We start from the raw sequence: 72,089 nt of genomic DNA, 5'->3' as shown, positions 1-72,089 counted from the left end.
CTTGTAACTCCAAGCTGATGAGATCCGATGGAGGAATCTTCGAGTAAGTGAGGAGTTAAGGAAGGAGATCCATCTCCTAAAATCCCTCTTACTTGTATACTTTGACTTCCTACACTTTAATTATCCATAGTTTGCTCCAAAACCTGCAATCAATGCACATTAGACCACAAGACATGACATCTCATCTTTACCCTTCTCATTAAGCAAAATATAGCAAAAAATGTAAATAAATGTGAGAAAAGTTTATTTTAGTAATCTGGAGATTGGAATTAAAGTCCATATAATTTACCCATTGATGAGCCTCATCATCACCCCCTACTGAAAGTGTTGCTCATCCTCTGAGCAAATCAATCTATGTCCATGTCTTTCATTTCTTTGGTGGCCTCCCTGACATTTCAGGCTTCTGTTGTAGTATCCTCCTCTTGAGGATAAAATCCTGCATGATTCTCTATTTTCTCCCACTACTTTCTTTCTTCTTATTCCTTTCTCCCTTCTAACATACCCAAGAGCAATGGTGGACTGAGTTTCAAGCCAATCCAGTTGACTTTGAGTCTCTGCAATGCTTTCTTATACAGTGGGGTCCTTTCTAGTGCATCCCTCATTCTTTCAGGGGAATGATACTCCCTGATCTTTAGGTTGTAGGGTAAGGTGTTCCATGTCTTTTGGAATGCTTGCTGGCTTTCATTCCCCCATCAATCTCAAGTGTCCTAAATATGAGTGACTTCTTTCTCTTGTGTAGCTAGGTATCTTGGTGCAAGATGGGGATCATTGGCAATGAGGTTGTGGGTGCTAATGACAACCATGGAGTTGATATGTTCTGTTCTGATGTAAATAGGTTATGTTTCTTCTCTTTCCAATACCATTTTTACTTCCTTAGCCCTGACCTCCTCGTGATTCATCCATGATGCCAAGGCCATCAGTTGTAAGTACCCTAGATTTGGGGGTCCCACACATTCAAATCTATTAGGGCCAAGTTATGTAGGTAGAATTCAGATATCTTGGCCATGTCCTCTAGGGTGTTTTGGTCATAGAGGTCAATGAACTACCTATAGTCTTGGAAAGGCATAGTTCTGTGTTGTGCTAGGTTTTTATCTGAAACTATAGCCATTTCTCTTTGAGGTATAAGGCATATGATTTTGATGGAATCCTACACTGGAGTGCCTCCATGGAGAGACTTGCCATAGTTTCCAATTGGCTCTCTTTTTCTTGTACTTGCCTCCTCATCCATGTGTTCTCAACCTCTAGTTTAGATTTCATCATTCTTTCCCTATCTCTTATCCTACTCAACTCTCCACCCATTTCTAGCATCTTTTGTTCCATATGGCCCACATCCTCTACACTTTTTGATTTAGAAATTTTCATCCAGCGATGTGTCCTTTCTCTCTCCTTTTCAAGCTCAAAGAATAGAGGGGCAAAATTTTTTTGTGGTATTACTCTGCCTCCCTCAATGAATCTATAATAGGAGCTGAGGTTTGGTTGTGGGCAATGTTCCTTCAGCTCCTCGGGCTCTTCATTTACTGTCTCTTGAGTATCTATCTATTATTGTATTTGGGATGTTGCCTCTTTTCCTTCCCTTTGCCCCTACTACCCTTCCTGCTCCCGATTATGTGTTTCATGTAGTTTTGATAGAGTTTCCTATAGGACTGTCTTTGTTTCCTGTAGGCCTATCTATGTTTCATGTAGGAGACCTTTCCCTTTTTGAAAATGGATCAAAGGTTATTTAATTTGCTTTATTGAGGTTGACCTAGTGATAGGCCTCTTAACATAGGTGATTGGTGACCTTGGGGAAGCTTGTTGTGATGCGCCTTCTTCACCTCTCTTTCCTAGAGGGACTAACTTCTCCTGTTCTTTTAGTGAGTCCTCAATGATTATAGGAATCTTGGTAGGTGTTTGAGGTCTCCCTTGTTTTATTTTGTTGCTCCTCCTTATTCTGAAGTATAGGGGAGTCTACCTCTACCTCTTTCCTTTTGATTTGATAGGTATACTTAGAGCAGTTAAGGCAGCAACTGCCTTCGTCTCTATGGGCTCCAAGACACCCTTGGAGATTCCTATTCTTCCTTGATATGTATTTCAAGACTTGGTTCATCCTTTTGTGCTTCTTCCCTGATGTATTTTTCATCCTTTGTCTCATTTATTTTTGCCTCCTGTTCTTCAGGTTCTTCTTCTTCTTCTTCATGCTCCTCTTCTTTAGGCTCTTCTTCTTCTTCTTCCTACTCCTCTTCTTCAGGCTCTTCTTTCTCTTCTTCTTCTTCTTCATGCTCTTCTCCCTCTTCTTCACCACTAGAACTAGGGTCTCTTTCATACTCAATGGATTGAACTGCAACTTCTCTATTCATGTCTGCAAATGTTTACCACATAATAGGGATTCTTAAATTTTTTAGGGCATCTTCTAGTATGAGTTTGATCAATCCATGATGTGCCAGCGGCTGACGCTTCCCTTCTTGTACTTTGATGCTCATGTCTATTATTGATTTCAACAAAAAGTAAGGCACACTAAGTCTTCTATGAGGAGGTAACTCTTCTCCAAATCTTAGGTCGTGGAGGAGTCTAAACTAGTAACCATAGACTATATTGAGCCTACCCTCACAAGAAATATACTTGAGAATGCGATAGCTTACTTCAACCCAAGGATATGGAATGCTCCCCCTTACAATCCCATTTTTTTCCTCAATTAGTTCCTCTCCTTCCAAGAAAAAATTCTTCTTGGCAAGAGTGTTGCTAGATTTATCCTCTTTTGTCCATTGCAACCCTAGAGAAAGTGTAGTGATCCTGCTAATGCTTTCAGGGGTAATTGTCATTGACAATTCCCTCACTACAATAGTGACACTAACTCTAGCTAGAGGTATGAGTGATATTGAAAATTTCTTGTCTATATCATCATCATATCCCCTAAGTAGCTCGAAGAATCCCAACCATTGATGCCTTGTAAATATTTCTACCAGAGGAGGATGTTGATGTATTCTAGTTGTTCTGGTGGGCTCCCTTCAGTTGAAACCCCCTGTAATCGTTTCTCTCTGTCAATCTGTTTGTATGAAGTTTTGGTGGTTATAACTTAAGAGGTTACCCAGGTGATGAGAGTTTAGAGTTTAGGAGGGTGATGACTACAATTCTCCTTTTACTCTACACAATCCTCCACATAATTCTGCCTATCTCTATGCACAGTGTAATCACTAAAAGAAACGACAATTTCTTTTCTTTTTCTCTTTACAAATGAAGTGCGGAGGAAATGGCACCTACCTTTCACTGCAATGCCTTGGTTGAGGATAATTCTTGTATAGATGGGCCCTAGGCACCCCCTCACAACATTTTTGATAATTCTCCTTGTTTCCTTAGTTTTCCTTTAGGTGCTTACTGTAGGATGCTGAAACTAGCTTTCCTCACGGTTTCCTATAGTTTCCTTGTGTTCACTGTAGGTGCTGACTGTAGGATGGTTGAGACTAGATTTTCCTTTTGGTGGCTCCTCCAAGTGGTCTCAGCTCTCAAAATCTCTAATGAGAAATATCTTGCATGGAATTTAGGGAATATTTCTATCTATGGTCGATTTCGCTGAGCGATGTGTTGGTTGCCTAAGTACATATTTCGCCTTTTTGGACCATTGGTCCCACTATTAGTTATAAGAAACCATTCCTCGTAATCATCATCCACCCTTGTTCACCGTAACTCGACCACCTTTCCTATTTGTTCCCTCTGATGTGACCTTACCACGTGTCTAGTTGACTAGCACTTTAACTTTTTATTATCGGGTCGAGGGTGGCCAAGTTAACTAACCACTTTCGCTTATAAAACCAACTTTCTACATATTACTATAGTTTTAATAATATTCGTACTTATTGGAGAGTGTGGATGAGGTGAAATACCTGCGGGTGCCTTTTCCTTGCTGATGCATGCTGGAGGGTGGATCTTACTGTGTTTCTCATGGTTTAGGTGCATCTTCTCTACTGCTCTTTTTTTTTTTGCTAACAGGTTGTCATCTTTTGATGTTAAGGTGTTGGCTTTCTCTGTTGTTGTTGAGATTTGGAGAGGTGCCATAGTGCATGTAGTTGTGCTTCTCCTCTTTCAATGCATGGGTGCTGAAGGTTAGGCTTGGAGCTTGTTGCTTCTTCAAAAGAGGTTGCTACAGGGTTTCCTGTAGTACTACTACAAGAAATCCTATAGCTGCCCCTTTTTTTTGAATTTTTGTGGCCTTTCTTTGCTTAGAGGGTGAATAGGTATTGGAATGAGTGGAAGGTGTGGCCATGGAGTGGTATTTAAGGTAGGATTCTGGTGGTATGCCTCTTTGATATTTATTTTTTCTCTTTGTTTTTCATTCATTTTTTTTCTAAGTAGTTTTTTTTTTTTTAATGAACACAGAGGATGACATGGTCATGAAGGGTGTTGGCTGAGATGTGGTGAAGTCAATGGACTCCCTTTTTAATCCAAAATAGGCCTGCATCATAATTTTTCAATCAGACTTCCTTTCCTGTAGATTTTTAGGACTTCCTGTAGTACTACAGGAAACTCCTGTAGTAACTATAGGAAATCCTATAGAAATCACATAATTGCCTGAAATTTGGATTTTTATGTTGTTGGAGATGAGTATGTATGAATGAACATGGGGGTCATGGAGGAGATGAAATGGATGAAGAAAAACATGGGGTTTTGCATGGCTTGTTTCCCTCTGATCTATGTGTCCATTATCTTCTTGAAAACCTGCAAAAACCAGAATTGTTATGAGTGGGCATGTTTGAGGTCCCTGCCATTATTTTTGTGCTTTTTCTCTCTCTCTTTTTTTCGAAAGACAACTAGGTTGCCTCAAAGGAGGTTTTCATCCTGGTTGCCTGCCTTGAGCACCTCAAAAGAGGGTTTCACCTAGGGGTATTTTATTTTTCTCTTTTTACTCTCTTCTTTTTTTTGAACTCTTGGGTTGCCTCAAGGAGGTTTTCAACCTAAGAGTGGGCCTCAGGTGCCTCGTGGAGTTTTTCACCTGGGTCTCTTATTGTTTATTTTTTTATTTTTTTTTTTTTCAAGAGGAACTTGGTGAGGTGGAAGTTGAGACTCCTTCAATCACCTTTACTGCCTTATTGATGCTACTAATGAACTCCTTCTTTGACACAGGATTTTTGTAGGCTTTCAACCTATACCTATTGACAAGCAAAGGGATACCTTCTTCATCAATGGTTCTTATCTTAAAAGCCCTATTGTCATGGCACTTTTCTATCACATATGGGCCCAACCATTTGGTCATCAACTTTCCTTTGAAATCTTTGAACCTGGAGTCATACAACAAAGCCCAATCACCTTCTTGAAATAATTTGTCTTTGCTATTTTTGTCATGCCATAAGTTTCTTTGTACTTGAGTAACCTCTATGTGTAGGAGGGCCTACATCCTGAATTAATCTAACCCATTTAACTGGAGAAACCTCTCTTGTTGTGCCCTTGTAACATCTAGATCCAATTGTGTTGCCATCCTTAATTTTTGTACTCAAACTCAATGGAGAGCAGAGCCTTCTTCCCATAGACCAAATAGAGACTTGATTCATCCTTTTGTGCTGAGGCCAGTGGTTGTCTTCCAAGTTGTATTGTAGGCCCACGTGGCCTCCACTAGTCTGTTAGCCAAATCCTTCCTGGTGCTGCTAGCCAATTTTGTCAGAATGCTTTCCAATGATCTGTTGGTGACTTCTACTTGTCTATTGGCTTGAGGGTGGTAAGGAGTGGACTTCCTATGCTTGATCTTATGCTGACTTAACAGATTCTAAATCATGTGTGAGGTGAATTGAGTGCCCTGCTCAATGACTAGCTCTCTAGGGTATCCAAACTTGTAAAACACATTCTCCCTCAAGAACTTAGCCACTTTCTCTTTTGTGGCTACCTTAACAGCTTTGGTTTCAACCCACTTTGTTAAGTAGTCAGTGCATACAATGATGTACCTTTCTTGTCCTGATGGAGGATCAATGGGCCCAATGAAATCCAAGCCCCACTTGTCAAATGGCTCGAAAGTCACTAGAGGTTGAAAATGCATCTCATCCTTGGGAGTAGGTTTCCCCATTCTTTGGCACTGATCACACTGGCTGGTATACCTTCTTACAACTTGGTGGAGAGTGGGCTAGTAATAGCCAGCTCGTAGTACCTTGAAGGTTGTCCTTCTGGCTACAAAGCGACCTCCATAAGGCCCATCATGACAGACCAGAAGGATGTCAAAAAATTCCTCCTCCCTGAAAAATCTTATCAGAATTTGATCTAGGCCCAACTTGAAGAGATTTCCCCCAATCCAAGTGAATGGGCTCTTTTCCTTGGAGGACAGATTTGGAGGGAACTGTGCAACTACTAAATAGTTGGTTATGTCAGCAAACCACGGAGAGAGAACTAAAATGGAAAATAAATGCTCATCTAGCAATTAGTCATCGACCATTCCTTCCTCACCTGTAGGTGAAGTCAATCTGGACAAAAAATCTGAAACTACATTTTCTCTACCAGGCTTATCAATAATAGTTAGATCAAATTGTTGTAACAAAAGTAACCATCTAATAATTCAGGCATTCACATCAGGTTTGTTCGTCAAATATTTAATGGCAACATGGTCGGTATGTACAAAGGTTTGGTAACTAGTAATGTAATGTCTAAATTTATTCAAGGAATGGACAACAACTAGGAGCTCATTTTCAGTTACTGTGTAGTTCAACTCAGCTTTGGACAATTTTTTGCTGATGAACTAAATGGCATAAGGTAGTTTGTTATATATCTAGCCCAAAGATGCTCCTATAGCTTTGTGAGAGGCATCAACATGTATGTGAAAATGAAGAGCCCAATTTGGGCCTCGGAGTATAGGTGTAGTAGTCAACTTGTCCTATAGGGTTTCTAGGGCCTCTTCACAGCTTTCTGAACACAAAAATTTGAAATCCTTAGCAATAGTCCAAACAAAGGTAAGGATAGCTTTCTAAATTCTTTTATGAATATCCTATAGTATCTAGCTAAGCCTATGAAACTTCTGACATTCCTCTGTTTCTGAGGATTAGGGACCCTCTTTATGAAAGCTATCTTATTTGGGTCTACTTGCAGTCCTTCCTGGGATATTGAGTGACCTAGAATAGTCCCTGCAGTCATCAAGAACTCACACTTCTTGGGACTAAGGGATAAGTTCATTTCAATGCATTTGTTTAATACCTTTCCCAAGTTAGAGAGAGCCTCTAGGAAATCACACCCATAGGGGGTGAAATCATCCATATAAATTTCCATAGAATCATGGACTAGCTCTGCAAAGATGCTCAAGACTGCCCTTTGGAAAGTGGCAGGGGCATTGCATAAACCAAAAGGAAGGACCCTATAAGAAAAGGTACCCTAAGGACAAGTGAAGGTGGTTTTATCCTGGTCCTCTGGGCTGATCTGGATTTGATTGTAACCACTGAATCCATCCAAGAAAGAGAAGAACTTCTTTCCTGCCAGACCATCTAATACTTGGTCAATGAAAGGTAGAGGGAAATGGTCCTTTTTTGTGGCTTTGTTTAGCTCTCAGTTATCTGCGTAGATCCTCCACTTTCCATTTTTCTTTGGAACCAGAATCAGAGGAGACACCTACTCGCTATCTGAGATGCAGTAAATGAACCCTGCATCCAATAACTTCTGCAGTTCTTCTTTAACTATATCCTTGAGGGATGGGTTCATTCTCCTCTGAGGTTGGAAGAGTGGCTTGCATCCTTCCTTGATGTAAATGTGGTGAGTACACATCGAAGGGTGCACTCCCTTCATTTCCTTGTAACTCCAAGCAAAGGCATCCAAGTGATTTCTTAGCATGTCACATAGCTCCTCTTCCTGATGTACAAAGAGAGGGGTTGATTTTCAATGTTCTTTCTGGGTCAAATTTTATCATCCTAACATGAGTAGGGCTTGAGTCAGCTAAGCATAGATCAATCCAAGGGTTATATTTGGCTTCCTTCACTAACTCCTCAAGAGACATGGTGTTGGGGGGTTGATTCCAGAGGATTTGATCAATTAGGTCATCTTCATCATGTTTCCCTTCTCCTATAATAGCATCTAGGGTACAGATTGGGGAAGAGTAGACTTCATCTTCTTCCTCCTCCTATAACCATAAAGGTAAGTCATGCTCCAGAGATGGTTGAGCAGGAGGATACAAGACCAATTGTTTGGATAGATTCCCATTGTTAATGGTCATATTCCCAGCCCTGCAACTTATGTAAGCTTTGGTAGTGGCTAACCATGACCTCCCAAGGATGAGAGGATAACCATTGAACTTGGTCTTAGGTTGGAGAACTAAGAATTCAGCAAGGTATTCCCAGGAATCAATGGAGACCATCACATCCTCAACAACTCCCTAAGGAGCTACCGTGGACCTTTTCGCAAGCTACAAGACTATTGTGGTCTTTTCTAATGATCCCTGGAGGTTCATTTTAAGCATAGTCTCTTTAGTCATCACATTTATGGAAACCCCAAGATCGATCAAGGTATGGGGGAAAATGGTGCCATCGATGTGTACATCTACTACATGACTTTCAGGATCTAGATACTTTGGGAAAATCACTCGCCCTAGCATTAAGTCAGACAGTTGTCCAATGAAATTAATGGTAGGGGTGTCTTTCTTTCGCCTTCCTGTATGTTTGAAACACTTCTCCTTGATTAACTTGTTGTAGATGGGGACATCTTTGATAGCTTGGAGAAGCAGGATTTTAACACACAAATTTTTCAGCTCACCCAGAAGTTCAGTTTTTTCTGGGGTGTGCTGGATAGGATGGGTTAATCTCTGAGGAAAAGGAGGTGGATTTGCTTGAGGGGCACATTCCTCCTTTTCCTCTTCACACTCCTCAGGTGGAGATGGAGATTGATTATCCAAAATCACTCTTCCAGACCTGAGGTTAATTTCTTGAATTTCCATAGCATAGTCAGGGTAGGATGTTTTTCCACTGTAGACCTGTTGTGCATGTCTATTGTTCAGGTTCGGATTTGGTTGGGAAGGCATCTGAGGTTGTTTAGGTGGAGCAGGGTGTAGGAGCTATGATTGAGATGGAGGTGGAGGCAGTAAATCTGGAGCTTGGTTGTATGGGGGCGTTCACCCTTGGGATGGTGCATTCCACTGAGATTATGGAGAAGCATATGGATGAAATGGTTGGTTGGAAAGTTGGGAATGGTATTGAGGTGAAAAAGACCAGGGAGAAGGTGTGGACCATGAAGGATGAGCAGGAGGGAACCAAGGGGGATTGGATTTATTCTGGTTAGGGTTGTGATATGAATAGGATGTCCCTTGCATGCCTTGCTAGTATGGTCGAGGTCCTTGAGGCCTCCTTTGGTTTATGTAGAAAAGTTGTTCAGTCACCCCTTCAATTCCATAATACACAACTTTTAATCCAGACAGAGAAGGGAACTTTTCTGTGAAGTGGTTTTCCTCACAGCCCAGGCATATTTCTATAAGATTTAATGGACATTCTTTCCTAGGGTGCCTCCTCGTGCATCTAGGGCAGAATATAGTTAAGGCTCTCTCTGCTTCCTCATACTTCCTCTTGATCTGCATGGTGTCCATTTGTAGAGTAAGGGTATGCAGCATTTTACTCTTAAATTCTTCCTACATGTTCCTAGTTTCATTTTTTATGGATTTGTTGGAGGAGGATGAACTGCCCAAAGCTTGACTAGCCCTACACTTGTTTCTAGCTTCCCTAGAATGATTAGTGAAAAATGTCTTGATATCATCATAGAATAACTGATAGATTTCCCCTCCTGACAATAGGTTTATGTTTTCTAGGAGATCTTCCCTAATCCCCATAAGAAAGACTAGGTTAAGCGATTGAGGATCAAGGGTGCACTTGACCCTTTTGTAGCTGAGTTGGAATCTTTCCTCATAATATTCTAAAGATTCATCATATCCCAAGGTCATTCTAAAAGTTTCCTCTTTGGTATCTTTGAACCAGGAGTAGTCCCTATACTTATTGTGGAAGGCTTGTTGCATCTAAGCCCAAGTGGTGATATTGTCCCTGGGTAAACCCATGAAACAGTACAAGGTTGCATCTTTGAGAGTGGATGGGAACAACTTCAACTTTTGATCATCAGAGGTGTAATCATAAGTTCTTCATATGAAAGCAAAATCAAACAAAAAAGTATCTGGGTCTTCTCAGGTCAGGCCATGGAAGTGAGTAAGAGAAGAGGGGCTTATGTTTTTCATCCTAACATCCCCATTAGTTTCTCTGATGGGAAAATCACCCTCAAATCTATTCTCAACTCCTTCTCTATCTCCAATCCCATTTCTATTTTCAGCCATGGTGTAAGTTGGTGGAATGGTCTCTTCTTCCTCCACTAGAGGCTCTTCAAAAATATCTGATTGTTCGCCTAATGGGTCCTCTAGCTCACAACCACTGAAGAAGAGGGAAGGTTGGTTGTTTGATGTGGTGGGGGTATTTGGAAAAAATTTCCTAAGTTGTCTCTAATACTACGAGGCATGAAAGAAGTTTGTTTTTTTTCATTAGGGATTTTTAGAACTTCTTGCAAAATGGAAAGAAAGAAAAACCAAATTGCTTGCTGAATGGAACTAATTGCAGAATTGGAAAAAAAGTAAAACCAGATTGCAACTGTCTAATGAATGGAACTATTTGCAGAATGAGAAAGAAATATGGAAAGAAAGAAAGAAGAAATCACATATACTCATACACCTCCCTAGAAATGGCGCCAAAAAGTGATGAGTGCCAGTATTGCAGCAAGAATGTTGCAACTCCTGGGGCTACCAACTTCACTTCATCAAACCGGGGTTCATACAAACTTGGAGGTGACAGTGATGTATACACGAATAGATGTAATAGTCTACTCTTTTCACTTTTCAACAGGGGCGATAGACCACTAGGGTTTCTCAACCCAACCTTCTATTGAATAGAAGAAGTCTGACTACCAAATGGAGAAGGGAAAATTACCCTTAATGAAAGAAAAGGAATGCTCCCTACTTTAAGGAATGAAAGGTTGAATTAGAAGATGCTTGTAAAGTGACATGAAATCCTTTAGCTACTCATTGACACATTTTTCTTGCAAAAGAAACCTAGCTTAACCTTATTTATAACATGTGATGATATAAACTAACTAAGCATGGAATCTGATCTAGGGAGCATTATAACTATTGCATGCATGTGCTAGTTTAGAAATTAAAGAAAAAGCTCTTTTTTGATGTTTCCATTTTATGAATGCAAATTCTAATCTTCACTTGTTCTTTGGAAGGGGAGACAGGTATGGAGGAAGAGGTCTAGATTGTTCTTAAGGGTATGGAAGCCAAGTGGAGGCCTAATCCAATCTTAAATGACAATTTTGCTAAATTCAGACCCAAAACAGGCTGCTACAGGGTTTCCTATTGTACTAATATAGGATTTCCTAGTTCTACTACAGGATGCCCTATTTTACTACAGGAACAAGATGAAAGCTTAGGAGATGGTAAGGAAGGTGAACTAAAGTGTGGTAAATATATATGATGGGGGAATAAGGTGTGGAGGAGGTGAACACTATCCAGGGCTCAATCAAATGCATTAAGATGGTTGGATTTTCTAAATGGAAATGGCAATTTTGTTTACAAAACAAGAATTCAGATTTAGGGTTTAGTGGACTTTGGAAACATGGGTGGATAACGCTTGGATGAGGCAAATGAGATGCGGTCTCCCTGCAATTTAGAATCTCCTGCAACAACATATTACTATCTTGTCATCATTTATGCACGAATTCATCTATACATGGGAAAGATTTATTAATGGAAGAAAAATAATTTATTACCATCTAGTGACTAAGTTCATGAATGGAAGTGCTTTAAAACCAATTCAAAACTTAAGAGATCAACAAAGACAATTGTAACTCATCCTAAAAAACTTAAAGACAATGATCTACTCCTCAAGAAAACCTAGATTATGCAGTAAAGAAAGAAATCTATTTTTGGGTTGTCTGAACAGAACCCTCAAGTCATGATCCCATAAGGGAGATGAGGTGAAAACCGCTATCACCAGCTTTTCTGGAGTGTCTTATGTCACTATGATACCACTGATCTAACTATACACAAATGGCATCAAACTAATTAATCATCCAAATACTTACAAATTAACAAGACCAAAATCACTTCAGGAACTAAATATGAATGTAATCTAAGCATACATGTACAAAAAGAGGAACCTCTACTGCTAGGGTTCGACCCTAACCCAAGAACTTCAGTCCTTTGATTCAACTCCATGCTGGATCAAGTGAATGCTTCTCATTTTCATTAAAGTATAAAAAATATACAAGAGTCATTAGTCACAATGCCTTAGCTCGAAAATTCCTCTTGGCTACAATAAAAAAAGTCGAATTCCAATGAGGCTCTAGGTATTCTTATTTATACAACTGAATTTACCAACAACTTCCTTAAATTTAGGGAGGCTTGGCTCCCAAACTCGAGATCAATTAGTCTTCAACTATTACTGACTTGGCTACCAATGATCTTAATGGCTTGACTGCTTGTAACTCCGAGCGGATGAGATCTGGTGGAGGAATCTTCGAGTGAGTGAGGATTTAAGGAGGGAGATCCATCTCCTAAAATACCTCTTGCTTGTCTAATTCGAGTTCCTACACTTTAATTAGCCAAAATTTTCTCCAAAACTTTCAATCAAGGAAAATTAGACCACAAGACATGACATTTCATCTTTACCCTTATCATTAAGAAAAAAATAACAAAATGTGTAAAGAAATGTGCGAAAAGTTTATTTTAGTAAGCTGGAGAGTGGAATTAAGGTCCATATAATTTACCATTGATGAGCGTCATCAACGACCAAGGACAAACTCATACAGGCCTGTAATAGTTATCAATAGGGTCATCGAGATGCCAATATCTTTGAGTCTCTATAGTAAGGCTTCCCTCGGAACAGAGTCAAAATCTTTCCGAAAATCTACGAAACAACAGTAGACTTTCGAAGAGAGATGTCATGCCTCCTCAATCATGGCGCGGAGGGTGAAGATGTGGTCAATGGTCTGATGAGCTAGTCGAAAACCTGCCTGTCCCCTAGATTTGAGTTGTCTCTGCTCAAGGTCACTGGAGTGCTTCCTATGTAGAACAATAGCATACAACTTCGAGAACATGTGGCCCAACATGATCTTTTGTAGTTATTGGGATTTGAGCTGGAGCCTGATTTGTGGATCGGATGGATGATGTGGTGTGACCATGCTGATGGAAAACCTTCATGGACTACATGGTTGAAGAGATCAACCAAGTAACTAACCAAAGCACGAAAATCATGTTTAAAGAACTCTTCTTAGTAGCCTTCCTCATCAACTTATTTGTTGTTGTTCATCACCCAAATGACCTCTCTAATATCTTTGTTTGAGCATAGGTGACAAAAAGGGGGTGGGGAGGTAACATGAACTTGGCCCTACCCCAAAATATCATAAAGGTTCGAAGTCTGAGAGAACATGGATGTAGGGTTGAGGATAGATGGAAGAGGGGAGAGTCAGGGAAGGATGGTATGCCAGAACTGTTTAGGGAAGTGGGCAAGGAGAGAAGAAAGTTCCCATGTTCTATTAGAGACAAAAATTCACTTATTGCAATGAAGGAGACGATGGTAAGAAGATTTGAGGTCAGATTAGAGGGATTGAGAGTGGATGAAATCACATCGAAGTTCTCGATGTAGAGTCTTGCATTCGTCATTGTACCTTTTTTTCATGGGGCAAATCCAACTTTTCGAGAGGTGGAAGTGGAACAAGTGGAGTGAGGGAAGGATTTTAGTGTTGATTCCCAAATGGCAGATGAAAGAAGGGTGTATTTAGTGGAAGTAGAATTAAGCAAAGAGAACCGGGTCTTGATGGGAGCATCTTGCGTAAGGTAGAGGAGAAGATGTCAGGGTCACCTTCGTCAAATAGAAAGGTGGTTCTGGGGGGGGGGGGGGGGGTGCAAGAGGAAGGATGGGGTGGAAGGGGAGGGTAAAATTGGAGAGAGTAGGAAATAAGTGCATGATCAGCAAGGGGGATGGGGGAGACAGAGAGATGGCGAATAAAAGGGAGCAAGTTCAGGCTAGTAAGGACATAATCAACAACACTTGCACTCATGCCATATGGCCGACACGTGAAAATGCGAGAGTTTGGGAAACAGGGAAGACCATTTAGAATTTAAAAATCCTGTGACTCCCCCAACTGAAATAGATGCTTACCACAAAATATTTTGGGCCCCAAAGCATCATTTGACATTCGGTGAAGCCCAACTGAATTTGGATCTATCCCCTGGGTACAAAACACATCCTCTAATCGATTGTGGAGAAGGATATGGAGATCTCTAGTACAAGCACTGAAGTCACCTAGGAGGATGACTTCCCCAACAAAATATTATTAGGTGATTCCGGTGTAAAATTCTATAAAGGGGTCCCCATTTGAGCCATTATGGATGGAAAATGGTGAAGAGGCTGGGGGAAATTAACATACTACAATGTAAATGTCCCTCGAACGAGAGACTCTAACGCTAATGTGAATCCACATAAACTTGGAAAACTTGTCTTCAACTACCATAGATACCCTATTTTGGAGTGAGTCACTAGACAAATAAGCAAATCCAGTTGATCTTCTGACCCCTCTCGAGCTCCTCGTCTCCTGCTTGCAAAATGAGAACCAATGGTAACCTGTGATATCTAAGAGAGGTCAAACAAGCCTTACATGAGTCTTGGTCACGAAGAGGATGTCTGTTGATTCGAGAGAGTCATATAAAAGTCGTGGTGATGACTAGAAAGATCCATTTCCATTCCAAAAATGGATAGATATGCATGTACCTTTTCATCTCCCCAAGCAGGCCTGTCATTTGGAACCTCTAGTTCGAGGTTCCCACTCAGGTGGGAAGGAGTCTCGAATGACTGCCTGACAATTCTTGATAAGTGCTCATTTCATTGCCTGTCGTGCTGCCATAAGCTGTTCTCTGGATTTTTTAAGTTTCACAACCTATGCTCGAGTGAGCTCCTCATCCAAGAAAATCTCGTTGGGGAGAGAAAACAACTTTCACTTAGCCTTGAGGGTGTGGATTCGATCGGATGCAGTCCGAAACCTGAGGAAGAGAGTGGAGTTGTAGCCTAACCAGGATTTGTCCAGAACTATATTAGGGAGGTTAAGGGTATCCTTAAGGAACCTAGCCCCCACTTCCATAGGATTCAGAGAGAGTGAGGTAAGGGGAGACCTCTCACCTTGAGATTCAATTCTTTTGCTCATCTGGTGCGTTCTTCCACATGTTTTTCTTGCAACACCTCCTCAACTACTGCAAGAGGGGTAGGAGTTTTATAATTTTCTCGAACCCCCTGTGCCTAAGAATTGATGTGTGTCTCAGTTTCTTATTTGAAGGTGGCATGTTGGGATCTGATTTCTTCCTACTTTCTTTTAAGGTTTAGAATTTCTGCATGCAACGTATCATTTGGAGGATGGAGATTTTCTTTCTCTCTTATTTCATGTAATATATTCTTAAGGGATAAATTATTTTCTTCCACCTCCGAAACTTTGGTAGAGAGGGTGTGTATTTCAGAACGAAGCTTGTTGTTTTCAGCTTCCAAAAATTCCATTTTCTGCAAAAAAAATATTTACTTGGGCTATCGAAAATGAAAAATTTGACTCCATGGTTTTTTCATGGACCCCAGTTTCAAGTTGTACCCATTGAACTTCATCCATTTTTACTACAGGTTCAAGCAAAACTGGAGGCTTTGACAAGTTTTCAAGGAATTGGTTAACGTGCATGTGTAGGTCCATCAGAAGTCCTATAAAAATATTGCACAAACAGGGTTGTAACTTCAGTTTTTGTACAGTTTATTCGACAAACACTTAGTGTGCATCCTCTCTTCCTTTCCTGGTTTGCACCTCTACTATTGTTGTCTGCATTCGATGCCTAGAAATCGGTAGAATAATTATTTCCTTTTGTTTGATGTTTCGATAGTCTCTACCTTATGGAACCACTTTCCAAATGTCACCAGACCTATAGAGGCAACCTTCTTTTGATTTTTACATCATGTATTTCTTGATGGCTTTTCCTAGCAACAGTTCACCCAAAGTCAATAGCCTGTATCTTCTGTGTAGGAACACGAATATATTAGAACTGGGCGATTATGGTTTGTAACTTTGTAGTGTATGCTACCTATTATGTCCCTTTAGATTTACTTTTCATCGGACAAAAATCTTCAGTCAATATACTTCGCGCAAGAATGCCTCCAGAGAACGAGCCCGAATAATAACCATTGTTCCAATTTTTCTATAAAATGGCAACGAGCAGATTAAAACGCCGTTGAATGTAGGGTCTCGGAAGCGATACCCTTTGAATCTTGATTTTATCCACAGCCATTGGATCCAGATGGGGAAGTGGGTTGGAACGCTTTCATGACAGAGAGATACCTTCACATGGAGAGGAGGTGTAGACAAAAAATGTGTGCTACATGTCACATGGAAAGGAGAAGTGTAGACAAAAATGTGAAGTGACATGATTCAAAAGAAAGGCTTATCGACCTAATAGATATTAGTTTCAAGTTAAGAAGTTGATTAGATCTAGTAAAAGTGTGTTTTTTTTAAGAGAGGAAATCAATTTAGTGACGGGTAAAAGCATCCCACACGGATGTAATAAATGTCATAAACAATAACTGAAAGGGTTGCTATAGCTATATAGGGGAGTGTTCTAGGAACCTAAAGGTCTACTAGTCAAGAGAGAAGTGGACCACAAATTCCAATTATTTCCAAATTCTTCATTGCCAAACATTGAGCTTTACATATAGTTTGTTTTAGAAGTAAGCAAAGTGAAGACGTAGTTGCAACAACTATTGGAGTAGGGTTTGATTCGATCAAGTAGCTCACCTTGTGGGTCACCCATCGTAATTTTTTCAAATAAATACGGGAATTAGTGAATGTGCATCCATTGCTCTTAGCTTGATTGGTGAATGTGTCTGTTTATCTCTTTGCCACCCATTATCCTCCACAAAGGTAAATTTGAAATTTATTTGAAATTTTGAACACATTTAATGGAATTCCTATACAAAGCAATTGGTGACAATGTCCATAATGAATATAAATGATGAATTTATATTCTCACTTGTAGGTTATGTTAGTTGGTTGTTCTAGTCAAAGGATAAAAGTTCAATTCTGAGAATGTAGAACCATGGAAATTAGTTAATATTTTTCAATAAGATGAGACTTGTGTTTGAAAAGGGATCACATTTATCATTAAGGGTGGCTTGTAATTAATTCATTACTTATCCTCTAAACTTTGAGTAGTCCTCCTTTGCAATTTATAGGACCCACGCATAAAAAAAATCAATACTTAATGTAATTGTATAAAAGGAAAATGTTATCATCGTGGGAATTAAGAATTATAAGGGTACCTAAACCAAATTAGAATTAGCTAGAACTTTTAATTTTTACAAGAAGTTTTCTCGAGATAACTCCCATATTCCCCTTCGAAGCAAAAAGAGTGAGAAGTATTCCAATGTATTTTTTCAATAGTGGTCATGAGATCACTAAGGTATGGTGCACATGCCTAGCACAATATTTGAGTAGTTTCATACAATAATTGAGTTTGTTTATTGTTTTTGCCTTGAGAGCATGTGAATATGCACCATAATATTGCCCCCTAATTCTTTTGCAATGGGGAAATAATATATATAATCCAGGGAAAAATACATACATAGGATGAATTGTAATGAGATATATACATTCTAATAGGTACAACTCATGCATCTATTAGGATCTATTGAAGAGTTGGATTTATTTGCTAATAATATTAATTGATGGCTTGTCTCTTAAACCTATTTGTATCATTAGAGTTTGAGTCTTCTTTTTCCCATAAATAAAATGAAACTAGTCTACCTTGGATTTTGAATTTTCTAGTATGTAATTTTAGTTTATTAGTTTATTAGACACCAACTCCTTAAGAAAGTTAGCTCTATACACATGGTCCACACTTTAGGAAGGTTGAACGTAAATTTTGGTATTTACTTTTATTGTCCTATAAGATAAATGTTTGGAAATAAAATTCTTTTACTAATCAATAAAATTCTTTTACTAATCAATATAAAGCTTAACTTATGACATGGTCCTTATAAAATTCTACAATTTAGTTTTCGAAAAATTCTAACAAATATTGTCCAAGCATTATTATAAAGAGGAAGTTGCATAACTTGGAGGTTTGACGTTTGAAAATATTGTGGCGATCATGATGCTATCTTTGCAGTATGGTAAACATATTATGAATATTAACCTACAAGTTAACTATGTTTACTAGGTAGTCAATGAATTGTGTAGCCACTTTGAAACATACATGTATACCTCAAAGATATCTCAACAAAGGAAGAAGTTCAAGAAGCTCCTGTGTTAGCTAATATTTTCCAAGGATATATATGAAGAAAAACGAATTTGTTATTATAACAAACTATAATAACCTTGAGAGCCAATGTCAAACGTGATATTGAGTCAAGTTTAGTTAGTGGTTGAATCATTGTTAGAACATTTATGGTTGATCAAACTTACTAGTTATAAATAAGGGATACAAAGAGATAATTGATTAGTATTTGAGTTGTTTGAATTATAGCAGATGATTAAGGCATTATACAAGTGATCATGAATTTTTTTTAGTTGTATGTAATTTTTTTTACATTTATGGTATACATTGTTTGCATGGTGACTGTTGGGTTATGGTGCATATGTGTTGCCACTAGAATAATCATTTTAGTTTTTCCAGACTTTGACTTTGACTTATGGAAAAGATGCACTATGAATATTATTCAAATAGTATAACAGGTGGTTGGAATTCAAGTAATATAACAATCATTAGCAGTATAGAAAATAAAAATAAAAATCACTCGTCAAATTTTAAATAAAATTTGTTTCAAATTTTTTTAATTGTGAGGGTGAGGAAACTTTTCATAATTACGCCAATAGTCGTGGTCTATATTGGAATTGTGCTTGGGGATGTTTTTTTTAATAAATAAATTTTCAAGATTTGATTTCAATAGAATATCTTCATCTTATACATGCTATAATAGATGATATGAAAGGCATTTCAATGGGTTTTTAGGTTCAAATCAAAGAATAGAAGATTTAATTTAAATATTGTTTATTTCACCATGTGTTAACTTGATTGGAATCAAATCGTTTCATTTGGTTACTAAGTTTCGGTTGGTTGAATTTTAATTCAAATTAGAATCCAACTCGATCACCATATTATCTGTCGCAAGTGGAAAATAACAATAACATCGCACCAATGTATTAAGAAGATCTATAAGTTGAATAAAACACCTATATTATCAGAAATCCAATGTTGAATAAGTAGTATTCAATTTAAATATTCATTTTTGGTTAAAAAAATAATGTTATATCCATGTTCTTTTGCACATGGTGTTTTGCATCATAATGCATATACACAAATCATTAGGCCTCTAATTCTTATGGAAAAATACTCTTTTAAATTATTATTTTTTTTATGAAAAATTGTGTTATTGAAAAGTTTTAAATATTTTTTTTTCAATGACTAGTGTAGCAATATTCATAAGATAAATTTATGTTGTGATTGTTTTTAAAAATTCTATTATAAGTGTTTAAACAATTAAATTAATTACATAAAGCAATTTCATTGTACATGAATAACGATATCTAGGGAAAATTTTAAGGATGTAAATTGATCTTAAAGTTTAAAAACCTTGGTGAATATCACTAGTCCATAATATGCAATATCTAAAATGTTTAGTGATATTGTTGTAAAAATATTCAATTTTCTAATAATTTTATATAGTCTCTATATAAAATTTTGGCGATTTTTAAGGTGCAAATAATGTTACACTACATTAGCCCACCTGTGAATATTAACCCCTAAAAATTTCCCTGATGATATTCGGTAAAGGAAAAAATAAATTATTTTATTAAATTATTTTCGTATAAAACACCTTAAAAAAGGGAATCTCTTTAATCTCAGATGTCCAACAAGACATATCTCAAGATAACATATTTTTCTCACTATTGTCTATGTATTCACTCCACGCACTTGAGGTTATTAAATATTTTTTTAATAAAAAAAAAAAATTATATAGGAGGATATAACAAACAATCCCACCATGTGGAAAACAAAAGGCAACTATTAAAAGGCCACCCCTCTTATGTGGGCATGTCTTTAGTTGGAAAGGTCATTGCAAGTCATGTTGGACAACTGAGAATGATTAAGGTAGAACCGAATCTAGAGGATAATTGTGCCATAAAAGGATTTGGAAGGCACTTGTCTCAAAGGAGGATTTTGTAGGGCACCCAAGATCATTGTAATTTGGATTTCTATAGGCGTTTTGGTTTAGTGGGAAATTGTCCAAGTTTTCTAATTTTCAAATATCATTATGGTCTTTTATGGTAAATTAACCTTTCTAAAGGGATTTTGGTTTGGTGGGGCATTGCCACCATTTTGTAAAGTTCATTATGGTTTTTATGATATGATGTCTCTACTTGATTGGATTAGAGAAACATATAATGGGAATAAAGTAGCAAGTACTACATAGTAGCTAGTATTTGTTGCTTACTTTAAATATAGTTAAAATAAAGTAAAAATATTGAATTCAAGTTAGTGTTAAGGTTTAGAATCCAATCAATTTAGGTTTTACTGATTGGTAAATTGAGGTATTTTGTTATAAATTTGCATAATAATAAAAACAAAGTAATTACAATATTCCATAAAATAATAATCCCACCACAAAAAGATCAAAGACTCTCATGTAATGATTAGACAGAAAGCTATGTTATCTTCTAGTGTTCCATAAATGGGGGTAAGAAACATTTCGTATGTAAACTTAAGATATACAATTGAAGCATGGTTGAGTGAAACTACATCAATTACAATAATAAACATGTGTAAAGATGAAAGACAAAATTTTATCTTATGAAATAAGACAGAGACCTATGCTTTCTTGACTTGTCAACAATTCAATAATTTTGAGTCCATGTTGGCTATGGGTGGTGTTTTTAAGAAATCCAATAAGTCAGAAGACAAGGAACCATCCTAGGATCATGTTACAAAAACATACACAGTAGGGATGGAAGAATATATTAATGAAATTATTATTCTTATATTGTAGAAAGGAGATCCTGAAGCATTGTCATTGTGGGCACAGGAGGGTCATGCAAAACTCTTCTACTAGAACATGTTTTCAACAATGAAAAGGTCAGTCAAGGTGGTTTCTTTTATCGAGTTTGGTTGCCAATATCTCATAAATTGAATATCGATCGTTGCTTTCGGATATATACAAGGAGGTCAAACATCTCGATCAAGGTTCTTGAAGAAAATTAGATGAAAGTGAGCTCAAAGAAGAGATTAAAAAAACATTTAGAAGGCTAGATTGACCTTGTCCATCCAAAATAAGACTGTGATCACTACATATCATCACAGTTTGGCGGCAAGTTATGGTCATGTGCATAGTTGAATCAATTATCTGATGACAACGGTTGGAAACTACTCGCTCACCAACTCTTGCAATGAATTCAAAATATTCAGTTCACAGACAAAGTCGTTAAAGACATACACCAAAAGCTCTTGGTATTTTGCGGTAGTGGCATAATGAGGGACAAATAAACTGTGCAGTTATGACAGGAGTACCTAAAACAATAATTACAGAATAAGAACAAAACCAATCATATTACAGATAAATAATTTTAAATATTAATAAAAAATAATAAAATTTAATCTATAACATCAAACTATAGAGAAATTGCAATTGCTTTTTAATAAAACAAAATAATGCACCATTAAAAAAAATATTTCTATTTATTTATATTTGAAAAACATAAGTTTAATAACTTCCCTACACAGTTTTACAATCTATATCCATACAACAAAATGTAAATAGAAACCATATATATTTATCAATATGAAAAAAGTTAAAATGAAAAAACATTTTCAAGCATACATCCAACTTATTTTAAATTATATTTAAATTTTATAAATTTTAGTTATTAAAAAATTACTTATAAAATCAATGATTTATTTTGTAAATAAGTTTTAAGATATTATAAATTTATAATTAAATTAAATTTAAATCTCATTTTGAATATTAAATTAATACTATATTATTATTTTTTCAATGTTATAAAAAAAAAAAAAATGTTAAATTGATCATACACATACTGGACAGTGCTCAATGAAGGACACTACAAAAATTAAGGAGAAGAGACGAGGAAAAATAAAATCCAATAAAAAAGGGAAAGGAAATAAAACAACTAAATAAAATACAATAATATTTAAAACCTCATTCTTTTTTCTAAAAGTTGAACAAAATTATTAGAAAATACTTAATTGTAGAATATTAATATTAAAATTGTTAGAAAATATTTAATTGTAAAATATTAATATTGGTTTCCTGTAAATAATATTTTTACGGGATGATTTTGCAAGTTATAAAAAACTTTTAGTTAAAAAGAGATGATATTGTTTGATGTATATTAGAAACTATTTATTTATATAGAAATTATTTATGTATGAGGTTCACAATTTTATTTGGAAATTTTTTTTACCGAAATTCAATCATTTTTTTTTTCAAAAAATTCAACCATAAAAGTATTTCAATTTATTTATTTATTTATGTTTTATATGGTGGAAATGGGTTCAACACCATAAAAAACCTTTGGGACACCCAAAATTCTGAAGCTTGACAGTTATAACCTAGATTTCACAAAATTTCTGGGAATTTTTATCAAAATCTTGTCAAAATTTCCACTGTTTTCCAAGAAAAATTGTGACCTCGTTAAACCACTCAAACTAATAACCAAATAAAAAGAAACATTCATAACAATTTTACTCTAACTAAAACTAATAATCAAACAACAAGAGACATTCATAGCAGTTTTACTCAACATTGTTAGTGCCTAAATCTACCTCAGGCTGAGAAAGGTAGGATTTAGGGTAACATCAAACCACGCTTAACCTGGTAGCTAGCCCTACCAGGTCGGGAGAGGGCTCTCTCCTTGTCAATCTCAGAAAAGATAGCCAATGAAGTTTGAGATGACTAATGTAATGATTGATTTTAGGCTAGGTATGCGTACAGAGGTGTTTGATTGAATTTGATGATGTTTTGTTGGCTCAAATGTGAAAGGCAGATTTGGGCCTGAGGAATGAGGCTCAGTTTTGCAGAGATCTCTATGGGGCAAGGTAGGCAAGTGATTTGGTACTTCAAATTGAATGATATGGAGAGGTTTTAGACAGATGAGGAGTTTAAAAGGGCATGAAAAACTCAGGGATCCTTTTCAAACAGCTGAAAACATAGATAACTAAGCAAACCCTAGGTAGAGCACTGCACTTTCAATGTATTCTACCTTTATCCTTGTTTGATTTAGTTAAGATGAAATAAAGAGAGATATGGCATACATAAAACACATGTAGACTTACAATTACAGAAGAAAACACAATACCAAAGCAAGATGCCACATGAATCCCATAAAGTGCTGCAAACCACTGGTCTATTCCTTAGCCAAACTGTTGAAATGAGTATACAATGAAGCTCCAAGCTTTCCCAAAAGTCCAACCATGCTAATGATTGAAAAAACACAAGATATAGGCAAACAACAACTCATCCTAGCCTCTAGGGGTCGAGCTCATGAGTTTAGGAGCTATTCCAACAAATTCTAAACTGAGAACTAAAAAGTAGGCAGTGGAATAGCTTGCCTCTAAAAACTAGGGAACTGATTCATTCAGTTGCAAACTACCTTTTCATGGATGAATCTACCTCTATGAGTGAAAATTTAGCATAATTACATCAAAATCCATCATGTCACATTAAATTACATCATGAGTTTGACAATTAGAAGGAAAAAAGTCAAACTGTGAAAAAACTAGGCGAAAAACAGAGTTTTTGACCAAAAATGAGCAAAATTCCTCCAATGCGTCGCGCCGATTTCCCTATGCGTAGCGCCTTTTTGCAACTGATTTTGGAGGCCTTCCCGGTGTCCAAATTTGCTCCAAGTGTGCTTGTTGGAAAGGTCTTCCTGTCTACTTTCCAAAACAAGTATAATTTTTGAATTTGGCCTCCATTTTCCCCTCCAAAACTGAGTTCTCCCAAGACTTCTTCCTGTGTGTCAAAAAATGGGCAAAAAGGTCATTTCTGGGGTGTTTTTGACCTTTTTAGAAGCCCAAAACCTGTCAAAATTTCTTGGCCATTTGTGAGCATGCATATTTTTTCATGACAAATCCAAATATGTTGAGTTTTCCTCAAAATGAGGTACCCATCAAAAGTGAGTACCAGGTGGTGTGGCGCATTGGGCAGAAAAGCCTGTTTTTTAAGGCAAAAATTCCAAAATTGCAAAAAGTGTCCCAATTTTTTTGAAATTTGGGCCGAGTGTCCTCCATTAAGAGTTGTGTTGGGCCAAGGAAGGCTCAGCCAAGATCTGAAGTCTATCATGCTCTTTTCACCTCCTTGATGCCTTCTTCAACTTGGCCTTCAAGTTTCTGATTCTTGCCTTGCAAACCATAGGATTGAGCAAATTTGGAAATTTGAGAGAGTTTATGGGTGAAATCGGGCTTGCAGCTCTATGCGCCGCGCCACAAACCCAACACGCCGCGCCTGCTCTATGCATCACGCTAGTGTATTTTTTGCGCTGTGGAGGGCGGCCCAATGCGCTGCGCCTACGACCCAATGCGCCACGCCCCTGAACTTGCACAGTTTTGCTTCAATCTTGCTCCTTTTCTCCAACACGACCTTCTCTTTCTCAATATTTCTCCTTTGAATGCAAATGAGCTCTTTGAACATGACCAAGGAGTTATATACACGAGATTTTGATTTTTCACTCATTAAACCCACTTTTGTAATGTTTGTATTGTGACTTACTTTTTAAACTCTATTTTTGGGCAGTTAACTTCATTTTTACCTTTGATGAACTGAATGATTTGATTTTTTGTTTGCCTTGTAGGGGATGGATTTGCTGAAGCTTGGCAAGGTGACCAGGCTTGCCATTGAAGCTGTTTACATATAAAAGAACCGAAATACATCAAATTTATACATAAAAACATAAAATACTCTGTTTTTCATCAAAACAGGGTTTTGAGGAAAAATCAATCACTAAGTGAGTGGTTATGGAAATTATAGTTGCTGGAACTTTATTTCACTTCCCCATGTGTCTGCTGACCATCACTGAGCATTTTGAGACCTTATTGACAAAAACCCTAGACCTAATGAGACCTAAAACCCTAAAAATGACTTTTACAGATTTAAAGACAAAAATTGACTGCAGATGATCTAGATGAATGAAAATGGGCCAGCACATGAGGGAAAATGTATAATAAGCCACTACCGTCAGATGATCCATGATCCTAATGGAATGTAGCTGATTGGGTGAGACACCTAACATGCAATGCAACAAGAGAATTTGATCACTGACGGAGGGATGAAGATACCGACACTAACAAACATGACCAAACAAAAAGGTGTAATTTTGAGCGACTGGGCCCTATATCTAGTGATCCGAATAACCCCATATCTAGTGATACACTGAATAATCGCTTTTTAATTACACCAAAGGTGTTCTCTTGTGAGGTTTCACCAGCAAACACTATTCATTCCCACCATTCCCAACACTCTAGTTTCGTTGTTATAGCTAGTGAAAATATAACACGTGTACACCCTTTTTCAAATATTTGTATGTGTGGCGAGGTGAAGAACTAGGCTTTGTCGTCTTCCATGTTCAAGGCGGTGTCGTACCCTCCATGCTAGATAGAGGACAACATGATGGAGGGAATATATAGATAGATGCATAGAAGATGCAACAAACCCAACAACATTAGAGCCTAGGAGCCTCATACTAACCGTGTTTGTTCGAGTTGGCCGACAATGACAACAAACCTAGTGACATTAGAGCCCAAGAACCTCATACTAATCGTGGTTGTTTGAGTCAACTAACAATGACAAAAAACCCAACAACATTAGAGCCTAGGAACCTCATACTAATTGTGGTTGTTCGAGTCGGCTGACAGTGACAACAAACCCAACGATGTTAGAGCGCAAGACCTCATACTAACTATGGTTTAAGGTCCAGAGCAAGCTCAATAAGTCATAGGTCAGGGAAATTGGATCGCGTGAAGAAGGAAGCGACTATTTCTATGATGTTTTGTTTTCTCAGACACTCATGTTGAAATGGGATTCCAATAGATCATCGGTTAGAGGTGGCAACAGAAATTATGGGGGTGGGGGTGCCAGATTTGGAGATGTATTTAGTGGAAGTAGGAGGAGATGGCAAGGATGTTATGGTGGTGGTGGAATCGTACATGGAATTGGTGAACGAGATTGCAGGTGTTGGGGAATGCAGGAACTATCTGAAGAAAGAAGGCGCTAATCTGGTGAGAAGGCTCAAATTATTAGCAGCCATGTTTGAAGAACTCAAGGAAATGAAGGATCCCCTACTTAAGGATAATACCCTATAGGCTTTCAATCTCTTCGCTTGACTCTTAAACATGTTGTGGAGATCCTCAAAATTGGCCACGAGGGCAACAATTTGTTCACAGCTCTAGAAAGAAAGCAAGTTGCAGGCAAATTTCACAGTGTAACTATTTAGTTGGAGCAGGCTTTAAGTGAACGGGCTTATGAAGAACTTGGATTGTCAAATGAAGTTCGAGAACAGGTTGAACTTGTACATGCCCAGTTCAAAAGAGCTAAAGGAAGAGCTGACACACCTGATTTGGAACTCGAGAAAGATCTAAGTATTGTCTTGTCTCATAGGAGTGATAGAGATGTTGACCAACCGATATTAAGAAGATTAGCAAAAAGGTTACAACTCAAAACCATTGTCTATCTTAAGCAAGAATCACTGGCACTACATGATATTGTTATCAAACGTGGAGACGCTGGTGAGAGGTTAGAGGAAATTTCAAGTATTATGAGTAGGTTGAAGAACTTACTTTTGACAGAGAATCCTGAGATGGATGCTCTTGATAGTGAGAAAGGATTGAATACTTATGGTGGTCTTACAGCTAAATCCAACTCTCCTATTATGCATGACGAATTTCGTTGTCCGATTTCCCTGGAGCTAATGAACGATCCTGTTATTGTGGCTACATGACAGACATATGAATGGTCTTGCATATAGAAATCAATAGATTCTGCACATAGAACTTGTCCAAAAACACAATGGATGTTGCCGCATGTAGTTTTGACACCTAACTATGTATTGCAAAGTCTGATTGCACAATGATGTGAAACTAATGTAGTTGAACTACCAAAGAGATTGGGTTGTAGTAGATATGGAAAGGCATGTGGATCTATGCTTGATAAATCTAGTGACCGAGCAACTATGGATGTTCTTCTACAAAATTTATCGAGTAGGAATCCTGAAGACCAAAAATCAGCCGCTGGTGAGCTACGTCTTCTAGCCAAAATAAATGCAGATAACAGTATTTGTATTGCAGAGGTTGGGGCCATTCCTTTGTTAGTTAATCTGTTGTCCACACTAGATGCTAGAACACAAGAGCATTCTATGACAACTCTTCTTAACCTTTCCATTTATGAAAACAACAAGGGTGCAATAGTTATGGCTGGGGAAATTCCTCCTATTGTTGAGGTTCTCAAGGTTGGTAGCATTGAAGCAAGAGAAAATATTGCTACAACTCTATTTAGTTTGTCAGTTGTTGATGAGAACAAGATAACCATTGGTGCATCTGGTGTGCTTTGGTTGGCTTGCTTTGTGAGGGGAGCCAGAGAGGCAAGAAAGATGTTGCCACAACACTCTTCAATTTATCAATCTATCAAGGTAACAAGGCAAGTCTGTGAGAGCTGGTGTTGTGTCCCCATTGATGCATTTGCTGGTAGATCCTAGTGCAGGGATGGTTGATGAAGTGCTTGCTATACTGGCAATTATTGCAAGTCATCAAGAGGGGAAAATAACTATCGACAATGCTGATGCAATCCCAATATTGGTAGAATTAATCAGAGTTGGCTCACCTCGAAACCTGGAAAATGCAGTTTTTGTTTTGCTTGCATTATGTACAAGTGATCCACAACATCTTGTTGCAGCCCGAGAACTTGGAGCTTATGAACCCTTGTTAGATTTGGTCCAGAATGGCACAACAAGAGCTAAGCGCAAGGCTGCTTCATTATTAGAGCACATCAACAGATGAGAGCAAGCTCCAAGTAGCTGATTACAATATTTGGAATAGACAAGCAATCAAGCATTGGTTGGCTCATTCGTGCATTCCTTTTTGGTATGGTGGTCAAAGATCATCTCCTTGTGGTTTTATTGTATATTTATTAGAAAATTGAAACTTGTGTCATAGCCATAAGGTGAAATACTCCAAGTGGTTGTGAGATGAGGATGTAGGAATGTGTGGAGAGTAATATTCTTTTGTTATATGTGAAGGCTATGTGGTGTGGATAAAATTGTTGAAGCATGACATCCTTTTGGAAAAGCAAGATTTTTCTTGGTTAAAAAGATAGACGCTTTCTCTCTTTCATTTAGACTCCTCGATCACTGCTGGGTTTGATCGATCATTCAATGGAGAGGCCATCTGCAATGGCACCATTTCCTTTACTCACAATGCCCATTGAATCAACATACAAATCCTGTATAATTCCTTTGGTGGTTCAAATGTGCTTGCTCCCCTCCCTAATCAATCCATCATTCACTCTCATTCTTCCTCTGGCATTAGGAAATTATGACTGAAAGTTAATAAAATTTGGGTGTGTCACAGTTTGTTGCTAAGGGTATGAAGTGAATTGCAATTCAGTTGTAGTTCCTGGGCTACGGAAGGTGGAAAATTGAGATTGCAGGGAAGTGAAAGAGGTTCAAACCCATATTGCAGTGAAGTTGGATTTGCATTGAGAGTGGCCTCTATAAAATTTCCTTATTCCTAATGTCCTGCAACATTATACAAATCATCATGAGAGGGAATCAAGTTGTCGTTATCGGGACTGACGTAAGCGCCATTGAAGCTCATATCATTGATGGTGGAAGTGGAAATACATGTTGCGGTCATTGAATGGCCTATTGTGGCCTCATTGTAGATAGCCCATATGTTCTGAAGAGCCATTTAGTGGTCTCGCTATTAGATTTATGGTGGAACTTTTCAGTTAGCTCGTCAATCTGCGATATGTGCTTTATGGGTACTTGAACTCTTTCATCGTGTCCGTCCTTCGTTCACTAGTGCTTGCCGTTTGTGGTTGGCGGCAGGATTGTATTCATCATCATGTGTGATGGGTCAACAATGAGCAGCTCATCGGGCAAAGAAAACTTGTGAGGATCTCCATCCAACTCTAACTGTTGGATCAACAATTCCACAATCTTTCCATCAAGTTTGAAGCCAAGTTTGTGGTGAGCTCAAATAGTCACTTCAGTTGAGATCGCTTGGATTGACATCTTTGGGAAGCCCATCACCTCTTTTAGGAAACATGTAGATCTAGATGATTCTGTTTCAGATGCCCAGGCTAGAGCAGCTAAGTTTTCAAAGAGGTATGGAAAAATACTGGATGAATTACAGGAAGATCCTGAAAGCCACAAAAGACCACCTGATTGTGTATTTTTGTGTAGACTACAGGAGTAGTGCCTAAGGGAAGTGGGTTTCAAAGACATATTTAAAAAAGTTAAAGAAGAAGAGAATGCAATATATTTGATCCTATTTGAACAAGTTCAAGTTGTAACACTCTTTGATAGTACTGAAGATGGAGGGAAGCATTTAGAAAACTTGATAAGGGGAATATTTGCATGCAATATTTTTTATTTGGGTGTTGCAAAGCTTGCTGAAGTGTTCGAAAGGGATGGAATATCCTTTTTGGCTAGTTGTGAAAACTTACTACCTTGGCCATGGGTCATTGATGACTTGGAAACATTCAAGTCATGCTAGATGAGGATGTCTTGGAAAAAAGGTTGTCATGTTTGGGGATAATTTTGGCATAGATCTTGTAGTAGGTATATTACCTTTTGCAAAAGAGTTGTTTCGATGAAGTACATATGTGGTTTTAGCCGCCAATGATTTACCATCCATTAACTATTTTACTTAGTCTGAATTGATGGAATTTGTCCCAAAAGTCTTACTATCTATTAACGATGTTACTTACTCTGAATTGGTGGAAATTGTCTCAAAAGTGAAAGACATGAAAAATGGGAGGGAATATATGATGGGAGTAGACACAAAGAACCTTATTATTGTAAATTTTGGAACTAATTTATGTATCGCTTTAGCTTGCATATTTATAAAATGATGTTAATTGGGTTGTTTTGGAGGGTATGGGTCGTGGGATTGAGATCAATCTCTAAGTGTAGCTCAAATCATAGTTAGAAAGTTGAAATTTGAATTCAGATTCAAGTTTGATCAGAGAAAATATTTTCAATAAATCGATAATATTTATCTTAAAAATATTTAAAGATATATATTTCTCTTCCTGTAAGTGTGATACCTTCCATTCATTTTCCTCTTCATTTTAATATTTAAATAATTTAACAATTATAAATAATCTAAAAATTGTAAAACACAATTAAAATCTAATAATTATATATAATATAAAAAATTTAAAACACAATTAAAAAATATAGCACTACCTTCATCCCTTCAAAATCTCTCTTAATTTCAAAACTTAAATATATTCCTAATCAAATTTACACACTTTCAGTGTTCAAATTATTTCATTCACTATTTTTTGGACTTTCCAAACATTCAAAACAAAATAGAAATTATAAAAAAGAAATTTCTAAATTAATAATAACCTTCCAATTCATTTCCTTCTATTTGCATGCATCAATGTGCAAGTACCCCTATCTATTGTGTGTTCAGACAAGCCTTCTAAATCGATTAGAATACTAACTACTGCAAAATAGATCGAATTTCCTCGTACTATTTGGTGTACAAATTAGACTTTCGAATTTTTGTATTCTTCGCCTCAATTCAGGCAAATTTGGTTACTATGGTTCAAATGTGAATTATAGTGTAGCCAGAGACCTAGAGACCAAGCTTTATGACTGCCATTTCGTCAAATGTGGACAATGTCCAATGTGTATTCATGGGAAGGCCATGCTCCTTCTTATATATAAGTGTGTTCTAGCTTTTCACGCTTGAGAAGGCCCATGTAGCTTTAATTCTAAGTTGGTTGCACCATCCATTCCAACTTTTGATGGAGCATGGTCATGTTTCTAGCTAGAATGACCCTCCCACATGGTACCTCATCCCTCATCCTCACTCTACTCACTAGTGTTGTTGTTTCTTTTCCTTATAAAATGATCCACTTAATTTTAAATTTGCTAATAGTAAGGAATGACCCACTCATTTTCTCCACAATAAATAGGAAACCATGCGGTGTTTGCCAGTTATTTAGCCGAAACAAATTTGTAAAATTTCTCTGCTTCTTTATTTATGCTCCTAAATACCTGCATGCATGACCATGCTGTATTTTGTAATTTCATCCATCAGGTGGGCTGACATTTGTGGATTGTATAATAATAAATGACAAATGGATTAGCCTTCATCATCATGCCCCACATATCTCCAATCAACACTGTGTCAAAATAGTATCTAGGCTTGTTTGCCCTCACTAGAAATGGGTGGGCATACGTTCACTTATTCATGGTGGAGTTTGATATGATCAAGACACTGAAGTTCTATGACCTCGATGCCAATGCCTCATCTCACTAGAGACCAAGCCTGAAAAATATTGTAATGGGGAGGACCGTATGGTATTAAAAGACAAATAGTTGGGCGTGATACAATTGGGCAAGTTCTGTCAATATTTTATGGAACAGTGCGCTCACCTCATGGCGCTTAAATTGGATAGTTTGGCAGATCTTATGCACATGCATTTAACAGTGGGTTGTGTTCGTGGTGATATGATTTTTCTAAATATTCAATTCCTTCGATGTACCTTTGCACCTTTAGGGGCAATTGCTAGTTATCCTTTACTTGGAAGATTGAAATTCCAGGCTGGTGTACGCTCCAATTGTTAGTGGAAAGACTATTGTAGGCTCGTAACTTCCTACACGTATGATTATGGCAATGCTAACATGAAAGTCGATCTATGTGGTTTAAATGTTATCATTTCCATCCATATTTACAGTTTCATCTCTTTAATGAACAAGTGATACAATCCATAATTTATTTTTCTACAACCTTCCATTTGTATATGAAATTATTTCATTCAATAAAATGCATGTTTAGTTTAGTTGGATCTGGGTCTAGCTTTACATAGTATAAAAATCCTCAGAACTATGAATCCTCTGTACGTTAATGGCGTCAGGTGTCAAAATGAAATCTTACATGAAAACGAGTGATTCTAGCCCCATAGACTGCAGAATACAAAGTGGAGTCTGGGTTGTACAATACTGTGTTAATTAAATTAATGATGAAGTACATTGAAATCCTTCCTGCCATCATTATAAAATAATATATGAAAGAGTTGAAATAATGTTCTAGATAAATAAATTTTAATATTATTTAAAATTAATAAATTTCAAATATTAAACTTTGGATAAGTTTCAATTTTTTTTTAATAAAAGAAACAATATATGATCAATACAAAACTCAATATAATATATTCTACCTAAAATAATGTAATATATCCTACCCACCATAAGTATAATAATGTGAGAGAAATCATGACCACCAACAAAGCAAGGCACCCCCTTACCTTAAATTACCCTCTTCCTCCCTTACACATATCACGTTTCTCTCACATAATATAAGAAGTCATCGTTGGTCAATGCTCAATGTTTAGTGGAGAGAATTTTGTATATATATATATATATGAATTTTGGAAGACAAATTCTCTCATAATAACTCGACAAACAATGTAGTGGGGTCATGATTGTCGTTTTAATTTGTTCTGTTGACGCACATATACATATATGCTCGTGGACATAGCATATTGACTTGATATCCGTGGGTTGGTGTTAAATCATATGCAGAGAGGTGAGTGGTTTTTCGATTAGAGCAAGGAAATATTATAGTCGAGTTGTTTGTAGTGTGATTTTTTGGAAGTTTTTCTATAAGGAAAATTTTAAGGCTAATATTCGCAAATGGGCTAATTTTCCATACTTTTCCCCAAATAAATATTCACTAATTTCTATTTTTTATAGAAATGATTCGCCCAAATTTTATAATATAAATTTCTTTTACCTTAAATATCATCGATATTTTATATGGAGACTATATAAAATTATTAGACATTTTGTAGAAAATATGTTGGTATGTTAACCCGATAATGCAATATAAATCAAAGTAGAATACTATAACCTACTTCTACTATCAATTTGTGGAAGCTTAGAGATCGAGCTGAACAATATAACCAGAAGAAGAAGAATCAATCGCACAATACACATGAAAATACTTTGGGGAAAGCCTCAGCTAAAAACCCCACACTATTGTATTATCATACATGGTGGAAATACATAGGAATTATACAAAGCCTTAACTCTCATAGCTAGCCAGCTCTCAGTACAATCCTCACAGATGCTCACAGGAAATCTTGGCTTCTCTCCAGCCTTCCTCTCTACCCTCCAAGCTCATATTTCCTTGTGTTGTTCCTTGTGGATTATCTCCTGTTACCAAGTGGATGATCTTTTTCCAAAATTGCGCAATCCTCAAGGATGATACCTTGACTGCATGCATGAATTTTCTCCTTTAGAAAACACATGCAAATGATAGTACATTGTCCTTGACTTTAATCTCAACTAGGTCTTTCTCAGAATAGACATGCATGAGTTTCTAATGAGGGAATATTCAGTTAACTGGAGTAGCACTAGTTGAGTGCATGCATGCATCAACTGACTGTTAACTCTCTATTAGTTCCTCAAACAGTTTGAAACTAATTTAACTGGACTTAACTCAGTAAACTGAGTTAACTAATTACAACTCAAAGATAACTCAATCTTATCTCCTTAATTTAAGGGATAACTTTTGAATGACTTCAGAAAGACTTCTAACTTGAATTTCTCCAACTAATTAATTTAAAATAAATTAATTAATTATTTCCAAGTAGCTGTTAAGACTAAATTCGATTTTAATTCACAATTTAATTCAAAGAAAAGTTAAATTGGAATATTCTTGTTGCCATATTTCAACACTCCCTCTCAACAAGAAAGGGATTATCTGCCACCCCGATCCTGTCTCTGTAGAACTCGAATTTACACTTTGACAATGTCTTTGTCAAAATGTCAGCATCTTTCTCCTCTATTGAAATATACTGCAGCAACATGATCCTCTTGACCTATGAAAAGACACGGGTAACAAATCTTGCCTTATGCTTCTCCACACTACCATCAACAGCTTGCTTTACCTTGTAAAGTCAACGGGAACTCACAACTGACTTGTTCTCCAGTCTTGGAAACACGTCCCAAACATTGTTACAAACTATGGAGTCATACTCCTCCACCATAACATCAACCCAAATCAGCTACTGCACTGCTTCCTCAAGGGAAGATGGCTCAGTCTCAACACATTCCCCAGCAAGGGCCATGTATCCAGTGTACCTCTCAGGTGACCTCCTCTGTCTATGCTGAGAAGATGGTGCTCCCACATTCTCTCTCACATCCTCCAACAATCTATTAGCTTCTCTTGTGTGCTTCCGTCCATCTCTGGAAGACTCTGCTTGAGTGGATGTCTCCACTCCTGGAACCTTTGCATGCAGTTGCTCGCATCAGTCTAAGGCTCCTCCTCCTTAGGAACCAACAGTTCCTCCACAGCCTGTAGTTGGAGCTCCCTCTCAAGGGAAGCTCGCATGGCCTTCTGCTCATCAAACTTGAGATCTTTGTGAACCACTGTCCTTCAACTGGTAGGCAAGTACACCCAATAGTTGTGAGGTGTATCAGTGTACCCCACAAATATCCCCAACTCTGCTGTCGGCTCAAGCTTCTTCCATGCATCCTTTGTCACATAGCAATATACCTAGGAACCAAAGATCCTGAAGTGACCCACATCTGGTCTCTTACCAGAGAAATCTTCCTCTGGTGTTTTCATCCCAAGAATGCGATGCGGGCTTCTATTCTGCAAATAGACCATTGTGTTGCATGCCTCAGCCCACAAGTGAAGTGGTAGGCCTTGGTCATGCAACATTGCCCGTGCTACCCCTACAATAGTTTTGTTCTTCCTCTCGGCCACCCCATTCTGCTATGGGTTATGAGGTGTTGTCAACTCTTGTTTAATTCCTTCCACTGCATAGAAGTCCTTAAACTCTTGAGAGACATATTCTCCACCGTTGTCGCTTCTCAAGGCCTTGATCTTCTTCCCTGACTCTTTCTCGACCAAAGCTTTGAACTCACAAAACTTTGTGAAAGTTTGGTCCTTCTTCTACATGAAATAAATCCAGCATTTACGAGAATAGTCATCAACGAAAATCACATAATACCTTTGCTTCTCTTTGGATGTTGTCGAGAATGGTCCACACACATCAGTATGAACTCACTCTAAGATAGCCTCTGGTCGACTGTCTCGATCATGAAAGGAATATTTGGTGTATTTTCCCAAGGTACAACCTTTGCATGTGTCAACTTGCTCAATTTTACCTTTAGGAAGTCCTGTAAATATCTATTGCATTATCTTCAAAGCCCCATGATGAAGATGGCCCAACCGCCTGTGCCACAACTCGCCAATGTCTTGGCTTTGCACCAATTCTACTTTCATACTCAATGCTGCACAATCATCTACCTCTAGTTTATAGAGATTCTTCACCCGAATCCCTATCCTTTTGGTCTGACCCGTGGCTATACGTCTTAGGAACGCCTTTCCTTTATTGAAGACAACATCATAGCCTTTGTCCTCCAACATCGCGACCGATACTAAGTTCTTCTTCAATCCAGGCACATACTTCACATCTATCAAGGTGATAGGAGCTCCATGCTCCCTCTAAAAAGAAACCATGCCCACTCCTGAAACACTATACCTTCCGTCATCACCCATCTCTGTGCGCATCTTGAGGTCATTCTCCTCCAAGGCACTGGATAAATTTTTATCACTGGTCATGTGGAATGAGGCTACACTGTCAAGATACTAGACACAACCCATCATCGATGACACCATGCATGCGATGAGGGTAAAGTCCATTTCGACCTGAGAGGCTAATGCCTCACCTTCCGATCCTTCTGAGGATCCATTCTTGGACTTCTTCGATGAGTAATTAGTCACATAATGTCCCATCTCGTGACAATTAAAGCATCTTACTTTAGACATGTCACCCTTTTTCCCTCCATGAGAAGAATTAGATTTGAAATGGGAAGCCTTCCTCTTCCCTTTCCTTGCCTTACTTGCTAAGGCCAGATTTTCTTCATCATCATTCTTGGATAAAGAACCATCTTGTGTGCTCCTCCTGATCTCCTCCTGCATAAGATCCGGCCACAGTCGTTCCCAATCTGGTAGTTTCTCCCTTCCATTCACAGAGTCCTGGTATCTATTCCAACTCTTTGGAAGGCCAAGGAGAGCAAGGCTCACCATATCATCATCGGCAGTAGTTATTCCCACACTACCAATCTCATCTATGCAAGTGGTGATCTTGTTCATATATGTGGAAATAGTATCGCCCTTCTCCATCTTGATTCTTCGAAGCTTATCCTTGAGCGCCAATTTCCTCTGGTCGCTACTATTCTGGTAGAGGTCCTTCATTGTCTTCCACATTGAAAATGGAGTATCCTTCCCATGGAGACTCGAGACAATATGGTCTCGAACTCCCTCAAGGATGATCCGTCTCACCTTCGCCACACACTTCTTCCACTCAGCCAACTCTTGTGCATTAGTTGAAGTTGGCTTTGAGATTTCTTGATCAATGGATTCCTTCAAGCCATCGTCTTCTAATACAGCCTCCATTCTATCTTTCCATGCTATGTAATTCAAGCTACCTTCCAAGGCATACTCGAGTCTCAAGCCATAGAACGCCATTGACCAACCTTGAAGTATGATATGAATTCGATTTGCACCTGCAACCCCAAAATTCAAACTTCGAATTCTCTTCTCAGTATACTGTTCACAGCTTTGATACCATGTAGAAAATTTCTACAAATCCAACTCTGATACCATGTAGAAAATTTCTACAAATCTAGCTTTGATACCATGTAGAAAATTTGCTGGTAAGTTAACTCGATAATGCAATATAAATCGAAGCAGAATACTATAAACTGCTTCTACTATCAATTTTCAGAAACTTAAAGATCGAGCTGAACAATATAACCAGAAGAAGAAGAATCAATCGCACAATACACATGAAAATACCTTGGGGAAATCCTCAGCTAAAAACCCCACACTATTGTATTATCATACATGGTGGAAATACATAGGAATTATACAAAGCCTTAGCTCTCACAGCGAGCCAGCTCTCAGTACAATCCTCACAGATGCTCACACGCAATCTTGGCTTCTCTCCAGCCTTCCTCTCTACCCTCCAAGCTCCTATTTCCTTGCGTTGTTCCTTGTGGATGATCTCCTATTACCAAGTGGATGATCTTCTTCCAAAACTGCGCAATCCTCAAGGATGATACCTTGACTGCATGGATGAGTTTTCTCCTTGAGAAAACACATGCAACTTATAGTACATTGTCCCTGACTTTAATCTCAACTGGGTCTTTCTCAGAATAGACATGCATGAGTTTCTAATGAGGGAATCTTCAGTTAACTGGAGTAGCACTAGTTGAGTGCATGCATTCATCAACTGACTGTTAACTCTCTATTAGTTCCTCAAACAGTTTGAAACTAATTTAACTCATGGGCCAAAAGAAAGGGAATTCATGTACAAGTGTAGTATCTAGAAAGCATGGGCCAAAAGAAAGTGCATTCATGTGGTTCAAAGTAGAAAGAGCACCAGAAAGCTTCCAATGAGGGGAAGAAGATGTGGAAAGGGGGGAAGGATAAGAAGACAACAACCACTACACATTAGTGCGAGTATTTTACCAATCATTACAATCGTCGTAACATTGATGGTTACACTAGGAGAAGTTTTCGAATTGCATTTATATCTGAACACACATAACCACAAGATGGATCAGAAGAAAAGGAATCTTCTAGCCATAGATTCAAGAAATCAAGTAGAAATAAGCTCTAATTTGGACAAGAATATTTTCTACATATTAGTACAAAATGAAGTGAGTCTGAGTAGCCTTCATCACTAAGAAGAGAAGGAGATGACCAAACTCTTCCTTATTAAGATCTAGGTCAAGAAGACCAAGATAGATGACCTATTTGACTCAGGTTCACATGCTAATCTCATAGTAGTAGATTTGGTCAACAAACTTGAATTAGAGGTTCAAGATTATCCTAGGCCATATCCATTGGGATGGGTAAATAAGGATGTAGAGATCAAGGTAACAAAACAACATATAATCAAATTTGCTACAAGTGTTGATTATATTGATGATGTAGAATTAGATGTAATAACACTTGATGCATGTGAAATCATATTTGAAAGTCCCTGCATGTATATGAGGGATGCAATCTCGTGTAGACAACCAACTAATATGTAACAATCCCTCCCATCCCCTTGACTTATCTTGGTTGTGGGAGGTGTTACCACTTCATTTTGACCCAACTTCCAAGGTTTATTATGAAGATGAGGTTACACAACTTCATTTTCTCAAAATCTGTAAAATTAAATTCTGATAACACCATCGAGCTCAACTTATTGAAAGCTTTTCGACGATATAAATTTATCTCAATAAAATTTGTAGATTGAAAATATTGCTCAAAAATTTTGCCAATAAAAAAACCCACATTAATTTATGGATATCCATGTGAACCCACGTGGCCTTGGCTAGGCCCATGTGGCACCATTCCCACGCATCCACCAACCACATGCTTTGTGCACATCATGTTGGATATAAAACCACCCCATCCAATGCATTCTTCAATCAAGATTGATATTCTTGATTGTAAATGTAGATTTAAAATATAAAAAATTATACATATAAACTCAGTAAAATATACCTACATACATAATTTGTTCAACATCGAGATGTAAACATTATTGAAATGTATATACATGAAGTATAATTGGGATACTAGATTAGGATTTGATATGCAAAAGTGTTATAATCCTTTACATTAAGAATTTTATTCTCTTTTTGCATAGTAAAATAAATTATTGCATCACAATTTTCTTCTCTTTTTGTTTATGCATCTTCCAATTAAATTAAAATATAAAAACATTATTGATACTCGGGAGTCAAGTTTAATACGATGCAATAATATAAAACATTATCTTAACATCTACATGCCAACTCCAAATCATGTTGTCCCACTCAAATGTCCAAAAGTGTGGGTGATTGAGACAAGATGACCACATAATAAATTATTATTATCTAAATCATGGTGTATCGATAAGTTAGAAGGTTAGTTCTTTTGTGTACATTAGATAATTGATATGGCTGAGTCGGAGAGATATTATTAGTTCTTGCCTGGGACTATTAGCGATTGCTCGATCGTTGCCCGACCATTAGTTTAAACTTTGACCGATTTTTTTCAGTGTTTTTGCATTTTAACCTAAGTTTAATGCTCCCAATTTCATTCAAAAAAAATTTATGCAAAGTTTTTGGTTCGGAAAACAATTGAGCTCTTATTACAGCCTTCACGTTTCCCGATGCAAAAAGATTGAGGCAATCTCATCTTATCCAAAGTAGGTTGTGGAGGCAAAGTTTGCAATATCATCTTATCCAAAGTAGGCTGGTGCGCACAACTTAATTTATCCTAAGTTCTTTCTGGGGCCTGTTCCACGTTAAGCCAGCACCTAATTTAGACATTTGTTCATAGAGGTATTTGCATGTTGACCACCTATTAGAGCCCGTGTTTACCACCCAAGCTTACACAACGTATGGAACCCTGTCAAAGCTTATATGACAAGCAGAAAACCCTGCGAGGAGCCTTTCACCTCTGTGTACTCGTTCCTAACTCTAGTGAGTTCTTTTGATCTACACCGAAGCCATAGCCTGCATTGTTTCATCGTGATGTCTCTGTCGTCTATAAACTCAAATATTGTGTTGCTAGATCGCAGTGCCGAGTACTTGTAGGGACTTGCTGATTACAATAACATAGAGTTCTAAACATGTATTTGGAAATTATGTGACTCATCAATGGGTATTAATAATTGTCATTTTTCTGGCTTACCTTGAGGTTGAATCTCAAGTGAATCTGAAATATCATCTGCGCCAGCATCACTAGAGCATGTGGAAATTCTTAGGGCTTGTCGATATTCCTTGCCCCTGGAAGTCACGGTGGCAGCTCATCGATCTACTGCGGATGAATTTGGACCCGAGCAAAGGGATGTTGGTCGAACTTGAACTGGCTTTGGATATGCATTATTTGGAACGTAAGTAGGCTCTGGAACGGGCCCCTCAGGTATTTATACAACCATACACCTAGCGAAAGAAAGCATGTTTATCATTTTTCCACCACACATTTTCTGCATTGACGTTTACGGAAACCCTCATTTATTCAACCTTGGATATCAAACCCTGTCATGCGCTAGAAACCCTAAATTGTTTTATCGTTTTTCCTCAATTTTTCACCCTTTTCGGATCTGAGAGCCTTTAAATTGTGCCCAGATGATGTTTCCTCCAATATCCTCATCCTCTTGCCCTCATTCTGAAGGGAAAAGATTGTGTTGTATACACTCAACTGAAATAATGACAAATTATACAAACAGAGATTCAAATTTAAGAGTATTTCAGCCCATACCTTCAATCATGATAAATAGGTTGCCAGGTCGAATCCCTATTGCAATATTTCATTGCGTTATGGGAGTTTTCAGGAGCATTAGCATTATTTATTCCTCTTCATGGTCTCGTGCTCTGCTACAATACCATAAAAGGATCGTTTGAGCTTTCTTTGTATGTCTGGAGGATTTTCCTTGGCTTACCGGACCAATGAATGTTACCTCCTTTCATATCACCACCATAAAACTGTAATCGATGCTGCTTGCTCCAATACGAGTAAATGCAGAAAACAAAAGTTGTGCACTCGTGAGTACATACAGCTAAAGCTATGAACGCACACAACGTGCATTGGTGGTGTTTATGGACAACAAAAGATTGGCAGATACGGAAATCGTTTTCATAAAATTGATACCAACAGTCTCACGTTGGAGCAGAAGGTCGAAGATCCAAAAGGGGTAGCCACTTGGCTATTGCATGCAAAACCCACTTGGTGAAGACATACAGCTAAAGCTGTGAATGCACACAACAAAATTTGTGCATTGGTGGTGTTTGTGGACAACAAAAGATTGGAGGATAAGGAAATCGATTTCATAAAATTGATACCAACAGTCTCATGTTAGAGCAGAAGACCGAAGATCCAGAAGGGGCAGCCACTTGGCTACTGCATGCAAGATCCACTTGGTTTGGTTTTGTTTTGGTTTAATTTAACTTTACTTATTCCTTAATTACATATTTTTTTTTTAATTAAAGTTTTTTGGCACCTGGCATTTGTAATGCGACATGTCAGATTAGCCCTTCTTAAAAGATTACATTGGTAAGCCCTTCTTAAAAGATTACATGTCGCAAATCTCATAGGAATCTCATCTCACAAAAAAATATTGCATTGAAATATTACATGGGCACTTTTCAAATTACTTTTGAGTCCTTTTTGAAAATAATACTATGCAAAATCACATGTGCATTTAATATAAGGCAACATGAAATGATTCGTTCAAACCTTCAACCCTTCTGCTTTGTGCACATTTACTTTTCGTCCTTCATGCACACTTTCTTGACTTTTCAGATAGAATGGTGGCTGCGGTATTTTACGAAGGAACTTTGATATTTCGGAAATTTGGTACCTTAACACACTGTGCGTTGAAGAAACTAACCCGTTCTTTTGCAGTGTCGTTGAGCGTTAGTAATGCTAACGCTTTCTCTAAAACTTTCAGCTGTTTTAATACGTTATCTTTAAACGCTTTCTCTTAATTTTTCAGTTGTTTTAATACGCTATCTTTAATGGTGTACAGTGCATTAATAAGTAAAAATTTCTGGAAAAAAACTTGATTTGTCAAGCAAACTGCAGATAGTTGTCCCAATTTGGTTCGATTTCCTTGTCCCCCGCATGCTTACCAACAAGTTCCCCGCATGCTTACCTCCTTTCATATCACCACCATAAAACTGTAATCGATGTTGCTTGCTCCAATACGAGTAAATGCAGAAAACAAAAGCTATGCACTCGTGAGTACATACAGCTAAAGCTGTGAACGCACACAACGTGCATTGGTGGTGTTTATGGACAACAAAAGATTGGCAGATAGGGAAATCGATTTCATAAAATTGATACCAACAGTCTCATGTTGGAGCAGAAGGCCGAAGATCCACAAGGGGTAGCCACTTGGCTACTGCATGCAAAACCCACTTGGTGAATACATACAGCTAAAGCTGTGAATGCACACAACAAAATTTGTGCATTGGTGGTGTTTATGGACAACAAAAGATTGGCGGATAGGGAAATCGATTTCATAAAATTGATACCAACAGTCTCATGTTAGAGCAGAAGACCGAAGATCCAGAAGGGGCAGCCACTTGGCTACTGCATGCAAGGTCCACTTGGTTTGGTTTTGTTTTGGTTTAATTTAACTTTTTACCCAGATTGGTGCTCTGAATGCTGCCTCTCAAGATGCCTACAAGTTGGTTTTGCAAGGTGAGGAAGAGTTGGACATAATTTTTTTACATGAGTTTTGTATTGTGTTGTATTATTGATCAGAAAAATTTTGGTTTTTGCAGAAGAAGCTAACAAGGCTTCATTCGAGAACATGGTATGAGCTTTAGTTTTGTGCTCGTAGTTTCTGTATTTTGTGTGTTCTTCCCAATAAAATCTCAGACAGGTTTGATTTCTGTAGTTTCTGTATCTTGTGTTGTGTTCTACCCAACAAAATCTCATAGACAGGTTTGATTTCTGTGGTTTTTAGGTTCAGAACATGGGCAAGCAATCTCTGTAGTGGGGTAAGTTATGCTGTATGAAACATTTTGGATGCAATTTGTTAGTTTGTGGTTCCAATGATTTTCTGGGCTTTTGATAGTTTAAAAAAAAAATATGGTAATGTATTTTTCTTATTTTTAAAACTCAAAGTGAATAAATATGGTAAGATTGTTTGTGTAAGTTTCAATCGCCCATGAAAATTACAGAGGAAGAATGCCTACTCTGCATCGGAATCTGGGAAAGGCGCCAACGTTGTGTTGACTATATCGTGGACAATCCCACCAGACCCTCCAAACGAATCAGACATTGGAATGCATTTTTCGTTAGAACCCCATTCTAAATTGTTGGGGCCCAGATTTAAATCCCAACTTTTAAACGTGGAGGTTTTACCAATATAAGTTAAATAAATAAAAGAAATTAAGGGGTAGCCACGTTGGGTTCCATGCAACCCCCACACGCCCCTCCACACTAAACATTTGTGGCTTTGAACTCTTTGTGCCAAACATTTAACGCATTTGGAGATCAATATGGTAAGGGTTACAAGCGCTCCATTACCGAAACATACAGTGCAAATGAAGTGCGGAAGGCAGGGTTGGATTGAGTGGTTAACCACGTTGGGTTGCATGCAACCCCCACACGCCCCTCCACACTAAACATTTGTGGCTTTGAATTCTTTGTGCCAGACATATAACGCATTTGGAGATCAATATGGTAAGAGTCACAAGCGCTCCATTATCGAAACATACAGTGCAAATGAAGTGCGGAAGGCGGGGTTGGATCGATTGGTTACCGGAAAGGAACCCTAGGGCAAATCTAACTGCGTTTCTTGGGTAACAAGTCGACGCTGACAGTGTAGAAGAGATTGCATATGAAATTATTTTTCCTTTTAAAGCGGATGGCATTCTAAGAATAATGGTAGCCCATAACTACATACTGTAGATTAACGAATACAACTGGGCGTATGGGCAATTACACGAGTTTCTCAACTCAATCCTAGCAGGGACTACCGCCACGACAGTGGCTCCCTTGTTAGATTAGATGATTGATATGGATAAATTTATTAAATTGTTTGTTTTTGAGGTTAGGGGATTTGAGTTTTAAAATGATTTTAATTATTTTAAAAATATAGTATAATTTTAAATAAATTTTTTAAATTAGAAATTTTATAAAATGTGAAAATAATATTATTAAAAAAATTAATTATTTAAGACTAACAATAGAGGTTTTTGGTTGAGAGGTATGAGGTCAATTATAATTACCTTGTTAGGCAGTTTAGGATTTGATAGATTAGAAATTATTTGAGTCACAACATTGAAAATTTTTACTAACTACTTAATTTTAGTTTTTTTTTTTAATTTTAGGATTATGTTGAGCGGTAGGAACAATTAAAGGAGAGCGAGGAGCCTACACTCTGAGGTGAGGGAAATATTATGTTTCAAATACATAACATAGTGTAAACTGTCAACTTTTACTTAGTTTATATGTATTCATCTTTTGATTTGTTTCTTCATAGGCTTTCTCATCATTCCATATTATGAACCAAAGAATAATGGAATATAATTTACTTAGTTAGGCCGATAGGCCTTTCTTTGAATTAGTTCAATCGTCTACACTTTTGTTTTCCTTTTAACACCTAGTACACACTTGTATGGTTAAACTTTAGACACGTCATTTTTTTTGCTACACGTATCCACGCACTGCTCGAGTTTTTCTAGTTGCCAACTGCAATATCAATGAATTAGTTATAGTAATAATGAAAGTAAGGCGTTGTAACTGATTTTTTCTCGTTGGTTTTGATGGCAAAGAGCCAAACAAGGGTGTAAACCCAGGGCGTTGCATTTGGTGCAGCAGTGCAAGGTAGAATTCTTAGTGGAGAAGGTGGAGAAGAAACTAAAGGTAAAGTAGGTCCACAGTTTCTGCATTTTATACTGTTAATCTCTGAACGAATTTTTGGTTTTTATCTAGCGATTTGAAATCTTCTTGCCCTTATTTATGTGCAGAAAATACTTTTACTGAATGTGGCTCCTCTAACCTTGGGTATTGGGATTGTTGGTGGAGTGATGACAAAGCTAATTCCAAGGAACACTGTTATTCCTACAAAGAAGTCTCAGGTGTATACAACCTATCAGGACCAACAAACAATCGTGCCAATTCAGGCTGGTCTAAAATCTTTTATATCATTCTTCTAAAAACTGCCTGATGGGTTATTTCAATTTTTACAATAGCACGGGCATAGGGAGGATGATTGACTCAGTCATTTTCCTTTGCAGGTCTTTGAAGGTGAATGAAGTTTAACAAAAGATTGTAGAGAACTTGGGAGATTTGAGCTCTCTGGAATTCCTCCGGCTCCAAGGTTTGTTTCTATTCCTTTGTTCATGTTTCTGTTTTTGGTGAGTCGAGTCTGGTGGACAAGAGAATCAAACCTGTAATATGTTGGCAGGGGAGTTCCTCAAATTGAAGTTACATTTGAAGTGGATGCCAATGGTATCTTGAATGTTAAAGCAGAGGACAAGGGCACCGGAAAATCTGAGAAAATCACCATCACAAATGACAAAGGAAGACTGAGCCAAGAGGAAATTGAAAGAATGGTGAGAGAGGCCGAAGAGTTCGCAGAGGAGGACAAAAAGGTCAAGGAACATATTGATGCCCGTAACGGTTTGGAAACATATGTTTATAACATGAAAAACACAATTAACGACAAGGACAAGCTTGCTGACAAAATCGACTCCGATGATAAGGAGAAAATAGATGCAGCATTGAAGGAGGCCCTCGAATGGCTGGACAAGAACCAGTCAGCCGAGAAGGAAGATTACGAGGAGAAGCTCAAGGAAGTGGAGTATGTTTGCAACCCTCTTGTGACCAAAGTTTATCAACAGTTTATCAACAATTAGGGGGATCCTCCTCTGAAGGAGACAATGATGATGATGATTCCAATGATGAACTTTAAATGGGTATGATTCCAATGACGAACTTTAAATGGGTGTTTTTCTTGTTGGATTTTGGTTTTGAGAAATATAAAACACTGTAGCCTGTAGGATGAAATTTGTGGCTGCGGAAAGCGCAAATAGTGTAGGATGAAATTGCTTCTGCAGAAAACAAATATTATCGATTTATTTTATCTGTTAGGACTAATGTAATAGTTGAACATTCAGACCAGTAAATCACCTATTAAAGGATAAGCAATTTGGCATCAAGATAATGCCAACAATTTCACACCTATTGGTGCTGTGGTGTACTTGGTGGAAAGGAATTCACTTGAGCTCTTCTCTAGAAAGGAACCATTTTGAGCTCTTCTCTATGTGAATACTCATTTTTGGTATAATGATATTTTGTTCAACCTGTTGTTGCAATTTTTCCCATTCGATTGTCTAATTTTATGTTTCTGAATTTCCATTCAAAAGAATGCAACAATCTGTGTTTTTTGTTTTTTGGAAACTATGGAAAGAATGTAGTGGGTTCAATGCAACAATCTGTGTTTTTGACTTTTTGGAGTCTATGGAAAGAATGCAGTGGGTTTAGTGTGAGCTAATTTACATATTATATTTGCTTTCGTTATGGGCTAATTTACATATCATATTTTTATTCGGCCATCATAAGTACATTGCGGGAATTAACAAAGAACAAACCATAGTAGTGTAGTATGTCTCTAAAACCATTTGGCTTCTATAGGTCTCTAAGACCATTTGGCAAGAGTCGAAGACTAATTTTCCCCACAGAAATACTATTCTGCTGGAAGGTATTATGTTGTTCAAGGTGATCAGTCAACAACGAAGGTATTATGTTGTTGTCTGCTGGAAGGTATTATGTTGTTCAAGGTGATCAGTCAACAACGATGAACGATATGATGAATGATGTGTGCTTCAAAATATCCATTAAGATCTCACATTTGGAAACTAATGTACAAATGTGTTCCTTGTGCAATTTAAAAAACCATTACAATTTTTCTAATTTAAAAAACATCCATTAAGCTCTTAGCTCTCACACTTGGAAACCAAAACCAATGTACAAATGCGTTCCTTGTCCAATTTAAAAAACAAAACCAATGTGCAAATGCGTTCCTTGTCCAATTTAAAAAACAACCTATCGTTATGTTTTGCACTTTTTGGGGCAAGGGCAATTGCAAGTAATAATTAGTTAGGCCGGTCTACTTTTTTGTTGTGCTGATTACATCTGTTATTGTCATTGTCTTTGTCATTGTTGTGTCATTGTTGTGCTGGTTACATCTGTAAGTTCATCTTGTACCTAAAACAATCAATTATTATAATATAATGGATTAATTTCATTTAAAATTTACAATTTTATATTTATTATATTTGATGAAAAAAAAACATTTTTATAACTTATAATTATAATGGATTAATTTCAATTAAAATTTACAATTTTATATGTAAATTTTGATTTATTATATTTGATGAAAAAAACATTTTTATAACTTATAATTATAATGGATTAATTTCAATTAAAAATTACAATTTTATATTTATTATATTCGATGAAAAAACACATTTTTAAAAATAAAATTATAGATTAATATATAATTATAAAAATAAATATCATATAATTCAATATAAAAAATTAAATTTCTTAAAAAATATAATATATTTAATTTTTTTTTGTAAGCTTCTGTAGGACCCTCTCATTTTCGAGTTTTTTTACATGTCCGTTATTCATCTCCAGTTCGGTGAGACTTCATTTCCACGGCCATTGCCACTTGAGCTACCCCATGCGGACAAATCAATTTGAAATACACACTATTATATATAATACTAACATAATAATAATATCTAAAAATATATTATAAAAATATAATAACATTATTATATTCCAACATTTAATTTTTTTTTTTTTAATGGATAGTTCAACCTATGATTTTCAATTTAAAATTAAAGATTTTAATTTCATACAATGAAATGCAAATGTTTGAGTTCATGTTTTATTGATGATGATGATGGTTAATGTCCACTGAAACCAAACTTTCCATTACACACCTGGCAAATGCCACTTACAGTAATGAGGATGTTAGACTTTAAGCTTCTCAATATTCTCAACTATCATCTCCCACATTGCTTGGGTGCCACATCTTATGTATAAAGCATGGTCAGCTAATTAATCCTATGTTTTTCATTTGATTTTGTTGTGTTGCTGGCTCTTTTTTTTTTAAAGTAAAATGTTTAGGAAAAGTAAGGTTTCATTTTAGCTTATTTTTTATTTTATTTAACGTCTCTAAAATTAGTTTCTTATTTTTATATAGTTTATTAAAAAAAATTATTTAAATTTAAAAATATATAAATGATTAATATTAATATTTTCTTTTCTTTTATTTATTTATAAATATTAATATAAAAAAAGTAATTTGATATATCAAATTGAATATAAATATTAATATAAAAAAAGTAATTTGATATATCAAATTGAATAGTTAAATATTATAAATTATAAATAAAATCTTCCACTTTTTTTATAACTAGAACTTTTGCGTAAATCACATAAATATTATGGATCACAGAAGCCTCAATTCAACAAAATCTTCAACTAATTAATCCTATGTTTTTCATTTGATTTACGCCGAAGTTATACTTATAAATATTATGGATCACAGAAGCCTCAATTCAACAAAATCTTCCACTGTTTAGCAAGTTCTTTTCCCTGTGCTAAAACTCTATCATGTTGATATTTCCAAGGTTTGGTTTATTATTAAAAAATAATTTTTATTTGGGTGAAAAAAATGTGTTCCTATAATAGTAATTTTTAATTTCAGTGGTTTTGGATCTATTTAAATCAATTAGAATTTTTATTGGGTATATATATATATATATATATATATATATATATATATATATATATATTCTCAAGTAATTTTGATTAGTTGGGATTTAATTTGGGAAATTTATTGATTTGACTTATTTTGAATGATTGATTGGATTTTATTATATAAATAATTGAGAGAAACAAGAATAATAATTTGTATAATTTTGATTAAGGGTTTATTTTATTTTGGGCAATTTATTGATTAGGTTTAGTTTGAATGATTGAATTATTATAACATTTATTATTTTAAACCAAAATATAATTCTTTCAATCTAGCATATCTAACATTTCTATTGGCCTCTCTTTGCACCTTTTTGGGCAATTGCTAATTATCACTTGTTGTAAAATAAACCACTCACAAAATCAATTTTGTAGACACATAAATTTTTAAAATAATATTATTAAAAAAAAATACTAGATTAAAAAATTAATTATATCAAATAAAAAATTTACACTTTAAAATTAATATTTAAATACTAAAACAAAAAGAAATAGATTAAAATGTTATTTTCCGTGAATAATCAATATAATGTTTATTTCGGTAGGAGAGGTGTATTGTTCAAATTCCTTTACATTATATGTTTAGAAGAAATTTATTGATTACATTTATTGTCTCTTATTAAAGTAAGTATTTATATTACATTATAAGTATATTAAGATTTTTAAATATTTAGCAAACACAAATTTTAAAAATATAATTAAAATAATAGATTAATGTGAAATGATATTGCATCACAAAGTTACCAAGTCCCCATTATGTGAAGTGAAGCTTCTAAGTGATATTGCCTTGATACTATGTGAAAGACATTTTACCCATTTTCACATTATGATGAATTTGACGATGGGACAATCAATAGAAATTGTCTTGTAAGTTGTGTGAGTAGTCCATCATACAAGGCTTGGTTAACTAGTTGAAATATCTCCTTGTTAAAATTTTGGGGAAGGAGATTGTGATTTGTGCTCAATCATCTTTAGATGTTATGTAGCACCTCAACATTGTATTCTCTTTATGGAAGATCAACGAAATGTGAGTTGAAGTCAAAAAAAGGAAGGGAAAAATGAGTATCCCACATTATTATTAGACAGTTTGGGGAAAAAATGCAACACAAATATGATCTTTTTTAACCATTAAAATAGTTAAAATGATTTGTGTTAGATGCATACTCAAATTCATTGATTGTTACTATAACTCAAAACTATACCCAACAAGCTTAAATTCTAATAACTTAATAAAAATTGGGTAATCCAAAGACATCTATCTTTATAACATTATCACAATAAACTAAAAATTTCATTAAAAATTGAATCCATATATTTATAACATTATCACAATAAATTAAGAATTTCATTAAAAATTGAATCCAAATGAGACGAGTGTGAAACCTAGCTTTAGCAATTCACATGGCATTGCTCTTTAACTTACCATTCACACCATTGCTCTTTAACCACATTCTTTGTTATTTACATTAGTTAATATCAAATATAAAAAGGAGTAATCTTTAAGTGCGATTTTTTGGAGTTTCTGACAGATTTCTGGCCAAATCTAGTGAAAATTTTGTGGTCAAATATTGCTTTGTGTTGTTTCAACTGGTTTTTTGACTACATATATGGATTCAACACCTTCAAAAATCCCTGAACACTTTGATTGTGAAGAGTTCACCTGTCAAACTTGTGATTTCAATGAATCCCTACCGAATTTTAGACAAATTAGAATAGAAAATAAACCAAAAAACTTTTCAAAAAATCACACTTAAAAACTACTGATTTTGATTCGTCCTGCCTTGGTCACTGGGAACAGAAGGTCGCCGACGTGTACGGTTGCGCAGTTGCTGCTGAGAAATGCGCTGACGTCATTATGCATGCGTGCAAGCAAGTGGACGACAGGTACGGACACGTAACGGATGACAGAATGCTTTTCAATTCGTGAATTTTCTTCATATTTTATATAACGATCTTCGCTTTTAGCAATGTATTTGCAGTGACTTGAGAGCGATTTTTTCAAATTTTTGTGATTTAAAAACAATTGGTGACGTCATGCTTGGATTCAACGGCGATTCCTATTTCCGCCACAGTTTTTTAATTAATGCCCCCTGACATGCGGGGGCATTAGGGAAATATAACGCGAGCTGTTTTTTTTTCTCCTCCAGTTTTTTTTCTCGCGTTATATTTCCCTAATGCCCCCGCATGTCAGGGGGCATTAATTAAAAAACTGTGGCGGAAATAGGAATCGCCTGGATTCAACAGCCTTTGCGGTTCAGGGTTTTTCATGTGCATGTAGTTTCGGCTATCACAGAAGAAGTAATCATTACCTTTGTAAATATGTATTTTAAGATCGTTGATATATAGAGAATGTTTTTTTTATGAATTATATAGGTAGATTTCTGTTAATACTAAAAAGGGGGATTACATTGATATTGATATATCTTGGTATGCTTGTTGAGTATCCAAAAAAACTATCAACAATCTTCTATATAACTTTACACTGCCTTAAAAAAAACTATGATGCCAAGTGCATGATATACTTAATGGTATCCACCAACAAGCACAAAACTGGTAAGCAAGACAACCAAAAAAAATAGCCACGAACATCTATTTAGTACACCATAAGCCAAAAAAGCCAAAAAAAAACATAGAAGCATGATGGACTTATTAATCTAAAATGATCACTGGAGAAAGTGGGGGAGATTATTCATCTAAATTGTTCATTGGTGGAACATTGCTTAAGGGAGGAGCGTTGATAACTATATCATTCTCTTGATGGCCATTTGATTCAGTGTCTAAGTCTAGAACCAAGTAATTTTCTACATCATTTAGTCTGACCATGATATCATCAAGGTCATACCGAATGTCCCTCATGATCTTCTTGATATCTTCTTGTCCAACAAAGAGCTTATAATTGTCAGCATGTTTGTCTTGTATAACAAGGTTTCCATATGCCTATGAGTTGTGATGGAGTGAAGAAAGTGTAGTCGTCTTTTCCTAAACTTGCCAAGATCAGGAACCCATTTCAGAGGGCTACTGCCTGTTAGGGTCCCACCCTAACCCCCTTATTTATGTAGTAGGATCGAGTCATAGTTATAGTTAAGTAAAGAGTCAATAAAGCCCATATTAATAATTGTAAGTGGTTAACTCGCATTTAATGACAGGACCACAATTAGTTGCAAATGGGCCATGGTATGAGATAGATGGTATTAATAAGAACCATGGTATTGCTCCATGGTATTACATGTATGAATCATATATAAAGGATAGAGACTCCCTGCGAGGAGCATCGTGTCTTATTTTGTAATCCAGCTCTGCTCTATTGGAGGTTGCCCCCTTGAAGAGGCGAGTGAACATTACTTTCTGAATAATAAAATACCTACTGTTATTTCTCACTGTTCTATGTTCTGGGTATATTTCTGCGCATATTTGGTATTCTTGTATCATATTGCAGGTTAAGAGCATAACAAGTGGTATGAGAGCGCTTTCCAGGGCTGGTGGGATCTCCATTTTTTAGCAATTTTTTTTGGCTAGAGACATGTTCCGGCGTCTTTAAACCACGGGATATGTCGTTGAACGCATAAACCTGTGGATTTGGGGAGGCATGCACGCAAGAAATACAAGAGGTGGTCACACTTGTTGGACTCCCTTGTAACCCCTGTGGGTACCCCTTCGAGTAGTAGCGCATTAGACAGAACCGCGCACGGACTATCTTCCAAGTACCCTCTGGTATATCGGAAGCCCCCTAGCTCCCTTGAAACCTCGCCATAGATAAAACGTCGGTCATCTGGCTACTACAGTACACTGAGAACAGCACTCGGAGAGATTACTCGCCCGTACGATAGGGTAGTCGGGTTGTACGGCTAAGGGTACGGTTGATCCTCCTTGGTTAGTGCCCTAAAAAATTGGGCCGAGTACTACTATCAGACCCTTATGTATATTGTGATCTGTAGCACCTGACACTCCTCGAGACCATAGTTCCCTTTTCTATCTTTGGAGCACGCATAATCTCTGCCAGATTAGATCTCGCAAGTGGGGTTTGCAGCAGCAGCAGAAATCAGTCCCGCAGCTCAGATCCATCAGATCCGCAGCAACAATCTATTCCACCACTCAGATTTATCCGATCAGCCATTCAGATCTCTCATATCCACCAGAGCCACCATCCAGATTTGAGTAGTTGTGTGGGTTCCTATACCGGGGCGTGATTTTCGCAGGACTTTTGGCAGCATTGACATTTTGGGGATTCGGCTACTGCAGTATTCCTAAGCAAGGAGTAAAACTTCGTTAGGAGTTTTTAGAAAAACAAAACCCCCCCGGGGTGCTTATTGGTGATCTAGCCCATAAAAATCAGGACGATGCGCTGAGCAAGGTGGTACCATTCAATTGTTAGTGCAAAAAAAAATTTGGGCGGTCCCAAATTTCAAGTATATCGGATCGGTGCATGGTAGAAACTAGAGTTCAAGCTATGGCCAATGAGAAGATCGACAAACTTGAACAATCCTTGAAAGACCTCTAAGATCAGCTGACGACACTAACTAACGCACTCTCAAAGGGCAAGGCGGAAGCCCGCGAGGAGGCGTATATTGGCAATGAACACAGTGAGGGTGAGTCTAGCCACTCTCTTCACCTCTAGGGCACCCACCAACAATCCCGTCTGTGACCACCCAAGTTGGATATGCATAAATTTGATGGTTCTCACCCGGCAGCATGGGTAGCACAAATGGAGCAGTATTTCAATCTGAATTACATCTTAGATAATGAGACTCAGCTTATGGTGGGGAGCATGTACTTGGACAATGAAAGATGGCAATGGTGGCAATGGCATCAACGTTGCAATGGAAGGTTCTTGACTTGGGACACCTTCAAAAAAACTCTTATAGAGCGATTTGATCATGACTCTGCTTTTTTGGGTCGTCTCGCTAAGCTCCGACAGACTGGCACAATGGATGAATATATTTCAGCCTTTGAAGCCTTAGCTTTCCGCACTACGGGTCTCCAAGATGCGTTGTACACGGAATTTTTTATCACTGGTCTTAAAGAGGCCATACAAGCACACGTCCAACTGCACCACCCTCCCACATGGTCGGAGGCTTGCAGGGTAGCTCGTAAAGTTGAACGTGTGTTAGCGGCCCAGTCCAATCACCCAAATTTCACCGCCAAGGTTCGCCCTCCACAGGCTCACAGCACTACTCAAACACTTAAGGTTCAAAAGGTGTCACCTGCAGAAATGGCAGAAAGAAGAAAGTAGGATTATGTTCCTACTGTGATGAAAAATACTCCCCAGGTCATAAATGCAAGGAGCCCAAATTTTTTCAAATTGATGCTACTGATTACAACTCATCAGAGGAAGCCCCACCACTTGAGGAACTTGAGGAGGATGAAGAGGACAACCAGAAGGACAATGTCCCTAACGAACTAGTTATTTCGCTGCATGCTTTGGCAGGATTTCTTCACCTTAAACTCTTAAAATCAGAGGTTTTATTAAGCATCGCCCAGTAGTAGTCTTGATTGATAGTGGAAGCACACATAATTTTATCCATCAAAGAGTCGTGGAAGCAATGCATTGTTTTGTACAAGCCGTTTCTAACTTCCAAGTCCAAATTGTGGATGGGGGAACAATGAAATGTGAAGGTCGATGTGAAAATGTCAAACTTCAAATTGGGGAGTATCAGTTGAAGACCCACATGTTTTCCATACACATGGGAGGGTGCGACATTGTCCTCGGTGCTGAATGGCTTCACACACTTGGGCCAATCACAATGGATTTCCAAGAGTTATATATGAGCTTTAAGCAGAACAACTCCACACATACCCTCCGCAGACTCCAGGCGGGAGCTCCCTCTATCATCAGCTCACATAGGATGGAAAAATTGTTAAAAAAGGGCCATCATGGAGTTATAGCTCAATTTAATGCCATCCAGGCCATCGAACCCAATTCGCTTCTGATTCATCCTGAGATGCAACAGATTTTAAATAACCATCTGCCAGTCTTTGACAAGCCTCATGAGCTTCCACCCTCGAGAGGGGAACATGATCATAGCATCACTTTGGTCCCAGGGGCCCAACCACCAAATGTGCACCCATATCGATATCCGTTCACCCAAAAGAATGAAATAGAAAAAATAATCAAGGAACTTTTGGAAGCAGGAGTCATTCGTCCCAGCATTAGTCCTTATTCATCACCGGTGGTCATGGTGCTCAAGAAAGATGGGGAATGGCATATGTGTCCAGACTTCAGGGCCCTCAATAAGTTGACTGTCAAAGATAAATTTCCCATCCCGGTTGTTGATGATTTGCTGGATGAACTAAATGGGGCTCAATTCTTCACTAAGTTGGATCTTCGCTCAAGCTACCACCAAATTCGCATGAAAGAAGTCGACATTCCAAAGACTGCATTCAGAACTCATGAAGGCCATTATGAGTTCCTGGTCATGCCATTCGGTCTTTGTAACGCCCCATCTACTTTTCAGAGCCTTATGAACCACCTCCTCAAACCATATCTCAGAAAATTTGTCCTTGTTTTCTTCGATGACAACCTCATCTACAGTTTCACTTGGGCTGCACATCTTTAGCTTGTAGATCTGCTCTTGCAACTGCTCCGCAAGCATAAATTATTTGTTAAGATGTCCAAGTGTTCTTTTGGCATGGAAGAAGTTAAGTCTTTGGGCCACATTGTGGGGCGTGAAGGTGTCAGGGTGGACCCCAAAAAGATCCAGGCAATGCAGGATTGGCCTCAACCTAAGACCTTGAAGAGCCTGAGAGGATTTTTGGGTCTCACAGGCTACTGTCGCAAATTTGTCCACAATTATGGTCGCATTGCGAAACCCTCACTCAACTCCTCAAGAAAAATTCATTCCTCTGGAATGATGAAGCACAACAGGCCTTTACAGCTCTCAAAAATGCCATGTGTTCCACTCCAGTCTTAGCACTACCCGAATTCACCAAATCTTTTGTCATTGAATGTGATGCTTCAAGTACGGGTATTGGGGCGGTCTTAATGCAGGAAGGTCGCCCCTTGGCCTTCACAAGCCAACAAATAAGTGGGAAGAATCTAGGACAATCTACCTATGAGAAAGAAATGATGGCCATCTTACATGCAGTAGATACCTGGCGACCTTACTTATTGGGGCGACGTTTCCAAATCCGCACAGACCATCATAGTCTTAAATATTTTTTGGAGCAACGCCTATCCTCACCACAACAAAATAAATGGCTCGCTAAAATGCTAGGATATGATTATGAGATCATTTACAAGACAGGGCGCGAAAATATTGTAGCAGATGCATTATCTCACCAATTTGAGGAGGAAAGTACCCTGCTTGCAATTTCCCTTCCCATTCCAGAATGGATTGAAGAGGCTCGCAGGGAATGGTTTTCACATCCCTGTCTCTCCCAACTCATTATTCAATTGCAGGCAGGTCCAAATTCCACCAAGGGCTACTTGTGGCAGGATGAGATTCTTCGCTACAAGGACAGAGTCATAATATCACCAACACCCACCCTCAAAAGCCGCATTTTGGCAGAGTTGCACTCATCCCCCACTGCAGGACATTCAGGTTTTCAGAAGACGTATGCTTGCACTAGAAGATCATTTTTTTGGACAGGCATGAAAAAGGACATTCTTACTTTTGTAACGGAATGCGATGTTTGTCAGCACCACAAAGGGGAGACAGTAAAAGCACCAGGCACATTACAACCATTGCCCATCCGGGCATCAATATGGAAGGAGGTTTCTATGGATTTCATTATAGGTCTTCCAAAGTCTGGGAACAAGTCAATCATCATGGTGGTTGTGGACCGACTTTCTAAGTATGCTCATTTTTGCACCCTACCCCACCCTTTCACACCGACTTTGGTCGCTCAATCTTTCATGGATCAGATATTCAAATTTCATGGCATGCCCACTTCTATTGTGTCTGATTGTGACCCGATCTTCACCAGTAATTTTTGGCAGGAACTCTTCAGGCTACAAGGTACCCAACTAAAACTCAGTACTTCCTATCATCCACAAACAGATGGTCAAACTGAAGCAGTCAACAAATGTCTGGAAACCTACCTTAGGTGTTTCACTTCAGAAAAGCAACATCTTTGGGTACAGTGGTTACCTCTAGCTGAATGGTGGTATAACACCAACTATCATGCCACCACCAAAGTGACTCCCTATGAAGCAGTTTATGGTTAACTCCCTCTTTCCCCTACTTCTTATATCAAGGGGTGCTCAAAGGTACAAGCAGTGGATCAACTCCTACAGGACCGCACAACCATGCTCGCCCATCTTGGAGAGAATCTTCATCAACCTCAAAACCGCATAAAGCAACAGGTGGATCAACATCGCTCAGAACACCAATTTCAAGAAGGGGATCAGGTATTTTTGAGGCTGCAACCATATAAGCAAACATCACTCAAAGACAAGGGTTGTCAGAAACTATCTCCAAAATTCTACAGACCATATCGAGTACTTCAACGCATTGGAGAAGTGGCCTACAAGCTAGCTTTGGCACCCACTGCAAAAATCCATCCAGTTTTCCATGTCTCATGCCTCAAGAAAGTGATTGGGAACAATTGTAGAATTCAAACCAATCTACTTGAATTGGATGACGAAGGGTCAATATGGCTCCAACCTGAACAGGTCCTATACACACGAGAACGACACCTGCGTGGCTGCATGATCAAGGAAATCCTCGTCAAGTGGAAAGACACCTCTCCGGAAGATGCAACCTGGGAACCAGCCACTATTCTTCAGTAGTTTCAGCAGCTTCAGCCTTGAGGACAAGGCTATTCTTAAGGGGGAGGGCATGTTAGGGTCCCACCCTAACCCCCTTATTTATGTAGTAGGATCGAGTCATAGTTATAGTTAAGTAAAGAGTCAATAAAGCCCATATTAATAATTGTAATTGGTTAACCCGCATTTAATGACGGGACCATAGTTAGTTGCAAATGGGCCATGGTATTAGATAGATGGTATTAATAAGAACCATGGTATTGCTCCATGGTATTACATGTATGAGTCATATATAAAGGATAGAGACTCCCTGCGAGGAGCATCGTGTCTTATTTTGTAATCGAGCTCTGCTCTATTGGAGGTTGCCCCCTCGAAGAGGCAAGTGAACATTACTTTTTGAATAATAAAATACCTGCTGTTATTTCTCACTGTTCTATGTTATGGTTATATTTCTGCGCATATTTGGTATTCTTGTATCATCTTGCAGGTTAAGATCATACCACTGCCAATTTTCCGATTCATAGTGATATATAGAGAATGTTATTATAGTATATTTTGTTGGATTGAGCATATATATATATATATATATATATATATAATGATAAAGTTGTTGTTGATTATTTATATATATAATTTGATTTAGATAATAAGATAATATATTGGAATCTATAATATTCATTATTATATTGTTGAAATTGGTGGGGATTAAAAATATTTTTTAAATCTATTTTAATGTAAAAGTGTTTTTCTAGAAAGTTAACTATTGATGATGATAAGTAATTTTTGTTTTATTTTTTCCACAATTTATATGATGATAGGTAGTTTTAGTATTATTTTTTCTATAATTTATAAAGTTAGTATTTAACGTAGATCATTGTTGTACGAATCACCATATGTTATGACATATGGCAATTGTTAATGTACATACCTTTCCATTAGTGATTATACCCTTGCTATTATCCTCATCGCCTGTTATTGGTTTGTTGAATGATCCTTATCCTCTTCCATATTGGTTTTGTATTTTGTATAGCATGATGAACATAAAGAGCACAATGAATCCACTAAGCAGTCATGTCTCTACCACAAAAAGCTAACATGGAGATTTGAAAAACACTTGTTGTTTCTAAGTAGGGTTAAAATTTGACAATAACATATCCATTCACAATGTTAAGGCATTGGTATATTCCCCAAACCTTTCCTTCTCAAACATATTGGATAAGAAGGAAACAACTTCCCTGATATAACGACATTATGGTCTCTAACCATAACTATATCGCAATCGCATGGTCTCACTACATACTTTCCTTCCCAAACATATTGGACAAGAAAGAGACAACTTCCCTAATATAACAACATTATGGTCTCTAACCATAACTATATCACAGTCTCTCATGGTCTCACTACATTAAGGCTTTTTAGAGAAGCACACAACAAGATTATATGAGCTTTATGATTAGCATTATTACCTTTACTACCTCATAGTTGGTACTTTTAGTCCAATCCATTTTTTATATACATGTACTATCACTGTGATCTTCTCATTATCTTAAGTACCATATTATAGTCTTGTTCTTTCCTTGGATCACTAGCCTCCTATCCTTGAATCATCTCCTTAGATAACTAGTTTCTTAATACACATTACTACATCTTAACTTTTAACTTTTATTACTTCATATTACCACACAGTCTTGTTTTGCAAATCAAGATATTTTTATATGATATTCTTAAATAAGCATTACCATTCATTCAACAATTAAATTTGAATATTGAATATCAAAAGAAAATTCATCAACTATGAGAAAGCCCAATAAATTTATGGACAAAGCCATCGATATACCTTAATGAAATCCATAACTATGTGTAATCTCTTTATAAAAAAATTTAAGAAACACCTAGGTCCACTTTAATTCTACAAGAGCTTCATTAATATTGAAGAAGTCATGCAAAAGGAAATGTATAAGGTTATATTTAAAGTAAGATGTGCTTGACAATGATCATTGGATGTGGATGATATGCAAGGTGGAAATAAAAAATTGATATATCAATGAGTGTTTAGGAAGGTTCCCATTCCTAAATGATAAGAGGTAGAAAATGATACATGTAGCTAGTGTTTATAGGATATAGAGAAGGGTCATTGGTGGCCATAAATGGGATTTGTTATATATACTTCCTCTTAGTGCTTTCTCTATGTGAAATCTTTGGGTGTCCACTAAAACCATGCTTCTTGAAACTCATTATTGTTAGGTGACTATTCCCGATGAGGGCATTTGATAGCATCCTTGAGGTGGCTTGCTCAATGGCACCACTTCCAACTTATATGTGCATGTGTGATTGTGTGAATGGATAGGTACTACAAATGTCATGCAAAATTAAAATTGCATGTTAAATTGATTATAAAAAACCACATTGAGAACATTGAACTTTGAGATTTATATGCATTTTGAAGTTTAAAAGGGAAAATGACAACCATCTAATTTTCAATTTGTATCCATGGTTTCAAAGTTTTTGAATGATTTACCATCCTTTGTTTGAAATTTGTCGAGAGCTTGTAAATTCAAGATAAAGTAACAAAATGAATAGTCGTTGAGATTCCATGCTTAAAAAGTGCATATATTATCTCACCACTAGGCTAGAAATGTCTTAAGGAGGCATGAACAATCATGTTCCAAGGATTTCTCATATATGAATGAAGAGTAATCTCATTGCTAGGATTTCTCATATATGAATAAAGAGTAATCTCATTGCTAGGATTTCTCATATATGAATGAAGAGTAATCTCATTGATATTACTATGTAGTTTGAACAATTATGACAACAAGAACATATTCCCACGTTAAATTTTGATAAAACTCTTTCATTACATTTTTATTATGAAGTTAAAAAATGTAAAATTTTTAGTATTACATATATTTAGTTTCATTTTGTATGTTAATACTTGAGATTCAATTGTTAACATAAAATTAATTTATATTGACTTTTATTTCTTGCAATATTTAATTCAATTTTCATAACTTTAATATTAAAAGATTAGATAACTCATTTTCTTATAAATGCATATCTTGACATTCTAGCTTACATATGTCTCTTAAAATTAAAAATATATTTGTGACTTTTTACAAAGAACAATTGCTTTTATCTTAATAAAATGGATAACAAACTTACAACCATGAAGCCTTGATGTTACAAGTCTCTTCTCACAATTTCCAACCCTCTCCTTGAATGAATAGCCTCCTAGCCTTTTTCCTGTATCATAAGCCTACTTCCAACAGTCCTCTACAATCCTTAGGCCTATGTTAGCTTTATAGGCCAAGAGGGGGGAGTTTGGGATCCATTTCCCAAGGGATGAGATCCACTAATGGTGGGATAGGGGTTCCACAAAGAGAGGGAGGTAGCTCCATGATGGGAGGGATCAGGGTTGAATAGGAATCCATTCGAAGCTTGTTAGTTGCTAAATATTCAACTAACAATGCTTCTATACTTTACTTTTTATTTTTACATTCGTCAAGTCATGTGTGCAGGTCACAGTGTAAGACAAAGCACACTTATGCGCAGTTGCTAATGGACTTTTCTACGTATGCGAAAAGGTTGACTAGGGAACTGCACAGGAAGCCAAAAATAAGATTTTAAGCCACAGGATCCAGAATTTTCATTCTCTTTGGGATAGTTTGGGTTCTAGCCTTGCCAGGGGATGCTTCTGAACACATTTATGGATAGCGAAAGATCCAAACAGATGGTCATTTGCCTAATGCTACAAAATGAAGTGTAAGAACCACATTTGGCCCAAAAGTGTAACCCATGTTCATGCATTCACCCTCAATGATCCCACTCCCAACATATATGTGCATGTGTGACTCTGTGAATGGATAGTTACTACAAATGTCGTGCAAAATTAAAATTGCATATTAAATTGGTTAAAAGAATATAAAAAAACAAAAAAACATTGAGAACATTGAAATTAGAGATTTTATGAATTTTGAACTTTAAAAGGGAAAATAACAACCATCTAAATTTCAATTTGTATCTATGGTTTCAAAGATATTGAATGATTTACCTTCCTTTGTTTGAAATTTTTCGAGATGTAGATTATAGAGAAAGTAACTAAATACATAGTCGTTGAGATTCCATGCTTAAAAAGCACACATATTATCTCACCACTAGGCTAGCAATGTCTTAAGAAGGCATGAACAACCATGTTTCAAGGATCTCTCATATATGAATGAAGAGTAATCTTATCACTATTACTGTTTAGTCTGAACAATTATGAAAAGAAGAAGATATTCCCTTGCTAAATTTCGACAAAACTCTTGCACTTCATTTTTTTTTTTTTTTTTTATGTTTTTCAAGTGGTCTGAGTTCATTAGGCTTGACTTGTGGCTTGAGAAACCGCGACCTAGAGGCATCTACGCCGTCAAAATCACCCGGGTATCACACCCAGCAGACCACACCAGCCCTTAACATGACTGGATTTTTGCCCACAGAGTTTTAAACCAGTGACTTTCATATCATGGAGTGACTTAAGAGTACACCCCATCACCGTGTATTCTAGGTCCCGTAAGCTCTTGCACTTCATTTTTATTATAAAATTAAAAAATGTAAAATATTAAATATTATATTTTTTTGATACTCAAAATTCAATAGTTAATATAAAATTGAGTAACTCCTATTAACTTTTATTTTTAGCAATATTTAATTCAATTTTAATATTAAAAGATTAGATAACTCATTTCTTTATAAATACATATCTTTACGTTCTAACTCATATATATATCTCTTTAAAATTAAAAATATATGTGTGACTTTTTACAAGAAATCGCATATTCTTAATAATTAAATTTATTCAAATTATACCAATAATACTTCGAATTTTTATTAAATACGTTTTATATATAAACCATATTTGAAATATTTGAAATTTTCTTTAATACTTAATTCATATAAAAATATTATAATACTTTAAAAAAAATACATTTTCATAAAAGTAACAAGGAAAATGTAACATAAACCATAATTAAGATATTTGAAATTTTCGATGATACTTAATCCATATAAAATTACTCTAATACTTTAAGACATTAAGCAGAGAGGTGAATTCTCATAAAAGTAAATAAGAAATTATATATTTCTGTCATGGTAAAATGAACATAAACAGTGACTGGCCTTTTTCACGCTGTGTAACCTTCTCAGACCATAACTTTTTTTTTTCACACATCCAACATGATAGTTTCAGTACTTAAATAAGCTGCTTCAAATTTTATTGTTCAAATTTTACTGAACAAGGAAAAACTTGGAAACCATTAGTCTTTTATTTTTTTACCATTGGGATTGTTTTTTTACCATTGGGATTGGCATGTGTGTGTAAGTTAAATAAATCATATTGAAGGTTGTTTTATTTATATATATATATATGAAAAATTGAAAATCAGCCCATTATTTTTTATCATTGAGACAGTTGTGTGTAAATTAAATAAATCACATTGAAGATTGTTAAACAACATAATGATGGTAAGTATAAAAGTGTAAGAGTTACTTTAATTTAATATTTATTTTATTTTAGGTTAGTAAAATAAAATTATGTGTGAGGGTAAAATAAAGAAATATTTAAAAAAATTATTAAATAGGTATATATTGATAATATTCTTTTAAAAAAAATTATTCATTTTATTATTAATTATTAGATATTTATTATTATCAAATTAATTTTTTTAATATATAAAGTTTAATTGATTTTTTCCAGATATAAGATGTTTTCTTTTGATATTTATATAAGAGGTAATTAGTAAAAAACAAAAATTAGAAAAGAAAACTTAAACCATCTTACAAGATAATTATGAAATGCTAATTGATTTTATAAAATATTCATTTGTTTTTTTATGAAGGGTGGAATGTCCACTTAAAAGAGTATTTCAAATCTTTTAGAGAACTTAACTCTAAAAAATTCAAATAATAATTATGAGAGATCCTATCAAATATACACAAGTCAAGGGAATGGCAAAACATTCATTATCTCTTGATTGTTTTATCTTATTGAACAAAGTAATCTATTAATCGACAACTATAACCTCATAACTATAGCAAAAAAAATATGAAAAAAACTCCACATTTTTTGGGTAAATTTTCAACATTTTTTAAAAATGACTATAAAAACTCAATTCTTGGGAAAAAACATCAAAAAATAACCTAAAAATGAAAAGTGTTGATGCTACATCAACACTTTTTTTTGGTAAATTTTCAACAATTTCTTAAAAATAACAGTAAAAACCAAATTCTTTTGCGTGAAAAGCATGAAAAAACACATGCAATTGCATAAACATTTTTGTTTGTTTGTTAAAATTTCATTTTTTTTAAACAATAACATTAAAAACTAAAAATGTGTGCATTAAACATGAAAAAACAACTTGAAATAAAGAAGTGTTCAACTTGAAATCAAAAAGTGTTGATGTATTCCAACATTTTTAAGAAATGGCATTAAAAATAAAATATCATGACTCCAAAAATTATTAAAATTCCATTAGTTTTCAACAATACATTGAAGATAAAATATCACAACTCCAAAAAAACCTAAAAGTTCCAATAATTTTCGACCATAGCGTTAAAGATAAATATCATGACTAAAAAAGTCAAAATGTTGACATTTTTCAACCATGACATTAAAATAAAATATCATGACTCTCAAAAACTTTAAAATTTCAACATTTTTCATCCATGGAATTAAAAACATGATTATAACAAACTTTAGATTTTCAGAGATCAAATATCATGACTAAATTAAACTTTAAAAATAAATATCTAAACAAAAAGTCATTATACCAAATGTTAAAAATATAATTCTCTTAAAATCTTAGCCTAACACAACTTTGCACATTGCAACAAAAACTTAAAAATCAACGAAAACTTAAAAATCAACCATCAAATTGATAAATAGTGGCGGCATGTGTTGGGTGCTATAAGGTGTCCCTAAAAACTCCTAATTGCCTCACATTAATCATCAGCCTAGGTACGTCTTTCTGTTCCCAGAGCGTACACAATATGTGCAAATGCTATATCTATGGAGAGTAATGATTTAAGATAATTTATTAAATTCAATACAAGAGTAAACGAATCAAATCATAAATCTCAAGCTTTTAACTTCAAGGAAAATAATATATCTAAGCATCAAAACTCAACCTTAATCAAAACCAAGACTCAATCTTAATCAAGAGATTCTAATTGCAATCACATCAACTGAGTGCACCGTAGAAATAACAGAGCTCTTCCAGCTGAATCTAAACTACTGCATAAGAATAAAGCATCCAATCTAATCAATAACACTCTATCTTTTAATGAACATGAAATAACTCTCTTCTAATGATTAATTCAATCCACAACATAAATAAATGAAATCAATTGACAGAATTAAGAAGTAATGAAATACATACACGAATTCCACACCAATGAAAGTAAATCGTCTGTAAAACTGTAAAGCCGAATAATTAAACTTGCAGTAAAGGAAAAGTAAAAGTATAACACAGGGAACAGCAGTGGAATCCACTCGTGACCGGGCCCAAGCCACCAGCGAATACTACTTAACTACTTCAGAATATCACGAGTGAATAGCAACTCAAATTATGTATTAATCATCAAATTCAAATGTCATTACAATGCGCTGTGCTCTTCAAAATCACGTTTCGTATATTAAAATTACAACCCCCCTCAAAAGGGCAAGAAGTTCCCCTTTATAATCAAGAAGTAAAAGAGATAAATGTGATTCCTCAGGATTAGGAGATCCTAAGGAATTCACAACTAAATGCTATTATCGGACAAAATTCCAACTTGCGCTGATCCTCTTGATTCGTCCAAATAAGACGCATTCCTTTTCCCCTGTTTAGCATTTGCTATTCAATCTTTTGAACAACAGCTGTTCCCTTTGCCAATTTCTGCATAAAAACAACGAAAGTTATTTTTGCTTAGTCAAACCGTATCAAAAGCAATTTCATTCATTTCTTATTGAAATTTTATCAAAATCTTACAACATTAGGGCGCGAATGCATAAAAAGGAGGAAAAAGACAGTGTAATGAAGAGTAAAATTATACCCATTGTACAACCCAACATACTCCCCTGCTTACCTTGTTTCATGTCCTCATGAAAAACAAGTAGTTCCTATGTAGTGCAGTTAGAGAGTAAGCTGGAAAACCTGTTTCTTTATCAGACCTAAAACCGTGCTATTGTATCAAACTGGCAAAGGTTGTTTCTTCCTGTCCTTCAGGCAACTCATAGTCGGAACGATATCCTTCAGGAGGGTACCAAATAATAGGACTCCTATATCGACATCCCAACCAATATGGTCCTTCTCTCAGGATAATATTGTTGTATGTGACCAAACGACCTACAACAGCTTTGAAGTTCCTGTAGTTAAATGGTTCTCTTTTCTTGACATTATTAGTTGAGATTGTCCATCTCATCTTGGATGCAATCAAGGACCTTTCCTGAATGGAGAGGAAATATGCCCTTCCCGTTTGCACGATTTCCTTATGTATAGGCCCCAAAATCTTAATTACGCCCTCCTGTGTCATAAGCCTTTTGTGTTTAATAAATAGTTGCAAAGGGTGAGTAGGCTCGCTTCTTACCCATAAATCCATTTCATGTTCTTTTCTCTAGAAAGAGTTATAGGCCTTAAACCACTTAAGTTGATTAATTGCGAAGGAAATAAAAGCTTGAAACTGAACGTCCCCAACAAAAGGGCTAGGATTCTTATCTACCTCCTCTTCTAATACAAAATTATGTAAATAAAATTCACAAAGAAGTCGTTGAACTTTTACCCCATGCTCTTTACAGCAACTTATAAATTCTTCAGTTGTTTTTAATTCTATTGGTTTGCCGGCCTTTATGGCTTTAATCTTCAACAATAAGTATCTTTCTAATAGAAACAGGGCATAGTTCGTAGCAGGAGACCTGCAAGATAAGACATCCGAATATAGCGAGCAAATGGTGTCAATTTGACCCATGACCTTGTCCAGCTTAGTCTTTACCTTCTTTGGCCTTTCTTCCACCCGCCTAATCCTAGCAAAAGTTTCATCCTTTGTTATAGTCAACTCTCTAAATTGCTTTTGCAACTCCTGATAATTCTACAAAGGAACTGTCTCCTTCCTACATTGCTTTAAAGCAAGCTGGGCTTGTGCCAGTTCCTCCTGTAACTTCAAAAGAATAGGATCACTGCTTGAAGGGGTGTCCTTGAATTTTTCTTCAGTTTGGGTGTCTGTGCTGTGAGAGGGTATACTCTCAGTCTGAGTTATTTTATTATGGGAGGACCATCCCTCCGTTTGAGTTCTTTTATTGTGGGAGGACCAACCCTCCCTCTGAACAGTTGTATCCATTAAGTCCGCATGCAAATTTGTTTGGGTGGCTACCGTTTGAGTAGAAATAGGTTTGGTCTAGGTTTCTGTTGCCCTGCCCTCACATATTTCTGTTTGTGTGACCACAGTGCCTACCTTAGGAGTAGTTCTCTGGGCCTCTCTATTTGCAGCTTCTTTTAATTTCCGACATAGCCTTCCAACTGTCTTATGAAGCTTTTGGTATTTCTTCCTCAGCTTCTTTAGTTTTGTTTCAGCTATTCACTTTTTCTGAGGAGCCTTCTTTGTAAGATACCTTCTGTATCTAAGGGTTCTTGGTGCTCATCATGGCTGTGCTCCAATATAACTATGTCACCAGACTGGTTATCAGATTCGTGAATAATTTCTGTGTTCACTCCCTCTTCCTGGTCTGCAACTTTTGGAGAAGGCATAATTTCTGTATGACCAGAATCTCCTAAGGATTGAACTTCCATAAGGTTAGGATCGAGTGATCCTCCAGGTTTCATGTATGCATTCAAATTTGCCAGGACCTGTGCCATTCCTTCCTCAAAATCCTGCAAGAGATCATCTTGGGGGTTCACAGGTGGTGTTTGAGGAGATCTTGCTTCATTACCCGGTTCATCATCAAAATGTTGTACTCCCTCTTGTTCTGAGTCCAACTTATGTTCTTCCTCGGGTTCTTGTTCCGAATTGGATTCTTCCTCAAGTTCTGATTCAGAACGACATTCTACCCCTTGTTCAGGTTCAGAATTGCACTCTTCCTCTGGCTCGGGCTCTGAATTATCCTTTTCTTCTGGTTCTGGCTCAGAATTGCATTGTTCCTCTGGTTTTGACTCAGAGTCCTGTACATTAATTGGTCTGGATGGCTCCGCTGGTCGTTCGGCACTACCCTGAGGATTTACAAACATCCTCTGGACTAGTTTTAACCTTGCAGACTGCCTACGCTTCTGAGGTTCAATTTTGAAATGAGCAGTCCTTTTCCTATTCGGAACAGGGTTCTGCTAGCTAATTTCCAAGATTGCAGAGTTTTGGGTCTGTTGGCCGATTTCCAAGGCTGCAGCATTTTGGATTACAGGGTCTTGACTAATCTCTAGAGGTGTTATGAGACCATCCCAAGTTAAGTTTTGTTGAACAAGATTATGACTAACGATTAGTCTAATTAAACCATGGTGGCTGACTATAGTTTCAGAGTGCCTATCCCGTCTTATTCTATTAGTGGTATTATGCAGCGATGAATTCAAGAAAGATGGTAGATTAAGAGTCAGCTTTTGTTTTAAAACAGCTAAGAGTTTGAGTTGTCATGGTCTTACCACATCTTGTCGACCATCACAGGTAATGTACCTCTGGACAACACTCGCCAATTCACGCCATGGTTCTCCTAGAGAAGACGATTGAATGCCCTTGCCTTTTCTGGTTAATTCTTTGTCTGCATCTCTAAAAATCTCCACCGTGTCATGCAACATTACGTGCTTTTTAGGCCATACAACTCCTTCTGCCGGCAGCCCAGACACTTCAGCTATCACAGCTTCTGATACTGTGATTCTTCTTCCTTTCACCATGGACTGCCCATTTTGTAAGTGCTATAAGAATTTGAGAGCAACTTCACTGTTAGGGGCCTGAAGCCTGGTGAAGTATGACATCCATCCTGCGCGCACCAGAATCTCCCTGGCTCTGTCAGAAATTTCCAATACTAAAGGTTCTCGGCGCACTGATTTTCCACCCATAATGCTCGAATTCTTCCTACAATTAACACAGCAAGAAAAACGCAGCAGAGAACAACAATAGCAAGAAACATGTAGCAGAGAACAACAATGGTGAGATAGAACAACAAGTAGATGTAATAGCTAAGTTTCATAATGTTAAGCGGCATTTCCATGAGAATTAATATTATTAATTCAAGGACTATCATATTGCCACATGCCATTTGATCATGGGGTACTGTAGCAACATATGAAGTCCAATAAAATAAATACAACGCATGCAAAGGTGTAATGGGAGTCCTCCCCCTCCTTCAAATGAGAGGTCGCCTATGACCGAATAGACAGGGAAATGTTGTTCTGACGACAAGGCAAGAGGGTGAAGGGTACGACAGTAAATGAAACAGAGTACGCGTATCAATGACGGGACGGCAAGAGGTATGGTTATAATGAGAGCAGAGTGTGTAAAGGTAGTTATGAATAAGAGATAAGACACTTTGGGTTGATGATAGGTTATGTGAAAAAGAAAAGGACAACAATATGCCAAAAAGATGCTTTGCTGACGGTATTCTAGCTGAGAATGATACGATTGATCAAAAAAACATTATCTCATGCATAAAGGTTCTAAATAGGAAAAAATTAAGGAAATAATTTCTCCGATAAAAAGAAAGAATAAGAAGAGGGTATTATAATAATTATTGATGTTAAAATATCACTTCAATACCATAAGCAAAGCCTCTGCTGCCAGCAAGTGTCCATAGCCTCGGTAGGGTTGCTTTTTAACCCATATGAGCCAGGATCCTCAATTTATAGGTGGAAAATTCCATTGTTGTTCTACAGAAGAGATCAGTGTGCTGGCATGGTAACCAGATGACCACACTGCCATTCACTGGGATGTAGCAAAAGTGATCAGGCCAGCTCGTGATGAGACCTCTTGTTCCAAGGATATTCTAGTTGTCCAATGGATCATAACCCTGGTGTGGTGGCCATAGTGGGAATGCCACTTTGCTACAACCTTATGAACATGGTAGGCTGGCTCTTAATGAGACCCCCTATCCTCCATTTGCAAACAAAATTTTGCTATTATTATATATTTTTATGATAAATAGAGGGAGGATCAATAATCCTTAAGAGCGGGGATGGTGGAAGAAGTTGAACATGTCAATAGAAAAAGTATACCCATAGTCTTATTTATTATAAACAGAGAAGATTATAACCAGGAGGAGTAGAACCAACATGGTATTCAAGATGATCAATCAGTAGCAGGTGCAACAAAAAACAATGCAGTAGAGTGGTATATAAATAACTGTGTCCCTTTTCTTGAAAAGAATCTACCATCAAGAGGTTGTCCTGTTAAAGATCATAACATTAATAGTATTAACTCCCTTCAATAGGATCCATAACTCTTGCCCTCATAAAAGTAGTGTATTTTATGCCATGAAAAGAAAACAAAATGGGGTTGAGATAAGCTAAGAGCACTCACACAAAAGGAAAAGAAGTGTTGTTCAATAGATTGAACAACAACTGTTCAATTAAATGAACAACAAATAATGCAAAAGAAAAGAAGTGTTGTTCAATAAATTGAAGAGCAAAATAATCGCAAGAGAAAAGTGTTGTTCAAAAGTTTGAACAACAAAATACACAAAAAAGTGTTGTTCAAAAGTATGAACAGCAAAACATGCAAGAAAAAGTGTTGTTCAAAAGTTTGAACAGCAAAATACGCAAAAAAATGATGTTCAAAAGTTTGAACAACAAAACACGCAAGAAAAAAGTGTTGTTCAAAAGTTTGAACAACAAAATACGTAAAAACATTGTTGTTCAAAAGTTTGAACAGCAAAATACACAAGAAAAAAGTGTTGTTCAAAAGTTTGAACGACAGCGGTTCAAAAGTTTGAACAGCAAAATACACAAAAAAAAGTGTTGTTCAAAATTTTGAATAGCAAAACACGCAAGAAAAAAGTGTTGTTCAAAAGTTTGAACAACAGCTATTCAAAAGATTGAACAATAGAACAAGTAAAGAAAAAGAAAAAGAAAGAAAAGAAAATCAAATCAGCGATCATATTTACATATTTTACAATGAAGAAATAACTTTTATCATCATGAAGCTACCGAGGGATTGCCCTCTTCAACTAAAACTTGCATGGTGGGGTCCTCATGTATCTGTTGATAGAAAGATTCTCTGGTAAGTGGTTTTTGGTAGAGGCGCACCCGATGCCCATTTGCTTTAAAAGAAGAACCAGACCCATCAATGGTGGCCAGCGTAAGGGTGCCATTGTCATGTACTTTCTTTATTTCGTAAGGGCCTAGCCATCTAGTCTACAGTTTTCCCGGGAAGTCTTGGAACCTGGAATCATACAGAAGTGCCTAGTCACCCTCATGAAATGTCTTTTTCTTAATAAGGGCATCGTGCCATTTGGCTCTTTGCTGTTGAATAAGTGCAGTATGTTGTAGAGCCAATAGTTGAATTTCATCTAATTCGTTCATTTGCTGTAACCTGTTAACCTGGGCTTCAATTAAGTCCAGTCCTACCTCCTGGGCTATCCTTAGTGTTTGTATTTCAAATTCTATGGGGAAAATGGGTTCCTTACCAAATACCAACTGATATGGAGAGTATCTAGTAGTGTTTCTCCAAGTTGTGTGATACGCCCACAAGGCCTCTGGCAGTCGAGCAGTCCAGTCTCGTCTATGCGATGAGACTGTCTTCGTTAGAATAGCTTTGATAACTTTGTTGGTGCTCTCCACCTGCCTGTTCGCCTGTGGGTGATACAAAGAGGTAATTCTATGTGTAATGTGATGATTTTTCAGTGTAGCAACAATCTTGTGACCCACAAATTGTGGCCCCCCATCAGTAATTACTTCTTTGGGTAAACCATACCGCACAAAAATTTCGAAAAGAAAGCTAATAACAATTTGCTTTGTTGCTCTTGGTAACGCTACTGCTTCCACCCACTTAGTTACGTATTCTGTTGCAACCAATATATACGATTTCTGGTTGGATGATGGTTTGATCAGCCCAACGAAATCTAATGCCCAATGCTCAAAAGGTTCTATCACCAGCTATGGATGCAGGGGCATTTCATCAGATTGCCCAGGGCGGCCCATCCTTTGGCAACTATCGCATGCCTGAACAAATTTCTTAGCATCCTTAAAAATAGTGGGCCAGTAGTAGCCCATTCGTAGAATTTTATGTCCAGTTCTGTGGTCTGCAAAGTGTCCACCACAAGGTCCATCATGGCAAGCTTTTAAGATGTCATAAATTTTGTCCTCCCTGATGCACCTGTGGATGTGCATATCAACCCCTGTGTGGAAAAGATATCCTCCAATCCAGGAAAAACGAGTGTTGCGCTGCACAATCAATTTCTTTTCTATGGGTGTCAGATGTTTGGTCAATTTTCCCACTACTAAATAATTTGCCACATCTGCATACCATGGTGTTTTTACGGCTACAACAAACAAATGTTCATCCGGGAATTGATCCTCCACCACCACTGTATCATCTGTTCTTGGCACTCGAGAGAGGAAATCTACCACAAGGTTCTCCTTCCCTGGTCGATCCCTTATAGTTATGTCAAATTCCTGCAAAAGTAGTAAGCAACGTGTCACTCTTCCATTTGTGATAGGTTTGCTGGCTAAATATTTAATAACAGAGTCATCAGTCTACAGAAAGACAGGATATTCAGTTATATAGTGTCTAAATTTGTTTATAGCATAAATAACAGCTAGAAACTCTTTTTCTATGACTGTATAGTTCAACTCAACAGGAGTTAGGTTTTTGCTGATATAATAT

General features: G+C 36.8%; 3 pseudogenes across 1 annotated transcript; all 3 read left to right on the top strand.

Moving 5' to 3' along the window:
* The first annotated feature begins 26,104 nt into the window (after positions 1-26,104).
* LOC149140151 (U-box domain-containing protein 13 pseudogene) lies at positions 26,105-28,036 on the top strand (annotated as a pseudogene).
* A 759-nt stretch (positions 28,037-28,795) lies between these two features.
* Positions 28,796-30,168, top strand: LOC149140150 (damage-control phosphatase At2g17340 pseudogene; annotated as a pseudogene).
* Positions 30,169-44,549: 14,381 nt separating this feature from the next.
* LOC149140149 (luminal-binding protein 2-like) lies at positions 44,550-45,713 on the top strand (annotated as a pseudogene). The gene is made up of 4 exons (XR_016265064.1): positions 44,550-44,667; positions 44,767-44,922; positions 45,037-45,119; positions 45,207-45,713. The product of XR_016265064.1 is annotated as a luminal-binding protein 2-like (transcript).
* The last annotated feature ends 26,376 nt before the right edge of the window (positions 45,714-72,089 follow it).

This window comes from Pinus tabuliformis, chromosome X (genome assembly GCF_031772625.1).
Source record: "Pinus tabuliformis cultivar Carrire ecotype Pingquan chromosome X, CPIR1, whole genome shotgun sequence".
In the NCBI taxonomy this organism is placed as follows: domain Eukaryota; kingdom Viridiplantae; phylum Streptophyta; class Pinopsida; order Pinales; family Pinaceae; genus Pinus; species Pinus tabuliformis.
The sequence above is the reverse complement of the archived record's forward strand: the minus strand, read 5'-3'. Positions and strand labels throughout refer to the sequence as shown.